The 72089-nt window shown below is 46.4% G+C and overlaps 1 long non-coding RNA gene across 1 annotated transcript; it reads left to right on the plus strand.

Moving 5' to 3' along the window:
* Positions 1–342: 342 nt before the first annotated feature.
* On the plus strand, positions 343–1047 carry LOC132888811 (uncharacterized). Its single transcript, XR_009654979.1, has 3 exons — positions 343–440; positions 580–698; positions 813–1047. It is a non-coding gene; the product is annotated as an uncharacterized LOC132888811 (long non-coding RNA).
* Positions 1048–72089: the final 71042 nt, after the last annotated feature.

The raw sequence follows: 72089 nt of genomic DNA on the forward strand, positions 1-72089 counted from the left end.
AACGCAAACTCCAGGAAGAAAAGACGGGTGCAGAGTCCCATGATTGCGGTAAGAATTTGTCTGGTGTCTGCTAGCTAAGCTAAATAGCCTAAAAGTAAGCATAGCAGCTAGCCCAAGCTAAAAGTAGCCAGTAGCTAGCTATGAGGGACAAGTGACTTAAAAACGTTGTTTTGTTCTTTTCATAGGAAACAGTACGCCATCTTCACAACTCGGAGACAAACACTAGGCGATACGAGCCGGTGCAAGGGTAAGATTTAAAGAATATGCTTTCATTCTGTATGAGATACGTTAATAGATGCAGATCCTAGCCTGATCCTAACTGTAGCCATCTTGTTTTCACAGACTAACTTTGCCTCATAACGAAGCCGTGACAAGCTATTTAGTGCGGGCTTTGTCGACAAATCCAAATCTTCATGATGCTGACAAAGACAACATTGTGTGTAAGTAACAACTATTTCACTAAATATTATGGTAGCCTATACTGTCCTTTCTCTGCTGTCTACACTTCCCTTCTTCCTTTCCCTTATTAAGCTTAGCCTACTGCTACGTTGTTAATCGTACTCTCATTTGTTTTTCTAGCTGCCTGCAAGACGTATTACGAAACCTTACGCAGGAGCTACAGATACCAGCAGCCTGATCTTTCGTTGCAGGCGGAAGCAATGAAGTAGCCGGCTCGTAGTCGCTCCAGAAGAAAGAGGGTAAGATTTTTCAGTTTTGGTCAATGTGACTTTTTTTTTCAGTGTTTTTCATGTGTTGTGTCCATACGCAGTGCATTGCTCAGTACTTATTCTCTTTATCGATCGTTTTTACAGCTGTTTGACGCGAGACGAGGTGTCCTTGCTATGGACGAGATGGATGTATGGCAGTGTGCTACCGTAGACCTGATGTCGGATGAGGAAAATGGGGTGGTGGATGGGGTGTCTGGGTGGATCGTTAAGCCTCCGCCATCCCGTAACCCGGAGCTCAGCGAACTATTGCCGCTTTTCCACTACAAACGCGGCTGAGCCATGCCGTGCTGAGTTGGGCTGAGTCGAGCTGAGCGGGGCTGTTGGAGTTGCATTTCAACTACAACCGTGCTGAACCGTGCTGGCTGGAAGTGGGTGGACACATTGGGTGGAGTTAGCGAAAGTGGGTGGACGTCACGTGATGTCGTTAAGCGGCGCAAACAGTGACATCAGTGATCTTTTAAGCGGTAGTCTCACAGCCCGGATAGTAAACAATAAACATGGAGGACATGGTGTCGTTAGTGTTGCTGGTCTTGGTGCTGTGGCTTGTTGTCACCGACAACGCCAACAGATACTGGCAAGAGCGTATAGATGAGACGAGGCGCATAAGGCTTCAGAAATTCTCGTAATTCGTAATTCTCCTTCTTCCGGGTTTACAGATCTCAGCGTGCTCGCGGGGCGTGTGAGGACACTCCTCCTCACCAATCAGTGCACAGGGGAGTGTCTGCTCATGCCCCCAGCCTCACTCAGCTCGGTTTGGCTCACTTCAGCCCCACTCCAAAACCGTGCGAGTTTTGGGGGCTAAGCAGGGCTGAAGCGAGCTGAGTCGTGCTGTTTTAAGGTAGTTGAAACGCGAGCCGTGTCGGGCTGAAGTGAGCTGAAGCGAGCTGAAGTGAGCTGAAAAAGGGTAGTGGAAAAGGGCCATATGTGCTACCGGTACGCTGCAGTCAAGGCTTGAGGCAGATCCAAAGTACAGGGCAACCCACCACAGACGACTGCATGTCGGTCCGATGCCGCCTGCTCCCCACAGCTCAGAGACCGCAAGCATGCACTTCATGGAGCTGTAGGACTAAAATACGGTGCTTATTTGCTTTTGTTTAGTTTTGTATCCTGCACATCTCTCTTGCACTAGAGAATGTATAGGCAACTACTGTTTGTCTTTGACTGAATGCTGCCATTTTGTTTATTTTTTAACGTCTTGTACTTACTCTGATTTTGAAAATAAAGCTCTTGTTTGATACAACGTTCCTTGCAAATTTTCCTTCCTCAATAAATGTGTGTCATTGATAGGATAACAATGACATGAATATACAGCATCATAGCTAATCATAACCACAACAGATATATATACCGTATATATATATATATATATATATATATATATATATATATATATATATATATATATATATATATATGTTGTGGTTATGATGACCCAGGGTAACCAATAGCCTAGGCCTAGTGGCATCTGCCAACCAATCACGAGTGATTTCTTTGGTTTAAAAGTAGTGTTTTCATCCAATACTGAGTGAGGAAATTCGATGCAAGCCAGGCAATTCTCGGACCACGCGCGGTTTCGCTGCTATTCATATGCAAATAGGCTACCCATTGATGCAGCAGTTTCGCTGCTATTCTTATGCAAATAGACTACCCATTGATGCAGCAGTTTCGCTGCTATTCATATGCAAATAGGCTACCCCGTGAGTAGAGGGGGGCCGGAGGATTTTGCTATCTGGGGCGAGTGCTCCCAAGTGCTACCTGGTGGTCGTTTGGGTACATTGCAGCTCAGTTCAAAACAGATGCGGTACGTACCGCGTCGATCCCGCGTGCTTGCCGCGTCAATGCGGGCACATTGGCCTGCCCCCGACGGTAAATGCACTTAGCATTGCCCCTTCTAACTAGATCGCCTAAGAACTGCATCAGAGGTGCGTTTTGTGTGTTTGCCTTCACCACCAGTACATCCTGACCATGACCTGCTGTTTCACAGGGCTCTCCTCATTTCACGAGATATACTCGTGGTTCCTGGCCTAGTCATGCCTGCGGGTGGCCTTTGTCATCTTTCTTGGGCTCTTTTGTTTTATCTGTTGAGGGGTCCGACCTCTTCTGTAACAGTCCTTTAACCTCAGCCAACTGGGTTTTCAAAGAATCCAGCTCTGAGTGGAACTTACCAGGTTGGTCTGAGTCACTGTGTTGGTCACTTCTACCCCTACGTGTAGAGCTACGGTCGGAGCGCTCCTGCCATCTCTGGCCAGAGCGGGGATGACGATCTTGCTGCCAACCGCCTTGTTCCTTATGACCCTTTTCATATGATGAGCAGTTGGCATGGTCACTGTGGCCTTGCCCTCGGTCTCTCCTGGCCTTACCTTGCCGATTCTTCCACTCACCCTGGTGATGGCTCAGCAAGGGGTGGTTCGGACCGGGATTTCTCCAGGTGGGTCCCCCTTTTGGAGCTTCACCTCCTTCTAAGGCTAGTGGGGGCCTGTCTGCACCCTGGAGACTAAGGACCCTGGGTTCATCATCGTTTCTGTCTGTGGTTTTGACAATGGTCTCCCAGGTCGTTTGGGCTAGTTGCCTAATTTCCCTCATTAAGTAGAAACCTTGTCGACACGCCAGTGTGACTTGAGTCTACATGCTTGGGTGGAGGTTATGTAAGAAGAGGGATTTGAAGCCTCTATCTTCTTCCAAACCTGGTGCGCTACTACCCTGGAAATAGGCAGTACGTAGCTGTCTATAATATTCATGAGGCACCTCAGACCGTTTCTGTTTAATTTGTATTGCACACAATGTCGCGGAGGTTTCATCAGTGTACAGCGCATATTCTTCCCTCATGTAATTGCGAAGTTTCGAATAGCTATCGTGAACATCTGGGGGTAGTGTCTCTAAAAAGGCACGAACGCTGCTACTGGAGGTCTTCCAGATCAGTTTAAGTTTCTCTCATGTTGTGGCTTTCAGCAGGTCCATCAGGCATTGGTCAATTTCTCGCAAATAATCATTTACATTTGTTCTTTTATTGTCAGGATCAAATCACTCAACATCTTTGGCAAGTAGGTCAATTTGCCGTATGCGAAGGGCTTGGTGCATGTCCTTGTGCTGCCTCCTTGGCTCTCCTGAGTACTCACTATCTGAGCTACTCTGGTATTGCTCCCGTTTCGCACTAGATTCATAGTCTGATTCATCCGAAGATGGATCAGGGATACTGTAGCACACTGACCTGAGTGTGCTATGGGCCTGGGCTCGGGATGAGCGCAGTATGGCTCCACCCTGGCTAAACGATGAAGGAGTCATGCAGCAAGTTGATGGAGTTTGGCGGGATGTCTGGTCCTCGACCAGGTAATCCACGGTGTCCGGTTCGGATGCCTCTTCCCGCTCTGAGCTTCGGCGCATTGCTGGGGGTCTTTCACGCCCCTCGCGCCCTTCTTGGGGGGTCTGCTCCTTGGCAGCCCTCTTGGCAGCCTTTTCGGCTTTCTCTAGCCTTTTGGCGCAATCATCAAGGGAGTTTTTCAAGAGCTCATGCTCCCTATATAAATCATTGTTATCAGCTGCCAGCTTGGTGTTGCTGGTGGTCAGCCTGTCAACCTCTCCATGGAGGTATCTGATTTCTAAATCAGTATCTTGGAAGTGTAACAGGAATAGCCTACCTAGTGCCTCTTGGACACTAATAGTTGTTCTTTTTGGATCTCTCATATGTTTTATTGAGTTATCTATGTTATTTTGGCATTCACCCTTACTCATGTTCCTAATGTTTGCTTTTTCAGAGGCAGAGCAGTGAATGAGGTCTGCAATGACATCAAAGAGAGACACGTCTTGAGCATTGTCTTCAGCCTCTGAGACACGAGGGGATGCCATTTTACTTAAGTTGGATATTAGGTAATTAATTAATCAATGAGTCAATTTATTAATTAATTATTATGAATTACTATTGACTATGTAATTAATTAATCAATTTATAAAGTTTGTTTTTGTTTGGAAATGCTCTCTCTTATCCTAAGTTATTAATAGGTTATTAGTATTTTGTGATATGGTTATCACGCTACTGTTAACCATTTAACACACCTGGGGATATACCTTGGCGGTTGCTTAATCAAACTGATAATTTATCTGTTGTTGCAACAATATTCAAGAAGTCAACAAACTAATCGCCTCACTCGGGGCACCAATAAATATGTGCGTGCAATTGGTCTTAAGTGATCAGTCTCATTAAATCAGTCTCATTAATAATACCATTAATTTTGGTGTTTAATAATAAATTACCAAACAGCTAAATTATGGTATATTCCAAATTATTATGATCACTACCGATGCAGCAATAATGTATTACTTACCGTATTACATAGACACTACAGCCAATAGCATTCATATACACTTGGGTGAAGGCAATTTGGAGTTCTTTGAGATTGTGTGACTTCAAGGATACAGCAGCAACAGACAGACAAGCACAGTTTAACAGAATAATTGAATTTATTATAACAACGATACTAAATGGGTAATAGCAGTTGAATACATTCAATATGGTCAGCAGCAATATATATATACAAGGCATAAACAGTGAGGTAGTATACTCAATGAGCGTGTGTGTGTGAGCATGTGTGTGTGTGTGTGTGTGTGTGTGTGTGTGTGTGTGTGTGTGTGTATGAGAGGGAGATAAGAGAGAGAGAGATATTGTCTCCTTGCTGCCAAGCGAGCGACTGAGCTCTTAGGGCATGTCCCGTGCGTGGTTGCGCAGTGTGAGAAGGGAGGAGTGCAAGGCAGAGAGGAGGAGAGAGAGAGTTTGAGTATGCGTGCGGGAGGTGCGCGGACAGAATATGTGTATGTGTGAGGATGCATTGTAAAATTTGGAGATTGGAATGTTATCTAAGGTGTTGGGGGGAAGGGAAAATCACCTCATGGTCTTCTTGAGACAAAGGAATTCGTTGTTGTTGCTAATTCCACTACCTTATAACATTACCAAATCCACTGAAATCTTGATGAGGTCAAAGTGTGCATAATAATGAAATTAAGGGGTGTTAGAAAGGATAGAGAAAAGCATGCAACAACCTATCTATTAAAACAACGGAGAGAACAATGTAGAACACAATGATCAACTCGACACTCTAAGTGTCTACAGCGTGCACAATTAAACAGTTTCTGAGTTTAAATTCACACTACTTCATAAAGCTAATTCCTAAGACTAGTTTGCCCAAATGCCAGCCTTACTTCCAGTATCTTGCAACTATGCAAGAATGCAGAGATGTCCCGAAGGTTCGGGTGCTCGCGGAGGTTTACAGAAGGCTCGTGGGTCGTGCCTGTAAAGGTGCAGAGAATTCCTTGATCCAAAGCTTCGTCATTCGTGAGGAAAAGTCTCTGATCAAATAATGTGCACAGCGATTAAGTCAGAAGGAATCCGGTCGCTTCTAACTTTTAATTAACTGCTTGGGCTGCAGTCGTAACATTACTTATAATAAACAAATAAACCGGTTGTAACTCAATTGAGTGAGACGACTCAACTTAGGTACTTTTTACCATGGCCAGTGGTATATACGAAAGCGCGTTGAGTCTTCTTTCTTGCAAGGCAGACCTCGTGATTTCGGAGGGTCCGATGAGCGGGGGTATCTCTATATGTCTGTGTTACGACCCTGGCGCCAGGGGTCATGTGTGTGGTTATGTGTGGGTGCGTGTTTTCTTTTCTCTCTCTCTTTCTCTCTCAGGTGGACGCCCCTTCCTCTTATACGCAGCTGTTCTCACTCACCTCATTGAGGGGCCATGTTTAAAAGTGAGAGGGAGACGCCTTTCGGGAGAGGTGTGTGAGCTGGTGGGCTGTAGCGGTGACAGTTAGGAGAGAGAGAGAGTTGTGAGCTATGTCTAGTGAGTGTGCGCTGCTCCTTTAAGAGGAAAGGAGCATGCCTAATCCTGGAACTGTTTGGTTGTGGTTTGTTTATTGTAGTTTTGGTGAGAAAACCTGGCTCTTGTGTTTGTTTTTCTTTTGTTTGGAGACCAGTGATTTTAGCTGTTTTTTCTACTATTTTGTGAATAAAAACGTTTTCCATTTTGGCCCTGAGTCAGCTTCCTTGTCCTCTTCTTCCTCCCGGGTCTTTTTGGTTTATCTTTGTTGCTTCCCCCCATCCCCTAGTTGCTGCGGGGAACGTAACAAGTGGGGGCTCGTCCGGGAGTATTCCCATCGAAGGAGAGGGTTTTGGCTGTGGATCACCGGCGTGTGTGTAGGTTTGTGACAGTTTCCCTGGTTGAGATAGGTGAGTGTCCAGCTAGGCTGATTTCAGTCTTTCCATCAGGCACTCGTTTATTATTTTGCCTTTTTTGTTTTTGGAGTAATCCTGGGTGGGGATATACTTCCCTGGCAGGGGTAGGCATTCGGGGCTTCGGCTGCCGAGGGATAGCCTTTAAAGTCGCCTCGAGCCCGGCACACTCCGAGAAGATTGAGGTAGGTGAAGTTTTGGTTAGGTAGGAACCGGGGGTGAACTGTTAGCCGGTGGGTCTGTGTTTGTGTAGTGGGTTAGTTGTGTTCTCTTGTTTTGTGAATGAAGCGCTACTGTTAGCTATGGCAACATTTGATGTAGCAGCATTTGCGGCTGGTCCTACATGGGGTCGATTGGAGGAGTGTAGGAAATGGGACTTATTTGAAATCGCCAGGCACTATGGCATCTCCGTCCCATTTTTTCTCCATAAGTGTGACCTGAAAGCTGCAGTTGCGGAGGCTCTAGTGGTTAAAGGGGTGCTTAGCCTGGTGTCCGGGGATTTCCCAAGTGGTATCGGGGACACAAATGTTGCGGTGAGCTGCCCCTCTTCTCCTTTGGAGGAGCTGGCTGAGGCCCAGCCGACTGGGTTGACCCCTTGCTCCAGTGTGCTGGAGGAACAGAAACCGGTCACTCTGCCGCAATTTGATCCCTTTTCAGTTGAATCCTCCCCTGGTTCAAAGATTTACGCTCGGCTAAAAATTCGCCTCACTCGCCTCCAGCTGGAGAAGGAGGAGCGTGAGAGGGAATTCCAACTTCGGAGGGAGTTGGAATTGAGGAAACTGGAGGCAGATACGACGATTAAAATGAGGCAGGTGGAACTACAGACAGGGTCGGGGGTGGTGACCAAGTCGCCGCCATCTCTGACCAGAGGGGGCTTTGATGTGAGTAAAAACATCCCCCTGGTCCTGGTATTCCGTGAGGCTGAGGTTGAAACCTATTTTAATGCATTCGAGCGAATCGCTGTAGCATTAAGCTGGCCACAGGAGGTGTGGGCAGTTTTGCTACAGTGCAAACTAAGTGGTAAAGCCCAAGAAGCTTGCGCGGCACTCTCGGTTACTGATAGCCTAGAATATGAAACTTAAAGGAAAACTTAAAGGAGCTGTCCTGCGGGCATATGAGTTGGTGCCAGAGGCGTACCGCCAACTCTTCAGGGGGCTCAGGAAAAACCATAGCCAAACTTATGCTGATTTCACCCGGGAAAAGGGTGTGTTGTTTGACAGGTGGTGTGCTGCATGTAAGGTTGGGGATGTAACCTCTTTGCGGGAACTGGTGCTGGTGGAAGAGTTCAAGAACTGTGTTTCTGATCGTATTGTTACATACTTAAATGAGCGAAAGGTGTCAACACTGCAGCAGGCTGCGGTGCTGGCAGATGAGTTTTCATTGACGCACAAAACCAACTTCGAGCGACATGATCCCTTTTCCACCCGCACCTTTTCCCGCAAGGCTGTTGACTCGCCGGTGGGTCCAGCTCCCCATCCTAGTCCACCTGCTCAGGGCCCAAGAGGGGGAAAGCCCTGCTTTTATTGCCTCAAGTCGGGCCACTTGGTCGCGGACTGTGAGGAACTGAGGTGGAGGCAGCAGGGGGCTGCGCCGAAACCACCAAAAGGAGTGGGTCTGATTAAAACGGCGGCCTCGGCACCAATCAGTCAGTGTCATGCCATACCTGAGTCAGACGAGTGTTTTAAACCGTTCATTTCTCGTGGGTTCGTGTCACTCACGGGTAGAGTGGAGGATCAGCGTCCGGTTACCATCCTCCATGACACTGGTGGTTCCCAGTCGTTTATACTATCTAGCGTTTTACCTTTGAATAAAGAATCTGCCTGTGATGTGAGTGCTGTGGTTAGGGGGATTGGGATGAGTTTTGTGCCTGCGCCCCTCCACCGCGTCCATGTGCGATCACAGTTAGTAACTGTTTTTTTTTCAGTGGCTGCTCGTGCCTCTTTCCCTATAGAAGGTGTTGAATTTATTATGGGAAATGATTTGGCGGGTGGGAAAGTTTACCCTTCTCCAGAAGTCGTGAGTGTTCCTATCTCTGTTCATGAGCCTGATGTCTTAGCTGAGAAACACCCAGATGTGTTCGGCATCAGTGTCTTGACCAGAGCTCAGGCCCGTAAGCAAGGTAGGGAAGTGAATCTGTCTGACTCTCTGTTCGGTACCACCCTGTTTGAGGACAAGCTGCCCCCTTCTGTTGAGTTGCCAGAGGTAGTGGAGATGGTTACCACTCCTGATGTCACCCTGCCACTAAATCGGGACGCCCTTATAAAAGCTCAGAAGGCTGACCCCTCTTTGAAAAAGTGTTTTGCTGATGTTGGTGATGATAATCATGGAAATAAAATAAAATCATTGTACTTACTGGATGATGGCTTGTTGGTGCGGAGGTGGGTTCCTCGACTGGGAGGGGTGGATGAGGACTGGGGGTCGGTCCATCAAATAGTGGTTCCGGAGGGTTGTAGGCAGCATGTGTTGTCATTGGCCCATGAACATCTGTGGTCCGGTCATCTGGGGGTGACTAAAACGTATGATGGGGTCCTAAAACATTTCTTTTGGCCTGGAATGAAAGCGGATGTAGCCCGTTTTTGCCGAATGTGTCACACATGCCAGATGACTGGTAAACCAAATCAAAAGGTTCCTCCAGCCCCGCTGTGTCCCATTCCTGCTGTTGGTGCGCCGTTCGTGCATGTTATCGTAGACTGTGTGGGTCCCCTACCAAAAACTAAATCCGGTAACCAGTTCCTATTGACGGTGATGTGTGTCGCGACTCGTTTTCCTGAAGCTATTCCTCTTCGGAAAATTACTGCATCGGTGGTGAGTAAAGCCCTCCTAAAGTTCTTCACCACTTTTGGCCTTCCACGTATCGTGCAGACAGATCAGGGCACGAATTTTACGTCAAAAGCATTCCGACAGGCCCTGCAGTCCTTGGGGATTTCCCATTCCATAGGTAGCGCTTACCACCCAGAGTCACAGGGTGCGTTGGAACGATGGCACCAAACTCTAAAATCGATGTTGCAAAAATATTGCTATGAGTCTGGGAAGGATTGGGATGAGGGGCTGCCATTTATGCTCTTTGCTATCCGTGATGCTAAGCAGGAGTTACTTGGGTTTAGTCCATCGGAGCTGGTGTTTGGCCACAATATACGTGGCCCCTTAAAAGTGTTGCAGGACCAGTTCATGACCAGTTCCCCTCCTAAAACTAATGTTTTAGATTTTGTGTCACAGTGTAGAGCCCGATTACATAGCACCACGTTGCTGGCGAGGGAAGCCCTCTCCGCTTCCCAGGAGGATATGAAGAAGTGGTATGACCGTAAGGCGGTGGTGCGCCAATTCCACCCTGGTGATCAAGTGCTCGTGTTGCTACCGGTGCCTGGTTCTGCTCTCACTGCCTGGTTTTTGGGTCCATATGTGATAGACAAAAAAGTATCAGACACAGATTATATCATCCGTACCCCTGAACGTAGATGAAAAACACGACTGTGTCATGTAAACATGTTAAAACCTTATTTTCCTAGAGAACCGTCTCAGGTGCGGGGCAGCGCTGAACAGCCGGCTTCCCTGGTGTGTGCTGAAGTATCAGCAGATGATGGACTCAATGTGCCCTCTGGTGGCCAACAGAGTGGTAAACTAACAAATTCTGAGTTTCTGTCGGATGCTGACTCCCGTCTTTCTTACCTTCCAGCCGAACAGCGATATGAAATTCTGAGCTTGTTTCAGTCCTTTCCTACCTTGCTTGGGGATGTGCCATCTTGTACTAAGGTATTGCAGCATGATATTGATGTGGGGGGTCTGCTCCTATTAAGCAACATGCCTATCGATGCTCAGTAGATAAACTTCAGCTAATGAAGACTGAGGTGGAGTACCTGGTGGAAAATGGGTTAGCTAAGCCTAGTCGCAGCCCCTGGAGTTCCCCGTGTTTGTTAGTGCCAAAAGCTGATGGAATGCCCCATTTTTGTACCGATTTTAGGAGAGTAAATGCGGTTACGGTGTCCGATAGTTTCCCTTTGCCCCGTATTGATGACTGCGTGGACAGTATTGGCCTGGCCACTTACATCACAAAATTAGATCTCCTAAAAGGGTACTGGCAGGTTCCATTAACACCTCGAGCGTCTGATATTTCGGCTTTTGTGACCCCCAACCACTTCATGCAGTACACAGTCATGGCTTTTGGGTTAAAGAATGCGCCCGCTACTTTCCAGCACTTAATGCACCAAGTATTGGGTGATGTTCCACAGTGTAATGTATACCTTGATGATGTGGTGGTGTATTCTAGTAAGTGGTTGAGCCACCTGTCCACCTTGAGGACAGTATTTCAGCGGCTGGCGGATGTGAATCTAACTCTTAATCTTGCCAAGTGTGAATTTTGCAAGGCTACCGTCACCTATCTGGGTAAACAGGTGGGGCAGGGGCAGGTCGGACTGGTGGAGGCTAAAATCTTGGCTGTGGTAGCCTATCCAGTTCCCACTACCAGGCGTGAGCTGCACCGTTTTCTGGGCATGACAGGCTATTATCGGTGCTTCTGTAAAAATTTCTCTGTTGTAGTTGCCCCTCTTACTACTCTGTGTAGCCTGAACGTCCCTTTTGTGTGGACCACCGAGTGTCAGCATGCTTTCAAAGCAGCTAAATCTCTCTTGTGTAGTGCCCCTGTACTTGTTGCACCTAACTTCTCTCTTCCTTTCCAGCTGGAAGTTGATGCTAGTGCATCCGGGGCCAGTGCGGTATTGCTCTAGAGTGATGGTAGCGGGGTTTCTCACCCAGTGTGTTTCTTCTCTGCAAAATTCAAATCCTATCAGCTGAATTACTCCACCATTGAGAAGGAAACCCTAGCCATGTTACTTGCTTTACAACACTTCGAGGTCTATGTAGGCTCAAGCACACTCCCAGTGACCGTGTACACTGACCATAATCCCCTCGTGTTTCTGGCCCAGATGTACAACCATAACCAACGGTTGATGCGTTGGTCTTTGTTGGTGCAGGGGTATAACATTGAGATCAAACACAAAAAAGGGGTTGATAATGTGGTAGCTGATGCGCTCTCCCGTGGGTGAGGTAATGAATTGAAAATTGTAAACCGGTATTTCCTACCACTTTCCTAAACAAACTGGGGGTTTGTTTTTTATGGGTGGGGGTGTTACGACCCTGGTGCCAGGGGTCGTGTGTGTGCTTATGTGTGGGTGTGTGTTTTCTTTTCTCTCTCTCTTTCTCTCTCAGGTGGACGCCCCTTCTTCTTATACACAGCTGTTCTCACTCACCTCATTGAGGGGCCATGTTTAAAAGTGAGAGGGAGAAACCTTTCGGGAGAGGTGCGTGAGCCGGTGGGCTGTGGCGGTGACAGTTAGGAGAGAGAGAGAGAGTTGTGAGCTATGTCTAGTGAGTGTGCGCTGCTCCTTAAAGAGGAAAGGAGCATGCCTAATCCCGGAACTGTTTGGTTGTGGTTTGTTTATTGTAGTTTTGGTGAGAAAACCTGGCTCTTGTGTTTGTTTTTCTTTCGTTTGGAGACCAGTGATTTTAGCTGTTTTTTTCTACTATTTTGTGAATAAAAACGTTTTCCATTTTGGCCCTGAGTCAGCTTCCTTGTCCTCTTCTTCCTCCCGGGTCTTTTTGGTTTATCTTTGTTGCTTCCCCCATCCCCTAGTTGCTGCGGGGAACGTAACAGTCTGTATGACGCGAAAGTCCACAGAGAGAGAGTGAGTTTGAGGGTGACCAGGTTACTTATAGAGTTGGTCACGTGACGTGACGTCATGGAGGACGTGATGTAGGTCATCGTGGGAGTTAGTTGATGGGATTTGTAGTTCTAGACGGGGACTGTGGCTGTCCCTACAATATATTCTCACACAAGGGTGTAGTCACTCAAACAAAATTGGTCAATTTGAATAAAGAAGTTCATATATTCTTCTACAATAGGTTAAAACCTAGTGGCAGATAAATGATTTACATAGAAACAGATGCCCCTTTTCCACCAAAGCAGTTCCAGGGCTGGTTCGGGGCCAGTGCTTAGTTTGGAACTGGGTTTTCTGTTTCCACTGACAAAGAACTGGCTCTGGGGCCAGAAAAACTGGTTCCAGGCTAGCACCAACTCTCTGCTGGGCCAGAGGAAAGAACCACTTACGTCAGCAGGGGGGCGGAGTTGTTAAGACCAACAACAATAACAAGACCACGAAAGATCGCCATTTTTAATCACCGAGAAGCAGCAGCTGTACAAATGTGAAGTCATCCATTATTGTTTGTTGTTGTTGCTGCTGCTTCTTCCGTGTTGTTTTTGCTTCGATATTCGCGCCAAGGTTTATGCAAATGTAGCGACGTAACTGATGTATACAGCGACGTAACTGACGTATACAGCGACGTAACTGATGTATACAATGACATAATGATGTGGCTTCCCTTAGCACTGCGAGCTATGGAAAAGCAAACTGGTTCTCAGCTGGCTCGCAAGTTGAACGAGTTGTGAACCAGCACCAGCACTGGCCCCGAACCAACCCTGGAACTGATTTGGTGGAAAAGGGGGATTAGAGAGGAGTTCAGAGCACTGCCATGTAAGAAGTTGACCTTGGGTGCAGAAGAATATACAATGAGAGTTCTGTGTGCTAGTTGGAACATCCTATGTGTTATGAAAAAAAAGAGTAACACATGCACCCCAAATATTAATCTTATCATACTTCAAAACATTATTTGAACATCCCCATCCAAATCAATATTCCGATATGATCCTCAACCCTCGCTCTAATATTGTCAACCTCTCATTTATAATTATAAAATCTTCATAAACTCAAATATATATAAAATCATACTGCATACATCATATAAACCAAAACAAAAATAAGTAAATAAAATGAAAAATTGCTCTGTCAGAACTACTTTCATCAAGGAACATTATTTACATTGCAGTATTTTCAACAAGTTGTATTTGGCAGGTGGGTCTGTTCTGGAACCTCCCTGCCCTTCCACATGCATATGCAGCAAGCCTTGGGGCAGGGAGAGCATACCTCCCTACCCTATCATGTGCCTGCATGGAAAGACTAAAGTAGGGAGAGCTGCAGCAGCACCCTCCCCTTGTTAGGGTTTTGCTGGGACTCAAACCTGGTTCACTGGTGTGATAATCCAGCAAACCCCCACTAGGCCACCAGGGGGATGACTCAAATGCAGAGGTGTGAGGCGGAAGTAGAAAAAGTATCAAAAGGTTTATTTACAATATATACAGTCCAAAAGAAATAATCCAAAATACTCAGAAGATGAAGGGAAAAATAAGAAATATCCAAAGTACAAAAGTCAAAACAAAAGCCAAAAAACCAGAAAAGAAAAGGCAAAAATACCAACACTCAGAAGATCCAAAAAACAGTAAATACTAGGTCCAAAAAGTCCAAAAAAGCAAAGCAAAGTGCAAAACCAAAAAGACAAAGGCAAGGAACACAGTATAGAGGAAACTGGAGCTAAACATAACAGCACAAAGACTCCGTGATAAGAGGACTGAACTCAGGGGTATAAATACACAAACTAATTAAGGACAGGGCGGGGCAGGAAACAGGCAATAAGACAAAAACAAAACACAGAACACAGTGGTGACCTCTAGAGGCCAAAACAAACATGACCAGAAAAGGAAATAACAGCAGCCTCTAGAGGCCAAAACAGTCCCAGTCCTAACAGGACCCCCCCCTTGGAACGTCTCCTGACATTCCCAGGACGATCAGGATGGGCCGAATGGAAGTCCTGACAAAGTTCTTTGTCTAGTATGTCCTGAGCTGGGACCCAGCAGCGCTCCTCAGGGCAATAGGCCTCCCAGTCCACAAGATATTGGAGACCCCCGTGAACCCGGCGGGAGTCCAGCAGGTGGCGCACGGTGAAAACAGTCTGACCCTGGAAGATGCGGGGGGGGGTGGGGGGTTCCTAGGGGCAGGGGCATACGTGGATGTCAGTACGGGCCACAACAGGGAAACATGGAATGTGGGGTTAATCTTTAGCGTACGTGGTAACTGGAGCCGGTAGGAGACAGGGTTAACTCTGCGTACAACCTTGAAGGGGCCAATGTAGCAAGGAGCAAGCTTGCGGTTCTCCACCCGCAGCGGAAGGTCCTTGGTGGACAGCCAAACCCGCTGCCCAGGGCGGAAAGTGTGGGCAGGTCTCCTATGGCGGTTGGCCTGAGTCCGGTTGGTACTGAAGGTCTGGATGAGTGTCCTCCTGACCTTGCTCCAGGTCTTGTGACACCGTCTCACATATTGGTTGACCGAGGGCACCCCAGCGTCCTCCTCCTGGTCCGGGAACAGAGGTGGCTGGAACCCGAATTGGCACTGGAATGGTGACAGCTTGGTGGCCGATGACTGCAGGGTGTTGTGGGCATACTCAGCCCATGGCAGCCAGGTGCTCCATGATGTCGGGTTATCCATAGCCAGGCCTCGCAGGGTGGTTTCCAGGTCTTGGTTGAGCCTCTCCGTCTGGCCATTGGACTGGGGGTGGAACCCAGAGGAGAGGCTGGCAGTGGCCCCAATGAGCTTGCAGAAGCCGTGCCACACTTGGGAGGAGAACTGGGGCCCCCGGTCAGAGACGATGTCCTGTGGAAGACCAAAGACTCGGAAGACATGATTAAATAGCAATTTAACAGTGTCAAGGGCAGAAGGGAGTTTGCACAGTGGTATAAAGCAGCAGGCCTTGGAGAATCTGTCCACAATGACCTAAATGACAGTGTTACCTTGAGACTTGAAGTCGACCGCCACGTGGGACCAGGGACACCGGGGAATAGGCAGAGGATGCAGGAGACCCTGGGGATGCTGTTGCAGGTTTTTGGTTCTGGTGCAGACCTCACAGGACAGGATGAATGACCTTACTTCCTTCTCCATGTTAGGCCACCAGAAGCGTCTTTTCAGGAAGTCCAGGGTCCTCCGAGCTCCCGGGTGGGTGGTGAGAGGAGAAGAGTGACCCCACTGGAGAACCTTGGCCCGGGCTTGACAAGGGACGTACAGGAGGCCCGGTGGCCCCGTCCCAGAATCAGGGTCCCAGCGTTGAGCTTGTCGAATGGTCTCCTCAATACCCCAGCAGACAGGAGCCACAATCCGGGATACAGGGATGATAGGCCCAACTTCACTCTCCCTGTTGTTGGGTGAGAACAGCCTGGAGAGCGCGTCCAGTTTGGTGTTCTTAGAGCCCGGGCGGTATGATAGGGTGAAATTGAAACGGCTGAAAAACAAAGCCCACCTAGCCTGTCGTGGGTTCAGCCTCTTGGCTTGCTGGAGGTACTCCAGGTTCTTATGGTCCGTCCACACCAGGAATGGATGTTGCACTCCCTCCAGCCAGTGCCTCCACTCCTCAAGGGCTCGTTTAACTGCTAGCAGTTCCCAATCCCCCACATCATAGCGGGACTCCGCAGGGCTCAGGTGGTGGGAGAAGTAAGTGCAGGGGTGCAGCTTCCCTTCCAAGCATTGAGAGAGCACCGCGCCGACACCACTGTCCGAGGCGTCCACCTCCAAGATGAATGGTTGGGAGGTGTCCGGGAGAACCAGAATAGGTGCCATGCAAAAGCGGTGTTTGAGGTCATTAAACGCCTTTTCCGCCTGAGGGGACCAGACATAGGAACCACCAGTCCTTTTGGTGAGGTCCGACATAGGTGCTGCTACGGAGCTGAAGTTCCTGATGAACTTGCAGTAGAAGTTAGCGAATCCTAAGAACCACTGAACCTCCTTAACGGACTTGGGAGTAGGCCAGTCCCGGATGGCCAGGGTCTTGGCTGGGTCCATTTGGAGTTGCCCCGTTCGTACGATAAATCCCAGGAAGGAGACCTCGGGGACATGAAACTCACATTTCTGGGCTTTAGCAAACAGATTATTCTGTAAAAGTCTCTGGAGAACTTGGCGGACATGGTGGCGGTGCTCCTGTAAGGTCTTAGAAAATATCAGGATGTCGTCGAGGTAGACGAAAACGTATTGATTAATCATATCCCTCAAGATGTCGTTGATAAGGGCCTGAAAAACAGCTGGTGCATTGGTGAGTCCGAAGGGCATGACCTGGTACTCGTAGTGCCCTGACGGGGTGTTAAAGGCAGTCTTCCACTCATCTCCCTGTCGGATACGGACGAGATGGTATGCGTTCCGTAAGTCCAACTTGGTGAAGATGGTGGTGCCTTGGAGCAGGTTGAATGCTGTGGACATCAGTGGAAGGGGATAGCGGTTGCGCACGGTGATCTTGTTCAGGCCCCTATAATCAATACATGGCCGGAGCCCCCCATCCTTCTTGCTGACAAAGAAGAAGCCGGCACCAGCGGGTGAGGTGAAGGGTCGAATGAACCCAGAGGCCAAGGCCTCCTTGATGTACTCCTCCATGGCCTTGCATTCTGGCTGAGAGAGGGAAAACAGTCTGCCACGAGGAGGGGTAGTCCCAGGGAGCAAGTTGATGGCACAGTCGTAGGCACGGTGTGGAGGGAGAACGGCGGCCCTGCTCTTACTGAAAACTTCCTTGAGATCCCAGTACTCTGTGGGAACTTGAGATAACTCAGTGAGATCGGGAGGCTCGGCAGGAGACACAGGAGAGCTAGAGAGCAGACAAGAGGCATAGCAAGCAGGACCCCACTCCACAACCTGGCTAGTGACCCAGTCTATACGATGGTTGTGGCGGGTAAGCCAAGGAAGACCTAGAATAACTGGGAACTCAGGTGAAGGAATCAGGTGCAGGGATATTTCTTCCTTGTGACCTTGAGACTGGAGGAAGACTGGAGAAGTAACTTGGGTGACTCTTCCATTACCTAAAGCTTGGCCATCGAGGGCAGACACAGACAGTGGGACTTCAAGAGGCGCAGTCAGGATATTGATGCTTTGGGCGAAGTGGATATCCATAAAGTTTCCAGCCGCCCCTAAGTCTAACAAGGCTTGACGAGTGGATGGACTCACCCCAGGAGATGGAGACCGGGATGTAGATTCCTTGGCCAGGGAGTCCGGGAGAGAGGGTAGGCCCCGTCACAACCCTCCCTCGGCTGGACGGGGCGGTCCTTTTCCCAAGAGCTCGGGACATGATGCTCGGAAGTGACCAGGCTTGCCACAGTAGATGCAGCACTTGTCCCTCCTTCTGCGCTCCCTCTCGGCTATGGAGAGATGAGTACGGCCAACTTGCATGGGCTCTGGACAGTCACTGGAGGAGGTAGACGGGCTCCAGGTAGAGGCAGGGAGGCCGGGGAGGCTCAGGACTTGGCGGCATTCTCTCATCCTGTTGTCAAGGAGAGTAGAATGTGAGATCAGAGTTTCTAGGTCACTTGGGCATCCGATAGAAGCCAGACCGTCTTTGATGGGGTCAGACAGACCATGGTGGAAGGCTGACACCAGGGCAGTCTCGTTCCATCCACTTACTGCTGCGAGGGTCCAGAACGAGATGGCGTAGTCTGCAACGCTTCCCTCCTGTCGGACAGACATGAGCTTCCTGGCTGCATCTTTACTGATGTCTGCCTGATCGAAGACCCGAAGCATCTCCTCCATAAATAGCTTGAAGTCAGAACACTCGGGTCCCTGTCTTTGCCAGATGGCCGTTGCCCAAGCTCGTGCCTTACAAGCTAACAAGGTTATCACAAAGGCAATCTTGTGGCAATCCGTAGTGTAGGTGGTAGGCTGGAGCTCAAAGGTGAGTTGGCACTGGGTAAGGAACTCCCGGCACTCACCGTGCTTGCCGTCATACCTCTGTGGTGCAGGAAGGCTGGGTTCGCGAGGTGAAGGAGACAGCATGGCGGGAGGCACTGGAGCGGGAGCAGGAGCTGTATCAGGATGAGGAGATGCAGGCAGAGGTGTCAGCTGTGCCAGGGTTTTCCCAATTTGCTGAAGCAGTACCTCGTGGTGAGCAAGGGCCTCACATTGGCTGGTGAGCGTTCGTCCATGAGCGTCCATGGTCACTCCGAAGCGTGTCAAAGCTGCAATAATTCCCTGAAGGTTGGCCGGGTAGACAGTTGAAGCAGCCTCTGCTGAGTCGGTCATGACAGAATCTTTCTGTTAGGGTTTTGCTGGGATTCGAGCCTGGTTTGCTGGTGTGATAATCCAGCAAACCCCCACTAGGCCACCAGGGGGATGACTCAAATGCAGAGGCGTGAGGCGGAAGTAGAAAAAATATCAAAAGGTTTATTTACAATATATACAGTCCAAAAGAAATAATCCAAAACACTCAGAAGATGAAGGGAAAAATAAGAAATATCCAAAGTACAAAAGTCAAAACAAAAGCCAAAAAAACAAGAAAAGAAAAGGCAAAAATACCAACGCTCAGAAGATCCAAAAAACAGTAAATACTAGGTCCAAAAAGTCCAAAAAAGAAAAGCAAAGTGCAAATCCAAAAAGACAAAGGCAAGGAACACGGTACAGAGGAAACTGGAGCTAAACATAACAGCACAAAGACTCCGTGACAAGAGGACTGAACTCAGGGGTATAAATACACAAACTAATTAAGGACAGGGCGGGGCAGGAAACAGGCAATAAGACAAAAACAAAACACAGAACACAGTGGTGACCTCTAGAGGCCAAAACAAACATGACCAGAAAAGGAAATAAAAGCGGCCTCTAGAGGCCAAAACAGTCCCAGTCCTAACACCCCTCCCCCCCATAGGGTACAGAACAGAGCAGGCATCAATGACAACAAAGATGACGTTGATTAAGGTCAGAATATAGGACCTCCCTGCCCTTCCACATGCCTACATGGAAAGCCTTGAGGCAGGGAGAGCACCTTCCATGTGCCTGCATGGAGCAGCTAAAGCAGGGATGGTGGCAGCAATGGAAATGGCATGGTTTAAAAGACCTCCCTGCCCTTCCAGTGCCTATGTGGAAAGCCTTGAGGCAGGGAGAGCACCTCCCTGCCCTTCCATGTGCCTGAATGGAACGGCTAAAGCAGGGAAGGCAGCAGCAATGAAAATGGCATGGATTAGGGATCTTAGCCTCTTTGACAAGGGCCAAATGGAATGCTTAGATGACTGGGTCAACACATCTCCAAAATTGTAGGTCATGGGTGTGTTCCTAGTATGCAGTGATTATCATCTATCAGAAGGTGGTCCAAGGAAGAACAATCAGTGAACCACAGAAGAGCACCTGCACAACTGCTGAAAAAGTTAATGCTGGTTTTGATAGTAGGTGTTAGAATCCACAGCACATCACAGCTAGTTTTGTGTGGGCTGAAGAGCTGCAGACTGGTCAGGGTGCTCATGCTGACGCCTGTTTACCAAGGAAAGTGCCTACAATAGGCACGTGAGCATCTGAACTAGACTATGGAGCAATGGAAGAAGGTGGCCTGGACTGGGTTGTGAGCCCAGAAATTATATTGATTAAAGTCAGACAGCATGAAAGGGGAGGGGTGGAGGTGGGTTGCAAAATGGCTTGCAGAGGAAGCAGGGTAATTCCACCCCAAATCACCAGATTTAGAAAAATGTTTGCCACTGACCATCTCAGATTTGCTTCATACTTTCTGGAAATATTGTCTGTGTGCCCAATAAATAGTGTACAAAATTTTAGGCTTGTACCTTCATTAGTTTCTGAAATATAGGGGCTTTAAAAAAGGGGCATGGCCCCAATTTCACTGTTGAAACTACAGAAAATGGACCTAACTTCCATAAGTCATTACTTTTAAACTATTCATGCAAGATACTGTACATGAAATTTTCAAGGATTGTTCTTCAATGCCAGACGCCTTTAAATACTAAAATAGAAAGTTCACAGTTCAATATTTGCCAAGTTATGGCTTGCTGAAAATCATAAAAAAAAGTCTTCTATCGTGCTTTGGAGCAAATTTGATGCCCCATATCTCCACATTAAACCACACCAGATCTTTCAAATTTTCTTATTTATTACTCATGTTATAGTACTCTTTAGGCAACTAGGTATGTGTTCAAAAGAAATCAAACTTTCTGATTTATTAGGCTTTAAAAATAAAAAAAAACATTTTGCGCCTATAATTCAAATGCATATTATGAATGTATGACAAAGTCTACCATGAAAACAATTATACCACTGGAAAGAGCTTGTTTTGATTAGCAAATGCACAAAATATGAAGTTGGTACCCTAAACCAAACTATAAATATTAAGGTATCAACTACGACATGTTTTACGATAGACGGAAATGCTGTTTTAAGGCATATCTTTTGAAACAGCTGGTTTGTTCTACAGATAATAGTGCATGCATGCTACACAGATGTGAGAATTGCCTGGGTACAGCCAGTCTAGAAGAGTTCCTTGGGAGTAAAATCAGTGATGAGTTCGATCACATCAAGTACAAGCAGTGGGTATCTACAGATAGAACTACACTGACAGATCATATTGCAACTCCATGGGAATTTATTGAAACTCTAACTGAAAAAGCAGACAAACTAGCAGAACATCATTTCATTGCCAAACACCAGAGTGGATATTTGAAGAATTTGAAGGAAAATCTGTCAGAGGATGAATGTATTATGCTTTTGGATTTTGCTGAAAACTGTTCATTCTGTGTGCATGATTCTGCCCAGGAATACCACTGGGACAACAGCCAATGCACTCTTCTTCCATTTGCAATGTACATTAGAGCAAAGAATGAAGATGGTACAAAAGTAACGAAATGCATCTCTATCTGCATAATAAGTGACTGCCTTAAGCATGATACAGTGGCCGTGCATGCATTCTTAAAAAAGGTTTTACCGTATATGTATGCCATTTACATCCCCAGCTGAAAAAGGTCATTTACTTCAGTGACGGATCAGCAGCCCAATACAAAAACTATAAAAATTTCACAAATCTAATAAAGTATGCAGATGATTTTGGACTTTTGGCAGAATGGCATTTCTTTGCCATTTCTCATGGTAAATCACCCTGTGATGGTATTGGAGGCACTGTAAAGTGGTCAGCAGCTCGAGCTAGCTTACAGGCAGTCATGAGTGGTCACATACTAACCCCATCTGATCTGTTTTTCTGCCCACATAAACCGATCAAGAACATCCATTTTATCTGGGTTGGTACAGGGGAAGTTATGGAGAGTGGAAAAGCACTGGAGACAAGATTTTCAAGGTCAGCTACTATTCCTGGAACAAGAGACAACCACTCATTCATTCCAATCATGTCCAACCAGCTGCAGGTCAGCAGGGTGTCAGGTGGTCCTAGTTCATTGTGGATATGAGTGGGAATTGGCCACAAGTAATGCATAAAACCCCTGTTAAATCAGCAGTCTATCTGGCAGATACAATTCCTGGTAAATATGTTGTATGTTTGTATGACAGACAGTGGTGGATAGGCAACATCCGTGCATTATCAGAGGAGGAACAAGATGTACAAGTAACATTTATGCATCCTCATGGTCCCTCTCAAACTTACAGCTGGCCCAGGAGAGAGGATAACTGTTGGGTCCCTCTGGTGCATGTCATGAAAATTATTGATGCCCCACTTACATCAACTGGCAGGCGGTATAAACTTCCATCTGATGTGGAAAAGCAAATCAATATACTGTTTAAGCTCTTCAAATAAAGTATTTTTAAGGTTGTTATTTTTTCCTACACTGTAGGTTTGTAATTGTATTGTAATATGCCTTAAAACAGCATTTCCGTCGATTGTAAAACATGCCGTACATGATACCTTAATATTTATAGTTTGGTTTAGGATACCAACTTCATATTTTGTGCATTTGCTTATCAGAACAAGTTCTTTCCAGTGGTATAATTGTTTTTATGGTAGACCTTGTCATACATTTGCAATATGCATTTGAATTATAGGTGCAAAAGTTTTTTTTTAAATTTTTAAAGCCTAATAAATCAGAAAGTTTGATTTTCTTTTGAAAACAAACCTAGTTGCCTATAGAGTACTATAGCATGAGTAATAAATAAGAAAATTTGAAAGATCTGGTGTGGTTTAATGTGGAGATATGGGGCGTCAAAGTTGCTCCAAAGCATGATAGAAGACTTTTTTTTATGATTTTCAGCAAGCCATAACTTGGCAAATATTGAACTGTGAACTTTCTATTATAGTATTTAAAGGCGTCTGGCACTGAAGAACAAACCTTGAAAATGTCATGTATCTTGCATGAATAGTTTAAAAGTAATGACTTATGGAAGTTAGGTCCGTTTTCTGTAGCACGCGTGTCAAGGAAATTTAGTGAATGAACATTCCTATTCTCTGTGTTTGTGTGTTGAGCTCAAGTGGCCTAGTGTACTGAGAAAAGTTGTTTTTCCACATGCTGTAATCGCCTTTTTGTGGCCTTGGCTGGTGATAAGCAGGATGTCTGAGTTCCTGCACATCCCAGAGCACACCAGGTGCACGCTTTAACAAAGCTTCATAGAAAATCTTGAGCCAATCACGTGAAGACACAAGCAGTAAGCGAATGCCTTTAGAGTATAATAGATAACAGCCACTAAAACACAACTCAGAGTGCGCGTACTCTCTGCATCATGGGAAACGTAAGATCTCTCCCTAATAAGATGGATGAGCTAATGGCGCTAACCAGGCTGCAGAGGGAGTACTGGGAGTGTAGCCTTATGTGCTTCACAGAGACTTGGCTGAATGAACTCTCACCTGACTCACACGTCACTCTGGACGGATTTCAACTCATGAGAGCGGACAGGAAAGCCAAGGAGAGCGGTAAGAGGAAAGGAGGGGATATAGCGATGTTTGTGAATGACAGATGGTGTAATCCAGGGCACATCAGGGTAAAGGAGCAGTATTGCAGTAAGAACATTGAACTGCTAGCGGTTAGCATTCGGCCATATTACCTCCTGAGGGAATTCTTGCATGTTATCGCGATAACTGTGTACATCCCCCTGGCGGCTGATGCTGCTGCAGCCTGTGAGCTCTTACATACTACAGTGTCAAAGCTACAGACATCACACCCCCAGTCCCTGCTACTAATCTCCGGTGACTTCAATCATGCTTCTCTGTCCTCCACTCTCCCAACCTTCACTCAGTATGTGAAATGCCACACCAGAGGCAATAGAACTTTGGATTTAATGTATGTGAACACCAAGGACGCATATAGTTCAATCACCCCTCCCCCCGCTGGGCCGTTCTGACCACAATCTGGTTCACTTGTCCCCTACATACATACCTATGGTGAATAAACAACCACCCACCAAGAGGTATGTAAGGAGCTGGTCTGAGGAGACCAGTATGGCACTGAAGGACTATTTTGACACCACAAACTGGGATGTGTTGTGTGAACCTCATGGGGATGACATTGATAGCCTGACAACCTGCATCACGGATTACATTAATTTCTGTGTTGAAAACACTGTGCCAGTCAAAAGGTACGGTGTTTTCCCAACAATAAACCTTGGGTGACCTCTGACCTAAAAGCCCTATTAAATGAGAAGAAGAGGGTTTTTAAATCTGGCAACAAGGAGGAGATGAGGAGAGTGCAGAGGGAGCTGAAGAGGGGGATAAGGAGAGGCAAGGACAGCTACAGGAGGAAGCTGGAGGAGCGCCTCAAGGGTAGCAACACCAGAGAGGTATGGAGAGGCCTGAAAACCATCTCTGGCCACACAAAGGACAGTGGGAGGGGCCCTGTATCTGGGGGCCAGGACTGGGCAAATGAGTAGAAAAAGAGATTCAACATATTTGACTGTGCCACCCCACCCTCCCCCACTTACCATAGTCCTGACCTGTCTGTGATATCATTCCACCACCACCACCCTCCCCTCATAGTACCTCTGACACCAACAGCTCCCTCCTCACACCACATCACCCCCCTCCACTCCCTGCCAGACCAATCCACACACTCCACCCCCGACCTCACTCGACAGGAGTCACACCTCAGCTACACCCCTCGCCTCTCCATAACAGCTGATCAGGTGTTGAAGGAGCTGAGGAGGATCAAGACGAGGAAAGCTGCTGGCTCTGATGGTATCAACTCCAGACTGCTTAAGGAATGTGCAGATCAGCTCTGTGGGATTCTTCTGTACATTTTCAACCTGAGCCTCAGTCTGGAGAAAGTTCCACTTCTGTGGAAACCATCATGTGTGGTTCCAGTTCCCAAGACTGCGCACCCCAGGGAGCCCAACCACTTTCGGCCAGTAGCTTTAACGTCTCACCTCATGAAGATCATGGAGAGGATTGTTCTCTCCAACCTCTGACACCTGGTGAACAGTGAGATGGACCCCCTGAAGTTGGCATATCGACCAGGCATTGGTGTGGATGACGCTGTCATTTACCTGCTACACCGGTCACTTTTGCACCTGGAGGGCACTGGGAGCACTGTGAGAATCATGTTCTTTGACTTCTCCAGTGCTTTCAACACAATCCAGCCATCACTGCTTAGGGGGAAGCTGGAGGGAGCTGGTGTCGACTGCCACCTGGCTGCATGGATCATTGACTGCCTCATTAACAGACCGCAGTATGTGAGGCTCCGTGACTGTGTGTCTGATGTGGTAGTCTGCAGCACAGGGGCTCCACAGGGTACAGTGCTCTCTCCTTTCCTCTTTACACTTTGCACATCTGACTTCAGCTACAACATGGACAGCTGCCACCTCCAGAAGTTCTCTGATGATACAGCCATTGTTGGACGTGTGTCAGAGGGGGACAATCTGGAGTACAGAGAGGTCATCACCAACTTTGTCACCTGGTGTGAACTGAACCACCTGCGCATCAACGCCAGCAAGACAAAGGAGGTGGTGATCGATTTCAGAAGGACGGTTTCCCAAATTGCACCAGTGAACATCCAGGGTTTGGACATTGAGATCATGGAGGAGTACAAATACCTGGGTGTTCACCTCAACAACAAACTGGACTGGACTAACAACACAGATGTCCTATACAAGAAGGGCCAAAGTCATCTCCACCTCTTGAGAAGACTGAGGTCTTTTGGTGTGTGCAGGACACTGCTTAGGACTTTTTATGACTCTTTGGTAGCATCAGCGATTTTCTACGCTGTGGTCTGCTGGCGCTGTGGAAGTTCAGAGAGGGACAGGAAGAAACTTAATAAACTGGTCAGAAGGGCTGGCTCAGTCTTGGACTGTCCTCTGGACTCCATTGAGGTGGTAGGTGAGAGGAGGAGGAGGTGAGAGGGTGTAGCCAAGCTGACCTCAATCATGGATAACCCCTCTCACCCCCTACATGAGGCTGTGGGGGCTTTAAGCAGCTCGTTTAGTAGTAGACTGCTACACCCACAGTGTAAGAAGGAGAGATACCGCAGGTCATTTATACCAGCTGCTGTCAGACTGTACGGTATAACACCCACAACTTGTAACGTAGCACCAATAACCTGTTTGTCGTTATATTTGCACTACTTCACCACTACTACCTCTGCCATCTCTCATCGAAGCAATTATTATGTGCAATAATATAGGCCTTAAACTATTTTTATGCATACTTTATATATATATATATATATATATATATATATATATATATATATATATATAATTTATGTATATATGTGTGCATATATACAGAGTCTACCTGTAATGTGCAATTTTTCCGAGCCTCTCAATAAGGCAATTTTTTTTCTATACTTTTTCACGGTAGATAATGCAAATAGCCCTCTGTATTTAATCCTTCATTTGTCTAATTTTTATTTCAGTTTTATTTGTTATCTGTTTGATTTTTTCTTGCTACTGTAACATGTGAATTTCCCCAATGTGGGATGAATAAAGTGAATCTAATCTAATCTAATCTAATCTAATCTAATCTAATCTAATCTAATCTAATCTAATCTAATCACTGAAGTGGTGTCTTCTCTTCTTCTTTTTTCTTCTTCTTTTTCCTTTCCTATTTTATATTTCTGTTTTATATGATCTACTATAATAAATAACTGAAAAGACAACTGCTAAGCGTGCTGAAGTGTTTATTAGAAGTTTCCATTACATGCGTGTATGAGCCATATTAATTTTGCTTTATTTTATGTAATTGTACTCCGTGTCACTAGGGGGTTGTAATTGCTGTGTAGCTCAACTAACCTCAGGTCGGCCCAATTAGGCCATTTAGCCTGGGGAAACCCAGACACAGGTGTTGCTGCAGTTAGGAAGTAAAACAGTTTTTCAACTGTGCCTATGTGCCTTTGTGGTTTGATAGCAATTCGGTTTGTTGTTCTTGGTTACATTTATTATGAGTTAATGTTATTGCCGCTGTATGATATGTGAAGGAAAATAAACCTTCGAGATATTTGTAACTATACTGAACTCTCCGTTTTTCTATGTTCACGTGCGCTGGGCGCACGTCTAAACTAAATTCTCCGTATTAGCAACCAGTACTAGACTTTGTTTAGGATTTAATCTGTACAATTTTAGGTAAAAAAACTGCTTCGATTTGGATTACTGTTCATCAAGAGGACGCGGACCTGTTACTTTGTGGATTTATGTGTTCGTTTGGAAATCACGGATGTGAGGTGGGCAAATGTTTGGAGTTGCCATTTGTTAATTGGAGCTGTACCGGAGCGAGCTACAGGAGCAAGCTACAGGGCCAGCAGAATACCAGCATCATCACACCGGGACATCATTCATCAAAGCCGGCCAACGCTTGATTGGGGTATGTGTTGATCAGCGCTGATATTATGAATGTCCATGGTAATTTGTGTGCACACACATTTGTGTAAACCCAATGCATTGGTAGCAGACTCGCAACCGTCTAAAAATAACTCTGTGTGTCTAGACAAGTTGTTGCACAACTAACTATTTTGCTGGCTTATTGATTAAGAAGCCAGTTCACTCTGTGTGGTCATTATGACCGAAGAGGAAAAAGGCCAACTTGGCCATGAGACTGAAGTTGGTGTGGGTGCAGGGGTAAAATCTGTAACTGAAAAACGTATGGTTAAATTAACACCCAAAGGTTTGTTGGAAAAAATAAGCATTTTAGAAAAGGAAAGAAAGTCTAATTTTAGTAAATTGTCGAAAGTAAAAGAATCTATTGCTAAATTGATGGGTGATAAAGAGCATGTAAATGAGGTTGCACATCAATTTAACACGTTCAATGAGTTGTGTGACAAAATACAGCAGGTGCATACATCTTTATTGGGTTTATTGCCTGTTGATGAAGCAAACAAACATGAAATATTGTACCAAGCTAAAATGTTGAAGGTCAATGAGTTTATTGTGGGTACAAATCAATGGTTGTCTGACACTAAAGCTTGTTCAGCTACCAAAGTGGGTGATGATTTTGATGATGAGGATGATGATTTACCGCATCAAACTGAAACTCAAACTGAGCAAACTCAAACTGAGCAATCTCAAACTCAAACTGTCCAAAGTGAAAATGAAATTGGACCAACAGAAACACACACGGTTGTTGACAACACTTTAAAGGAACTTGAAAGGGATGATTCTCAAACTGTTGATGTCAATGCTGGAAATGGAAAGGAGGTTGATGCCAGCAATGGAAATGGAGCTGCTGTTGGAAAGGATAAGGGAGAAGATGATCAGATTCAACCTCAAGACAGCATTTCAAATGTGCAGTCAAGGCACCATGGCTCAAGTTGCGGACCTTCAAGTAGCAAATTCTCCACTTCTTCAGCCAAACGCAAGGCAGAGGCAGAACAGGCCGTGCTCTTGGCTCAAGCTGCTGCTTTAAAGGATAAGCATGCACTGGAGGAGCAGGAGCTCATCTTGAGGAGAAAAAGGGAGCAGCTTGAGCTGGACACTGAAATAGCTGCCACTTCTGCTAAACTATCAGTGCTACAGGTTGGTAGCAGTGTCCATTCAAGGCAACCTGATGAAATGGCTTCTTACTTCAGGAAAGGGGCTAGACCTAAGCTCTTGCTCACCTCTCTCAATCCACAGGCCTCAATATTTGTGGCTACGCCCTCACAGCAGCATGCACCTCTACCACAGCAAAGCAATGCCTCACCATTGGTAATACCAACTGTCATGCCAAATTTGGTGAAAAAACAAGTTGCCGTTACAACAGCCTTACCCACTCATTTTGCAGCACAATCAAAGCCAACTGTGAGTCAAGGCTCTCAACCCTCTCAGTTACAATCAAAGACAACCTTCAGTCAAAGCTTTCAACCCTTTCAACCCACTCTAGGCCGACAAGCATTTCAACCCCTGCAAGACCAAAATCAGACAGTAGGTCTCTATACTCTGCTGCAACAACATAATGACATAACAGCTCTCCTTGTTCAAATGCAAATGTCACAACTGCTGCCGCACCGAGAAATTCCAACTTATGATGGAGATCATCTGCAGTTCAACACATTCATGAAGGCATCTGAGCACTGTGTGGAAGCAAAGACCAGCTGTAAAGGAGATTGTTTGTACTATTTTGAGCAGTACACTAGGGGGCAGCCAATGGATATTGTATGCAGCTGCCTTCATATGACTGCAGATAAAGGATTTACTGTTGCCAAAAAGTTGCTCAAGGAGCACTTTGGAAATGAGTTTAAGATAACAGCGGCCTACATGGAGAAGGTCACAGGATGGCCAAGTATCAAAGCTGAGGACACCAAAGTGCTCAAAGCTTATGAACTTTTCCTCCATGAGTGTTCCAACGCTATGGATGATCTTCGGTATTTGGAGGAACTTAACATGCCAGCAAACATAAAGACTGAGTCAGAAGCTTCCGTATAAACTCAGAGACAAGTGGAGAACAAAGACATGTGAAATACTGGAAAAAATTGGTCGAAGAGCACGATTCTCAGATATTGTGAAGTTCATTGAGCACCAGGTCAGAATCACTTCAGATCCAGTCTTTGGTGACATACAGGACACTTCACCTGTTATCAAAGGAGCTATAAAAGCAAGCAAGTTACAGGTGAAACTGTCACAGGTGAAACCACAGCTGAGAAGAAACAGCTTTGCAACACAGGTGGTCATTGAGGATGGATGCAATGCAGGCGCTCATAAGAATGAGGATGGATACAGCAAACCAGATTGTGACAAGAAAGAAAAGGCTCAGAACAAAGTGACGTCCTTTACCAAGACTGATTCTATTTCCTGCCTGTATTGTGATGCTGGTGGTCATGTCTTGGAACAATGTTTTAAACTGGGAAGAAAGACACACAGGGAGAAACTGGACTATCTAAAGGAGAAAGGTCTGTGTTTCAGTTGCTTGTGCACAGGACACTTGAGCAAGAATTGTGACAGGCGCATCACTTGCAAAAAGTGCAACTGAATGCATCCCAGTGTTTTGCATATTGGAGAGAAGGAAAGGGTTACTCAGAAGGATCAGAAGAATACTGAGCATTCAAAGACTTCTGACAGCTGTACAACATCGTCTGCTTGTGGTCTTACAGGGGCTGGCCACTGCAATAGAATTCTTCCCATTTTGCCTGTTAAGGTGAAGTGCTCAAAGGAAAACAAGGTTATTGAAATCTATGCCTTTCTGGACCCAGGGAGTACAGGAACTTTCTGCACCAGGAAGCTCATTGACAAGTTGAACATGGAAGGACGTAAATTCAAGATTCATATCTGCACCTTGGGCCATAATAACACAGTAGAAGGCTCCACTGTTGACAGTCTGGAGATCTCAGGATTTTCTGGTGAGTGCTTCTATCCACTGCCCAAAGTGTGTACCCAGAAAGAGATGCCCGTTTCTCCAGCCAACATAATCAGCGAAAGGGAGCTGAGAAAATGTCCTTATTTAGAGGATGTAAAGATTCCCCAAATAAACGCTGATGTTGACCTGTTAATTGGCACAAATGCCTCCAAGTTGATGGAGACTTGGGAGGTGATTAACAGTTGTGAAGGTGAAGATGGACCCTACGCAATCAGAACCCTACTAGGGTGGGTAATAAATGGTCCATTACGGGGAAGTAGCGACTGTGGAAACGACCCATAACCAAAATATGCTTGCTTAATGAAGCTAAAGAGTAATTGATCCCCATTTGAAAATGGGCTATATATTTTTATCTTTATTTTTTCTCTTTTTTCTCTGTATTTATGGCTCATTTGAATTTGGTGTAATTGCTCTGGCAGACGCAATTAGGGGCTGGAGTGTATGAGCCATATTCATTTTGCTTTATTTTATGTAATTGTACTCCGTGTCACTAGGGGGCTGTAATTGCTGTGTAGCTCAACTGACCTCAGGTCGGCCCAATTAGGGCATTTAGCCTAGGGAAACCCAGACACAGGTGTTGCTGCAGTTAGGAAGCAAACAGTTTTTCGACTGTGCCTACGTGCCTTTGTGGTTTGATAGCAATTTGGTTTGTTGTTCTTGGTTACATGTATTATGAGTTAACGTTATTGCCGCTGTATGATATGTGAAGGAAAATAAACCTTCGAGATATTTGTAACTGTACTGAACTCTCCATTTTTCTATGTTCACGTGCATTGGGCGCACGTCTAAACTAAATTCTCCGTATTAGCAACCAGTACTAGACTTTGTTTAGGACTTAGTCAGTACAATGCATTTTAACAGTGAAATTGGGGCCACGCCCCTTTTTAAAAGCCCCTATATCTCAGAAACTAATGAAGGTACAAGCCTAAAATTTTTGTGCACTATTTATTGGGCACACTGACAATATTTCCAGAAAGTATGAAGCAAATCTGAGATGGTCAGTGGTGAGGCCTCTGTTGATTTTACATGGATTGACCCAGCAGCAAAGGTAGGCAGGTTAAGGCAGCTTAAATCAGAATCAGAAAAACTTAATTGTCTGTCATGACAGAAAATCATCTTAGACATGGCTCAACAACATACAAAAACAACAACCAGACAATTGACATAGAAAGTGTCAGGATGCAGGCACTTAAGCATGCAAGCACAGGGGAGAGCAGGTGCATCCCAAACTGTAAAAAATCCAAGTCAGCAATCAGAAGACGTAGTTGGGGACGAGCAAGGGTCAGTCGATCCGCAAATTGAATATCAAAGGGCAGGTGAGTCAAGTTTATTTCTATAGCACTTTTAAGAACAGACATTGTCCTAAAGCAGCTTTACAGAATTTGAATGACTTAAGACATGAGCTAATTTTATCCCTAATCTATCCCCAATGAGCAAGCCTGTGGCGACGGTGGCAAGGAAAAACTCCCTCAGACGACATGAGGAAGAAACCTCGAGAGGAACCAGACTCAAAAGGGAACACATCCTCATTTGGGCAACAACAGACAGCATGACTATAACATTCAGTTTTAACATGAAGTCAGTTTCATTGATGTTATAAACTCTTCATTAATGGAAACTTGAGTGCAAAACTGTTCATGACAACCGCAGTCCCAAAGTTAGCAAATCAACTGTAGTCCTCAGCCATAAAAGCATTACTGTAAGTCAAGTTTGTTTGTATAGCACTTTTAACAAAAGACATTGTCCCAAAGCAGCTTTACAGAATTTGAATGACCCAAAACATGAGCCAGTTTTATCCCTAATCTATCCCCATTGAGCAAGCCTGTGGTGATGGTGGCAAGGAAAAATTCCCCCAGACAACATGAGGAAGAAAGCTAGAGAGGAACCAGACCCAAAAGGGAACCAATCCTCACCTGGACAACAACAAACAACATGACTATAACATTAACAGTTTTAACATGAAGTCAATTTCGTTGATGTTATAACTCTTCATTAATGGAAACTTGAGTGCAAAACTGTTCATGACAACCACAGTCCCAAAGTAAGTGTCCAGAGCATCTTCCAAATGTGACTTTCAACTGTCCATATGGGGCCGTCCTCCACAGGAGTGATGTGATGAGACTCCAACCAGACATACGGCATCAGGATGAATCAGGCAGGTCTGAGGAGCAGAAGAGGTCAGCATCTTGATCTCAGGATTGACATGTAACTCGGAGGGACAGATTTGATGGGGTGTGGGGGAAAGAGAGAGAAAACACAGGTTGTTAGGTATGCCCAATGTCACCTGAATAAGTAGGAACAGTCTACATTTTGCGCTGAGTACAAGCAGGGACTCCTGCAAAACTAACGATGACAGCATAATTAAAAGGGGAGGGTCAGAAGGTAACACAGGCATGAGGGAGCCCCGGGACATAAAGCAGCAGCCACTACACCGTCAACAAACTCGAGTGAGCAAGCGAGTGGTGACTGACAGCATCCATACATCCCAGTTTACCAAAACACTCTGTCTGAGGATCCTCCAGATCTACACCTTTACCTCATAGACCCTATTAACAAAAGGCTTGACTAAACAGATATGTTTTCAGCCGAGACTTAAACACTGAGACTGTGTCTGATTCCCGAACACTACTTGGAAGGCTGTTCCATAACTGTGGGGCTTTGTAAGAAAAGGCTCTGCCCCCTGATGTAGCCTTCACTATATGAGGTACCAGCAGATAGCCTGCACCTTTTGATCTAAGTAGGCGTGGCGGGTCATAGAGGAGCAGAAGTTCACTCAGGTACTGTGGTGCGAGACCATTTAGTGCTTTAAAGGTCAATAGTAGTATTTTATAATCAATATGAAATTTGATTGGGAGCCAATGCCATGTGGATAAGACAGGGGTGATGGGGTCATATTTTCTAGTTCTAGTTAGGACTCTTGCTGCGGCATTTTGAATTAACTGGAGCTTGTTTATGCACTTATTGGAACATCCAGACAGTAAGGCATTACAATAATCCAACCTGGAGGTAACAAAAGCATGAACTAGTTTTTCTGCGTCGTGTAGTGACATTAAATTTCTTATCTTAGCAATATTTCTGAGATGAAAGAAAGCTATCCAGGTAATGTTATCAATGTGAGTTTCGAATGAAAGACTGGGGTCAATAATCACTCCAAGGTCTTTTACTGCTGCATGTGAAGAAACAGAAAGGCCATCCAGAGTTACTATGTAATGGAGGTGAGGAAATGGAGTCGGAAAATAAAAATAAACAGAGTCAAAACACGAGTAGTCAGGCAGAAAGTCAGAAGGCTTAGTATGGTCAGGTACAAAGAGACAGAACGATAGTTCTCAAAGGGTGTTTGTGACTGCTGAGCTTATATAGGGAAGTGATTACGGGCCAATAGGAAATGGATGCACTTCCTAGAATTCCAGAGATGAGGGGCACTGTGGTGCTTGGGAGTTGTAGTCCAGAACAGCCATGTTTGGAGGCAGGTTTTCAGCATTGTTCCCCCCCCTCCCCCCCGAGACCTTATGGTCCATGCTTACTCCTTCTGCGCTGATGATGTACCCAACGAAGGAAATCTGATGGACGTGAAACTTGCATTTCTCTGCTTTCACAACCAGATGATTCCACAAACAGGTGATTTTCCAATAATCTGGTGTGTACTGACCTTCCATGTTCATGATGTGAGCTTTTGTCAGGGGACTAGATTAGAATGTTGTCAATGTAAGCTATGACAAACCTTCCCAGCATGTCTCTGAGCACATTGTTAAGTCAAGTCAAGTCAACTTTGTCAAATATGCTATACATGCTCGACATACAGCACAGATGAAATTTCAGTCCTCTCTGACCCACAGTGCAAACAGGCAATGCAATAAATAAAAATAGAATAATTGAAATAAACAATAAGAACTAGACATAGACTAAACACTCATATATACACACACACACACACACACACACACACACACACACATAAATTGGAGCAAATAAACAGTCAAGGGCACTTTAGGTATAGCAGGTAAACATGAAATAAGCAGTATAAACAATAAACTAATAGCTGTTAAAGTGCACCTGACTGCAAAATTATGTTCTAAAATAGGTTTCTGGAATAAAACTACAAACACCACTGATCACTTTCATGATAGAACTAACCACCAACAGAACGAAACGCTTTGTGCGCAGTTGCGTCAATCTGGCCAAGCACCAAGCCGCTGTCAGTGGCCGCCATATTTGCCGTGACGTCACATGCAGAATGACTGCTCGACCTTCTATGCAGCTACGGCCAACGAAACAGAGCGATTTTCTGACCAGTCTTCAGAAACTGAGGCCCTTTTTGAGGTTTGATTGATTGATTGATTGATCGATTGATTTTATTTGACATTCTCAGTTCTTGTATAAAAAATAAATACATGATTAATTTCAAATAAACCACACCACATACTTAAACTAAAAACAGAGAGTCAGGATAACACAATAAAGCTCGAAAGCTTATTTCCATTGTGGTCCTTTGATGTTGGATGGTAGCAGATGTAAAAATGACAAGAGTGGCACTGTGACATTACAATACTAAAATTGTAAAACAAAATTACATAGACAGTATACACATCAGATTAACATGTCAGGTTGACACTGGACATGTCAGATTACATGAAGACGAGGCAGTGGGTGGCATTTTGCCTTATCGTTTTGAGCTGTATCTGGACGATTTGCCTGCAGAAGGTGAGATTTCCTACTCGGACACAGAATACATGTGAATAATACCTCAGACTTAATTCAGTCTGTAATTTGTGACAATATAACAGGATTACTACATATAATAAATATTTTGGAGTATATTTCATTATATTTTCGTGACCAAAGGCTCTGTACACAGAGTTCAGTAAAGTTGGAAAGATATTGGCAGATTCGAACTTCCGGGATCAATAACTCTTAAGTGAAACATTGTTAAAACACAAAACACGCATATTTTCAACCATAGTAAGATAGCCAACGAGCTACAACCTAACTTTCATCAAAACGAGCCATCCTCGGAGCCACAGCAACAACATTAGTGTTTACGTGCAGCCGGCTGTGAGAGCAGCGCGCAGGGACTGTCTACAAAGTGCAACACCAAAAAGAGACATGATAAAAAATATTAAATAACTTCACTATGATACAGTGTAGTGTCACCAAACTCACTACACACTTCATTGATCCCCTACAGATTACACTACAACACTTGGTTTGAAAGAAAGGCATTTTTCATAATGTGGGTGATATCAGTTAATTATTGAAATTAAGTGATCAATCTCATTAAATCAGTCTCATTAAATTTGAAGGTTAATAATTAAAATGAATCAATCCCATTGAATCGTTTACTTTGACTCATTTGAATTGAATCATACCATAGAATCAGTCTCATTTGAAGTGAATCATTCAGTGAATCATTTAGTGAATCGTTCAATGAATCATTTAGTGAATCATACCATTAATCCTGGTGCTTAATAATAAATTACCAAACAGCTAAATTATGGTATATTTCCAAATTATTACGATCACTTACCATATTACATAACTTATATGCACCTTTTTGAATTCTTTGAGAGATTGGGGACTTCAGAAATATTGGAACACCAACAAGATGAATACACACAGCTTTGATAATAAATGGATTTATTATAACAAAGATAAAAATGGATAATCAATATATACAAATATGATATGGTGTGTGTGTGTGTGTGTGTGTGTGTGTGTGTGTGTGTGTGTGTATGGCCTAGCTTGTTGCTAGCTAAAACAAAGGAATGTTATCTAAATAGAACAAAGGATTAGCTCTGTTGCTAATGTGTGCTTGTGTGTGTGTGTGTGTGTGGGAAGGACTTGACCATGTGTTTAGCCTCGTGTAGCTAACTACATGTGGTGGAGGCCTAGATTAGCCTTGTGTTGCTAGTGTGTGTTTGTGAAAGGCCCTATGGCCTAGCTAAAGTGTGTTTGTTAGGCCTGGTGAGGCCTACTGAGCACGTGTTGCTAAAGACAAAGGAATTAGCCGTAGCTAACTAGGGTGTGTTTGTGAGTGGCCACGTGGCCTGAACAAAAACCTAGCTTGTGGATTTCTAGCTGAGGTGTGGTTTATCAGGCCTGATGGCTTGCTGAGCACATGGTAGGCCTTGATTAGCTTTGTGTTGCTAAGCAGACAAAGGGAAGCTGTAGCTAACCCACTAGCTCATAACCATACTGAATCCACTGAAATCTTGATGAGATCAAGATGTATAATAATGAAATTAAAATGTTAGTAAGAATAAGAGAGAGAGAAGCATGCACAGCCTGTCTATTAAAACAATTGAGATTAAAACAAAAACAGAACAATTCAACATGCTGCGTGTCTAATAGTGTAATGAATAAACCTGGGTTTAAATTCACACTTTCAATAAAGCAACTTCCTAAAACTAGCTTAATTATTATGCCCAAATATATTTTACTCAATATCTTGCCTCTAGTAAAGTTCTGAGATGTTCGCCGTTGCAGAGCTTCGCTGTTCATGAAGCACGTGAGTCGATTCCGTGAGTCGATTCCGTGGACAGAAAACTTCTCTTGATCCGACGCGTCATTCGTGATGAAAGGAAAGTCTCTGATTAATGTGCACAGAACTTCAATCAGGAGGAATTCTGGTCGCTCCTAATTACAAATTAAAACTGCGTTTGAGCTGCAGTCGTGATGTCACTTCTAATACAAATAAACCGGTTGTAACTCAGGTTGAGTTTAAAGATCGTGCTATTCTGGACTTTTACCTTGGCCAGTGGTTAAGCACAGAATGCGCTGGAAGGTGAATCTTGCAAGAAAGAAGTGTTTTTGGGTTTGAGAGCATCTCTTTTATGCGTCTAGATTCCTTGGAATCCGGACACGAGAGACAAAGAGCGGAGCTTCCACCTGGACTTATGCACGCATGGCGGACTGATGTAGATGATCCCGCCCACGTGTGACGTAGGTCACGCGGAAGAGGACTGGGAGTTGTAGTTCTTAGACACAGAATGGCGGCATGATACCTACAATAATTTCTGGGAATTTTTAATAGGAATATTAATCAATGACTTCTCTATGATACAAGTGTTGTAGTGTAATCTGTCGGAGACCAGTGAAGTGTGTAGTGAGTTTGGTGACACTACACTGTATCATAGTGAAGTTATTGATTAATATTCCCATTAAAAATTCCCAGAAATTATGACAAATGCATTATTTGTCCAAATAAGTGTTGTAGTGTAATCTGTAGGGGATCAATGGAGTGTATAGTGAGTTTGGTGACACTACACTGTATCATAGTGAAGTTATTGATTAATATTCCTAATAAAAATTCCCGGAAATTATGAAAAATGCCTCTTTCAAACCAAGTGTTGTGACCCCCATTGATGGCCTTAAGATTAACTGGTCTTTAGAGTTCTTCTGTAGGTAAGTTGTATGTCTGGATGATCATGCTACTGATGAAATTCCCCTCTGCCCCGAGTCTATGAAGACAGAGAGAACATGGGTTGAGTCTGGTAGCTTTAATTGTCATGGTCCTACCTGTGGGCTTCTCTCTTCAGGTAACATCTCCACTCAGCATTACCGGCCACGCCCACACTCACTTCCTCTTATTTACTTTCAGTGACTGTCATTGGCTGTTGCCTATCACCTGCTTTCCCCCTGTGTGTATTTATACTGCAATTCTCCCAAGCTTCTGTGTCAGATCGTCTGCAACTCTCAGCGTGAAAACCTGCTCTGTGTTCCTACTACTCTGACTCCTGAAGATATTCTGTTCCGTCTGACTCTGTCTGCTCTCCAGCCCCAGTAACCTGATCTGCCTTCTGTCCTGTCGACTCTGCCTCTTGCCTGCCTCTCCTGTACCTTCGCCTGATCTCCAGCTCGCCCAGCCCTGCTGCTCGCCTGCCTCTCCATCTGCCTGGTGTGAGCAGCCCTGCCTGGAGCCCTACTCTTCTGCCCTGGTAACCTGACCCTGCATTTCTGTCCCCTTTCTTGCTACCTGATTTGTGACTCTGTGTTCCAGCCTGCTCTCTATCTCCTGCCTGCTGAGGGACTGCTTGCTGGGAGACTGCCTGAAACCCAAGAGCTGTCAGCCTACAGGCTCACCTCTCTGACTACGCCTGATCCTGTCTGATCTCAGAAGCTAAGCAGGGTTGGACCTGGTCAGTACTTGGATGGGAGACCTCAGACATCACCACCATGCTCCCACCAGCCATCCCTGCATCTCAGTCCTCCTGCCACTGAATTACACACACAAACTCCCTTTTCCCCTGTTATTAATAAACTGTGGTTCGAGTGCATTTGATCTCCTCTCCTGTCTGGTCTTTGACAGAATGATCTGACCTGACATGGAGTCAGCACCTGAACCCTCTGCCTTAGACCGGCTCCAGCGCACTGAAGGAGATGTCAGTTGGATGTCTGCTGACATTGCAGCCCTGATCCAGCTTGGTCAGCAGCAACAGCTCCAACAACGACTGGGCCTAGCACCCCCTGCTCCTCCGAGTCAACCACCGCTGCCCCTCGTTGCATCTGCCCTGTCATACCCGCTGCTGACGTGCCAGCTCCGGGCGGTGCTTCTGCTGCACTCGATGCCCTGGAACCCAAGGTCGGCAGTCTGGAGCGTTTTGACGGTGACCCCTCCCAAGTCCGTGCTTTCCTGACCAGCTGCCGGTTGTTGTTCGACCTGCAGCCTAGAACCTTCACGGCGAAGGTGGCCTTCATCACTCATCTGACTGGCCGTGCCTGCCTGTGGGGGACTGCTGAGTATGAACGCCAGACACCGGCATGTGCCTCCTTCTCCCTGTTTGCAGCGGAGATGACTAAGGTCTTCGACCTGGGCTCGTCGTCAGTAGAGGGATCCGGGGGACTGATGAGTATTCGCCAAGGCAGATGAACAGTGGCTGACTACTCAATCGATTTCCGGACCTTGGCCTGGCGCAGCAACTGGAACATGCAGGCGCTGGTGGATGCCTTTCTGCACAGCCTGGCCTACTACATGAAGGACGAATTGGTCTCATACGAACAACCATCGACACTCGATGAGGCCATTGCCCTGGCCATCCGCATTGACTGCCAGGTCCAGACCCATCGACGAGAGAGGGCCCGCCAGACTCAGCCAGTCACCAGCGCACGGAGTAACCCAGCCCCTTCTACGTCTCCTGCTGTTTCTCTGCCGAGCCTTCTGGACCAGTCAGAGCTCATGGAGATCGGCTGTGCTTCTCTCAGCCTGGCAGAGTGCCAGCGTTGGATCACCTCCAATCTGTGCCTGTACTATGGGGGTGACGGTCACCGTGCTGCCTCTTGCCCAGTAAAAGCCCGAGCTCACTGGACATAGGAGGGGCCCGGCTGAGCTCAATGACCATCCGTTCCTCCACCAGCCAGAAACCTATGCTCCAAGTTTGTCTTCGTCTGTTGGATTCCACCCACACCCTGGCCGCCCTGGTTGACTCTGGCACCGAGGCTAACATCATGGACACCGAGCTTGCATGCCAGTTAGGTCTGCAAAGCCATCACTTATCCTCTCCCGTTCCAGCGAGGGCACTGGATGGCCATCTCCTTGGCACCGTCACCCGCCTCACTGCCCCTGTTCCGATGACTCTGTCAGGCAACCACCACGAAACCATCCAGTTTCACCTGCTCTGTTTCCCCGGCCAACCTCTCATCCTGGGCTATCCATGGCTCCACCAGCACAGTCCTCACCTCGACTGGGCCACTGGAGCGATAAGAGAATGGGGCAAGGACTGCCGCCGGACCTGCTTACGAGCCTCCACTCTACACCCCCGTACTCCACCTGCCAGCTCAGCCCCCGACCTCACTAATGTCCCAGTGTGTTATCACAGCCTTCGGGAGGTATTCAGCAAAGCCAAGGCCACTTCCTTGCCTCCTCACTGGCCCTACGACTGCACCATTGATCTCCTCCCAGGCACTGCACCACCCAAGGGCCGTCTCTACTCTCTGTCTGCCCCGGAAAGGAAGGCGATGGAGGACTACATCAGTGACTCTCTGGCTGCCGGCCTCATCCATCCATCCTCCTCTCCCGCCGGCGCTGGGTTCTTCTTCATGGGAAAGAAGGCTGGATCCCTGCGCCCCTGCATCAATTACAGGGGTCTCAACGACATCACCGTCAAGAACCGATACCCTCTCCCACTGCTCACCTCCGCCTTCGAGCTGCTCCAGGGAGCCACGGTCTTCACCAAACTCGATCTCCGGAATGCCTACCACCTGATTTGGATAAGGGAGGGAGACGAGTGGAAGACCGCATTCAACACCCCCACCAGACATTATGAATACCAGGTGATGCCGTTTGGCCTTACCAACGCACCAGCGGTATTCCAGGCTCTGGTGAATGATGTCCTGTGAGATATGTTGAACAAGTTCGTGTTTGTTTTCCTTGATGACATCCTGATCTTCTCCCAAACCCTGTCTGAACACACCCAGCATGTCCAGCAAGTGCTCCGTCGTCTCCTTGAAAACTCCATCTTTGTCAAGGCGGAGAAGTGTGAGTTTCATGCCAAGTCTGTGGGGTTCCTGGGGTACATCGTGGCAGAGGGGAGCATCCAGATGGACCCTGCCAAAGTCTCAGCAGTGACTTCATGGCCAGTATCAGAGAGCAGGAAGAAGCTTCAGCAGTTCCTGGGCTTCACAAATTTCTACAGGAAATTCATTCATAATTACAGCACCATTGCGTCACTCCTCACCGCCTTGACCAGCACCAAACAGCCCTTCGCCTGGACTCCGGCTGCCAACGAAGCCTTTGCCACCCTCAAGGCTCGGTTCACCACTGCTCCCGTCCTCCGGATGCCAGATGCGGAGTGGCAATTCATTGTAGAGGTGGACGCCTCAGATGTGGGAGTAGGGGCAGTGCTCTCACAGAGGTCAGCGGATGACAACAAACTCCACCCCTGTGCGTTCTTCTCCCGCCAGCTATTGCCGGCCGAATGCATTTACAACATAGGCAACCGGGAACTGCTGGCGGTCAAGCTCGCCCTGGAGGAATGGCGTCACTGGCTGGAGGGGTGCGTAGTCCCATTCCTGGTCTGGACAGACCATAAGAATCTGGAATACATCCACACCGCCAAATGACTCAACCCCAGACAGGCCTGCTGGGCTCTCTTTTTCACCAGATTCAATTTCACCCTTTCGTACTGGCCCGGATCTCGCAACACCAAGCCTGATGCACTCTCCCGCCAGTTCCAGAAGGATGATGCCCCCTCCAAGGATCCGGCTCCCATCCTACCTGACCCCTGTATCGTTGCTGCTCTGACCTGGGACATCGAAGAACGAGTGCGGGAAGCCCTCCGTGACCAACCCAGCCCCAGTGCATGCCCCGCTAGTTGCCTCTTTGTTCCTGAAGACCTGCGATCCCAGGTTATACAATGGGGACAGGACTCCCGTCTAGCCTGCCACCCTGGTTCCACTCGCACCTACCACCTGCTTGCCCAACGGTTCTGGTGGCCTACTATGAGCAGGGCTGTGCAAGACTTCGTCTGAGCCTGCCCTACCTGTAATCAAAATAAGTCCTCCAGCCGGCCTCCTGCCGGTTTGCTCCAGCCTCTGCCCGTGCCAATGCGACCCTGGTCCCACATTTCCCTGGATTTTGTTACGGGTCTGCCCCCTTCTAAAGGGATGATGGTCATACTCACCATCGTGGACCGCTTTAGCAAGATGGCACACTTTGTTCCCCTCCCAAAACTACCGTCAGCCAAAGAGACCGTCCAGATCGTCCTACAGCATGTCTTCCACATCCGTGGGCTGCCCAAGGACATCATTTCGGACCAGGGGCCACAATTCGCCTCCTCTTTCTGGAAGGAGTTCTGTCACCTACTCAGGGCCACCGCCAGCCTCACCTCCGGATTCTGACCCCAGTCCAATGGCCAGTCAGAGCGGACTAACCAGGAGTTGGAGAAGGCACTTCAGTGCATGGCGTCACGCAACCCTAGGGCCTGGTGCGAGCACCTGCTGTGGGTGGAATACTCTCACAACTCCCTCACCAGCTCAGCCACTGGGCTGTCCCCATTCCACTGCGTGTATGGCTACCAACCCCCCCGTTCCCCAGCCAGGAGGGAGAGGTCACCTGCCCGGCTGCCCTCACCTATGCACGCTGATGCCGCCACACCTGGTCTCAAGCCCGCGCTGCACTCCTCAAGTCAGTCACCAGCTACTCTACTGGAGCCAACCGGCAGAGGACGCCTGCGCTCACCTACCGGGTGGGCCAGAAGGTGTGGTTAGCCAAGGACCTGCCCCTCCAGGTGGAGTCTCGTAAGCTGGCACCTCAGTTCGTCGGACCATTCCAGATCCAGAGGATAATCAGCCAGTCTGCTGTCCGGCTCCGACTGCCCAAGTCAGTGAGAGTGCACCCCACCTTCCACGTCTCTAAGATTAAGCCAGTGCACGAAAGCCCGCTGGTCCCAGCTGCACCTTCTCCTCCTCCTCCTCGTCTCATCGATGGTGGCCTGGTCTACTCCATCCAGCGACTGCTGAAGTCACGGCGCAGGGGCAGGGGCCTCCAATACCTGGTGGATTGGGAGGGCTATGGTCCTGAGGAGAGGATGTGGGTCCCTGCTGGGAGAATTGTAGACCGTACCCTCATCAGCACCTTTCATCGCCTGCATCCGGACCAGCCGGCCAACCGGAGGGGTCGACCAAAGGGTCCTTATCGGAATGACGATGCACCAACCACTATTGTCCCCAAGTCCGATTCTGAACCAGATCCTGAGGCCTTGGACACTGACTGGTCAGAGGAGTTCTGACCCTCCACTGGTATTCCCCCTCCTCCAGCCCGTCTTTGTGGATCTGTGGCTAGGGACTTCTGGAGCTGTCCCTTGAGGGGGGGTTCTGTCATGGTCCTACCTGTGGGCTTCTCTCTTCAGGTAACATCTCCACTCAGCATTACTGGCCACGCCCGCACTCACTTCCTCTTATTTACTTTCAGTGACTGTCATTGGCTGTTGCCTATCACCTGCTTTCCCCCGTGTGTATTTATACTGCAGTTCTCCCAAGCTTCTGTGTCAGATCGTCTGCAACTCTCTGTGTGATAACCTGCTCTGTGTTCCTACTACTCTGACTCCTGAAGATATTCTGTTCCGTCTGACTCTGTCTGCTCTCCAGCCCCGGTAACCTGATCTGCCTTCTGTCCTGTCGACTCTGCCTCTTGCCTGCTTTTCCTGTACCTTCGCCTGATCTCCAGCACGCCCAGCCCTGCTGCTCGCCTGCCTCTCCATCTGCCTGGTGTGAGCAGCCCTGCCTGGAGCCCTACTCTTCTGCCCTGGTAACCTGACCCTGCATTTCTGTCCCCTTTCTTGCTACCTGATTTGTGACTCTGTGTTCCAGCCTGCTCTCTATCTCCTGCCTGCTGAGGGACTGCTTGCTGGGAGACTGCCTGAAACCCAAGAGCTGTCAACCTACAGGCTCACCTCTCTGACTATGCCTGATCCTGTCTGATCTCAGAAGCTAAGCAGGGTCGGGCCTGGTCAGTACTTGGATGGGAGACCTCAGATGCTCCCACCAGCCATCCCTGCCTCTCAGTCTTCCTGCCACTGAACTTCACACACATTCTCCCAACTCCCTTTTCCCCTGTTATTAATAAACTGTGGTTCGAGTGCATTTGATCTCCTGTCTGGTCTCTGACATTTAATAGTACTGGCATCTGAAGAGAATGTGATGTATGAAAAATTTTATGACTCACCAGGCTGGATTGACAGGTTTCCTGACGGACATGACCCTCCTTTTTAGGGTTTGGAAGGCAAATGAGACACTTGGCTATCAGATGGCTGGCCTCACCGCAGTAGAAACATAGCCCCTCATGACACCCCCCCATCTTTCTCTGAGCATTGTAAGTGAGCATGAGAAACCTCCATCGGAGTTGGAGATACCGGAGTAGGCAGTGGGGCTGGAGGAGACTGTAGCATGGGCCGTTTTCTATGAAAGGCCTCTACCAGCTCCACTGCCTGCCCATTTAACTTCAGGGGTTCAGAGAGTGGGTGGGGGAAATCAGATGTTTGCCTCCCCCCACAACATAACTCCTTGATCTTGGAGATGTTGAGCTCCAAGAAGCTTTCCTCTATCTAGGTCATCAGGTTGTCCACTTGTTCATGATATGCAGAGAGGGAGTTCTCATTCCTGATGTGGGCAACCAGGGCCATGTTATCTGCATATTTAAGAAGTGAGAAGTCATTGTTATTGCAGGTTATGTTGTTTGTGTAGATTGAGAATAAATTGGGGGATAAAACACAGCCCTGAGGGATTCCTGTGTTTAAAATCATGTTTTTGGATTTAAAACCATTGACCACCACATGCTGAGGTTGATACTGCAGGAAATTGTTTGTCCATAGGATTGGTGTTGGGTTGACCTGTAATCCTCAGAGACCGTTAAAAGCAGAGGAGAAATCCATAAATAAAATCCTTGTGTGGGGAGGTGAAGAGTTCAGGTGCTGGCATACTGTGTCCAAGAGAGTTAGACAGGCATCCTCCACCCCTTGCTTTGCCTTATAGGCAAACTTGAGATGGAGCTGGTGAAGGTCCAGTCATTTTGGAGGGTTGGCTTGTTGAATCTGTTGTAATAAATATTAAGCTGCTCTGCAAAGGTGGCAGAATATATATGTTCCAAGATGGCGGCGCGCACACACGCAGCGGCCCCTCTCTGTCCCGACAGAATGGTGTTTTAGTGTTTTTTGTGTTTTAAAACAGTGTGTATCTGTTTGTCTTTGTCGCGTCCATCAGTCTTAAGGCGCACATACTCCCGTGAGTTTCTGCTCGACATCCACAGAACTATATTCACGGATATAAATCCAGCGGACGCAGAAGTGCTCTGCGACTACGGTTTGCTCTGGACACCACCTAAAATCCATCCTAGGGGAGCTGAGGAAGGCTGGGCTCACCAACAACCACCAGAAATGCCATCTCAAGCTGAAAGTAGGGCTGGCTGGGTACTACTTTGAACTTAACTTCTCCTCTCTAGCCTCTCCCCTTTCACAGCTCACAAGGAAAAGTGAGCTAGAGAAGGTGCAGTGGACTGACCAGGTGGAGCAGGCATTCCAGGCCCTGAAGAAGGCCCTCAAGTCAAGTCAAGTTTATTTTTATAGCAATTTTAACAATAGACATTGTCACAAAGCAGCTTTACAGAAATTTAAAGATTTTAAACATGAGCTAATTTTAACCCTAACCTATGCCCAATTAGCAAGCCTGTGGTGATGGTGGCAAGGAAAATCTCCCTCAGATGACATGAAGAAACTTCGAGAGGAACCAGACTTAAAAGGGAACCCATCCTTATTTGGGTGATAACAGACAACATGATTATAAATAACTTGCTTCTATAACAGTGCCCTATATAGTCACAAAGTACAACTGTGAAACCAGGAAATTCATTATAGTTTTAACATGAAATCTGTTTTGTTGATGTTATAAACTGTTCATTGATGGAAACTTGAGTGCAAAACATTTCATGACAACTGCAGTCCTAAAGTTAGCAAGTCAACTGTAGTCCTCAGCCATAAAAGTATTACTGTAGGTGTCCAGAGCATCTTCCAAGTACAACTTTCAACTGTCCATATAGGGCCGTCCTCCACAGGAGCAATGTGATGAGACTCCAGGCAGATGTAGGGCATCAGAATGGATCAGGCAGGTCCAAGGAGCAGAAGAGCTCAGTATCTCGATCTCAGGATCGACATGTAACTCAGAAGGACAGACAGAGTGGGGGGGGGGAGAAAGACACAGACTACGTTTACATGCACATCCAAATCGAGCTGCTGTCGGTAATCGAGCTGAAGGTCCCAGCAGGGTGCCAGAGAAATCCAATCGTACATGCACACAAGGAAATCGAGCTATTGTGTGAGGTGCATTGTGCACCCGAGCCACAGGTGGCACTACACGCCCCATCGTGTTGGTACACTTCCGGTTGTCGTCATGAAGAAGAGCTATTCAAGAGTGTAAACAAAGTTATCAGTTCCGTGTTCTCCATTGCGTGTTTTTCTCCCGTCCATGAATTTTAATATATTCAACTCCTTAAGCTGAATGAGCATGAACTCTGTCTCCTCATTGCTCCAGAAGTGCACGTTTCTGCTTGCCATTTTCTCTTCTTTGTTTGTTCCTCCTGACCTCTTCTGCTGCTCACTACTACTGTTGTCATGCCGACCGAGGCTGTTGTGTTTCCCGCTTGTGGTCTCGTCACTCGTCACTTCTGGAAGGGGCAGTAAGTAGCTCGACTACTAGCTCGATAGGGTATACATGCACTAAGTAGCTCGGCAGAAATCGCATAAACTAGGTCGTGTAGCTCGATTCCGAGAAATCAAGTTCGGTTCAATTTCAGCCAAATTAAGGTGTATACATGGCATTTTGAACTTTGATTTCAGTCGAGCAATGGCAGAAATTTGATTCTCTCTATGTGCATGTAAACGCACTGACAGTCAAGTTTATTTCTATAGCGCTTTTAACAATAGACATTGTCACAAAGCAGCTTTACAGAAATTTAAAGATTTTAAACATGAGCTAATTTTATCCCTAACCTATGCCCAATGAGCAAGCCTGTGTCGATGGTGGCAAGGAAAAACTCCCTCAGACGACACGAGGAAGAAACCTCGAGAGGAACCAGACTCAAAAGGGAACCCATCCTTATTTGGGTAATAACAGACAATGTGATAACATTTTTAACAGTTTTAACATGAAATCAGTTTCATTGATGTTATAACTCTTCACTAATGGAAACTTGAGATCATGACAACTGCAATACGTGATCAGTCCAGGTGTAGAAATGGATGATGACATCATTCAGGTAAGTGCTGACAAACTCTCAGTAGGTGCATGGCACAATATCCATGAGTTCATGACAACTGCAGTCCTAAAGTTAGCAAGTCAACTGTAGTCCTCAGCCATAAAAGCATGACTGTAAGTGTCCAGAGCATCTTCCAAGTGTGACTGTCCATATGGGCCTGTCCTCCACATGAGCAGTGTGATGAGACTCCAACCAGACGTAGGGCATCAGGATGGATCAGGCAGGTCTGAGGAGCAGAAGAGGTCAGCATCTCGATCTCAGGATTGACAGGTAACTCAGAGGGACAGATGGGGGGAGGGAGAGCGGACAGAAAGAGAGAGAAAACACAGGTTGTTAGGTATGCCTAATGCCACCTGATAAGTAGAAACAGTATACATTTTGTGCTGAGTGCAAACAGGGACTCTGTAGCCAGCCACTACACCATCAACAAACTCGAGTGAGCAAGCAAGTGGGGGACTGACAGCATCCATATATCCCAGTTTACCAAAATACTCTATGTCTGAGGACCCTAGATCTACTCCTTTACCTAATAAAACTATTAACAAAAGGCTTGACTAAACAGATATGTTTTCAGCCTAGACTTAAACACTGAGACTGTGTCTGATTCCCAAACACTACTTAGAAGGCTATTCCATAACTGTGGGGCTTTGTAAGAAAAGGCTCTACCCCCTGATGTAGCCTTCACTATACAAGGTACCAGCAGATAGCCTGCAACTTTTGATCTAAGTAGGCGTGGTGGGTTTTAAAGGACCAGAAGTTCACTCAGGTACAGTGGCACGAGACCATTCAGTGCTTTAAAGGTCAATAGTAGTATTTTTATAATAAAAAAAATTGATTGGGAGCCAATGCAGTGTGGATAAGACAGGGGTGATGTGGTCATATCTTCTAATTCTAGTAAGGACTCTTGCTGCTGCATTTTGAACTAACTGGAGCTTGTTTATGCATGTATTGGAACATCCAGACAGAAAGGCATGACAATAATCCAACCTAGAGGTAACAAAGGCAAGGAACTAGTTTTTCTGCATCATGTTTCTTATCTTAGCAATATTTCTGAGATGAAAGAATGCTATCTGGGTAATGTTTTTAATATCAGTTTCAAATGAAAGACTGGAGTCAATGATCACCCAAGGTCTTTTACTGCTGCACGTGAAGAAACAGAAAAGCCGTCCAGAGTTACTGTGGAATCAGAAAACCTCCTTCTAGCTGCATGTGGTTCCAGTACAAGTACTTCTGTCTTGTCAGAATTAAGCAGAAGGAAGTTAATAAGCATCCAGTGTGTAATGTCCTTTACACATTCTTCAATTCTATTCAGGTGATGTCTCTCATCTGGTTTTAACTGTATATCATCAGCATAACAGTGAAAACTACAGTGGTGCTTGAAAGTTTGTGAACCCTTTAGAATTCTCTATATTTCTGCATAAATATGGCCTAAAACATCATCAGATTTTCACACAAGTCCTAAAAGTAGATAAAGAGAACCCAGTTAAACAAATGAGACAAAAATATTATACTTGGTCATTTATTTTTTGAGGAAAACAATCTAATATTACATATCTGTGAGTGGCAAAAGTATGTGAACCACTAGGATTAGCAGTTAATTTGAAGGTGAAATTAGAGTCAGGTGTTTTCAATCAATGGGATGACAATCAGGTGTGAGTGGGCACCCTGTTTTATTTAAAGAGCAGGGATCTACCAAAGTCTGATCTTCACAACACATGTTTGTGGAAGTGTATCATGGCATGAACAAAGGAGATTTCTGTGGACCTTAGAAAAAATGTTGTTGATGCTCATCAGGCTGGAAAAGGTTCCAAAACCATCTCTAAAGAGTTTGGACTCCATTAATCCACAGTCAGACAGATTGTGTACAAATGGAGGAAATTCAAAACCATTGTTACCCTCCCCAGGAGTGGTCGACCAACAAAGATCAGGCAAGAAAGGCATGTAATAGTCGGCGAGGTCACGAAGGAACCCAGGGTAACTTCTAAGCAACTGAAGGCCTCTCTCACATTGGCTAATGTTAATGTTCATGAGTCCACCGTAAGGAGAACACTGAACAGCAGTAGTGTGTGTAATGGAAACTTCTAATAAACACTTCAGAACGCTTAGCAGTTGTCTTTTCAGTTATTTATTATAGTAGATCATATAAAACAGATATAAAACAGGAAAGGAAGAAGAAGACGATGACAACACCACTTCAGGTGATGTTGAGAGTATGCACTGAGTTGTGTCTTCGTGGCTGTTATCTATTATACTCTAAAGGCATTCACTTACTGCTCGCATCTCTACGTGATTGGCTCAAGATTTTCTATGAAGCTTTGTTAAATCGTGCACCTGGCATGCTCTGGGATGTGCAGGCGGATGCGTGGTTAGGGAGAATCCTGCTTATCACCAGCCAAGGGCACAGAAAGGCGATTACAGCATGTGGGAAAAACAACTTTTCTCAGTACACTAGGCCACATGAGCTCAACACACAGAATAGGAATGTTCATTCACTAAATTTCCTTCACATTTCCCCCTTTTTTATCTTACAGGATAATAATTGCTAAAAGAAAGAAATGTACTCAATTTCAGCGGTAAGTCAAATCTCTTTGGGAACTCTTAACATGTCATTGAGTGTACAGGGATAATGCTAAGGCTGTTTTGTAAGACATAGACATCTTAAGTTAATGCTAGCAAGCTATATACATAGACCAGGAAACAACAGAACAGAAAAACAACCACAAATGAGAGTGTTTTAAGCTAGGGCTAATTTAGGGTGACCAGATTTCCCTAGTCTGAAACCGGGACACTTTTGCGCGCGACCATGCTCGTGCAAGCACACCTTTTTTTTTATGTAAACGTGACACTCAGAGAGGTGCTTTTATCATTTTGTTGAAGCTCACATTTATCAACATCTCACATGAAATAAAACAAACAGGCATTTTGTTATCTAGTAGCATAGTGGTGTACAGATCAGTTAAATTATGGTCAGACAATAGATTTTGTAATGGCTGAGAATAGGCCAGGCTATGTCCATAGGCCAAATTTAAACTGATTTATTTCACCTGTTTGTGAGAACACCAAGAAGAATCCATATGCACATGTAGGCTATATCTCTACAATTGTATGCACTATAGCATGAACTTAAAAAGTAGATATGTGACCTCAACATAGCCTAGGTCAGAATCAACCTTACTAACCATTCCCCACAACTGAATGAATAAAGCAAGAAGATGTGTACAAAAGTGAACACTTTAATGGAAGGTGCAACAAGTTGTTCAACACAGCAATATGGCCAAACTGTCAGAATGGTATGTTAAACAGAAACAAAAAAGAGACAAGTGATTTGAGAATATATACCACGGAAGCCAAGAGAGGCCCTTCATATAATCCTTTTTTTTATTCACCTTGTTATCCTGAGATAATGACATAATTAATTCAGGATCTCGAGAAAACAACACAACTAATTCGAGATCTTGAGAAAACAAAACCGTTATTCCGTGATCTCGAGAAAACACAACAATTATTTCATGATCTCGAGTAAACAGCTGAGAAATGGTTCATTCAGGTGCGCCAAGAGACTTGTGATATGCTGACTTTGGGGCTATTTCTCATTCTGTATAGATGCAACTTTGGTCATTAGAATGTCTGGAATAATCGATCACCTAATAAGGCAATATTTTGATCAGGGGTTGACACAGGGAGAGATTGCATTAAGTCTTTAATAAGGGATAATTTCCAAATTAGTCTGTGGCACCTCTGCAGAAGACTGGCCCAGCTTCGTCTCTACCGACGGAGATACAGTGATCCAGCTGAGATCATGAAATAATTGTTTTGTTTTCTCGAGATCTCGAATTAGTTGTTGTTTTCTCGAGATCCTGAATTAATTATGTCGTTATCTCAGGATAACAAGGTGAATAAAAAAAGATTATATGAAGGGCCTCTCGTGGCTTCTGTAAATATACACTCAAACAAAACAGCAGTAAAAGAGGAGAGGGGCGACAGCCTGAGGAAAGCCCCCACAGGAGCGCACAACATTTGCAGCATAGGCTACCCAACTCAGTACAAGAACAAAACACTTACAGTGTGTGGAGTCGGCTTCGTGCGCATTGTTCTGCACCTCTCAGAGGAAGGGGTAGGTGCCCTGTAAATCTTTGGAAAAGGTACATTTTCTTTTTGGCATAATTGCTGCGGCATTACTGCTGCTAGCTGCTAGACAAAGAACATTCGTGCCAGTTAATGTTTATTTTATTGTTGCATGGCAACCTGTTCTGTTGTCTGGAATAATGTAGTAGAGCTGTTAAGGCCCTATAAACATAAGAATTGTGCACAACATGATAAAAGCATGAAACTTTCAGGGTTTGTTCTCCAGGGCATAACAATTAATTTAAGATCTGGAGGCACTCTCACTTTGATCTTGGAGGTCATTTAGAGGTCATCGACCCTTGTTATGTGCAATTTCAATGGACAAGATTAAACATTGGGGCATTTTATCATATAAGTGTGACAAAAATTGTAATTACATGTGGATTTCCATTTTTCTAGGTCATGAGGGTCCATTTATAGTGATATTACACTTAGAAGTCAAGGTTAAGATGGTCACTCTAAAATATATGATGCGTTATGTCAATTTCAACAACTTTTATGATTTTGTAGCATATTGCTAAGCAGTATATACTTTGTAATTGTAAAATGACTTCCAAATGAGTGATACAAGTGATACAGGCCTAATGTGAGTATTCTAATCATTGCAGTCTCCAGAACATGCACAAAGGGCAGTACACTTCAATTCTGCCTTTTTGCATTTGCAGTGACCACAACAGCCCTTTTTGCAACCACAATGCAAAAGCTCATAGCACGACTGTGAGGCCTCAGGTAGTGTTGTCCAAAGTGGCTGCCATCCATTGTCACTGTCAACCCATCCCCAGTCTGAAGGACTTGGCAACTGGGGCCTAATAACCAAGGCAAGGTTCCATACATGAGCCTGATACATGGCTCGTTTGATGTGTTGTCTCAAAGCAGCTTGTGTAGGGAGGGATGTTTTCCAATGATCTTGACTTTCATGTGAAAAGATGTTTCCGTGCCTCATTGACACCTACACATGCACTTGTTCTGTCATAAATGAAAATAACAAAGCATTCCAGCTGTGACGAAGAGCAAAATGAGCAAAGTAAATAAAAAGGAAAGCAATGGAATAGTTAATAGGAAGGGTGAAGTAGTAAATACTTATTAGAAATATAATACAAATAGTTAATTATACAAATTATTAGATGACTAAACACAAGACCACAGTAGTGCTGATTTTGCTTTCTATTGCTCCTGCTCTGCTGTCAGACAGTCGAGAGAGAATGTGTGAGTGTGAGAGAAGCACACACACTTTAGGACCCCAAGTGTGGGAACATGCCAGGAAACACCCCTTTTTGCTCACTATGCCCAACAGAAGTGCGGGAAAATAACAGTGTAGTGGGGTGCATATTCACATTCTTTCTCCCCTCCACTAGGAGGAGTCAAGTCTCGGTCTTAACACAGGAACTAATTTTGGGCACTCTGGACTATTTAAGGAAGTGGTGTGTGTTGTGATGGTAGGGGGCCGTTAGTTCCTGGTTGATGCGGTGGGATGTGTGGAGCAGCCTTGTTTAACTTTCAGTTGCTGCCGTGCTTACATTAGTTACTCTACAACAGTAGTACGCACTGGCTCCGGAGGTTGCTTTTTAGTGGAAGTTGTTTTCTTTCTCTCTGGTCTAGTGGAGCGTGGAGCACTGTTCATGTGCCTGTCCGATTTAGTCGGAGCACGTGTTGGCTTCAGAGTTTTTCTTCCTGGTCCATAGTGGAGCGTGAAGCACTGTTCATGTGCTGGTCTGATTTAGTTGGAGCTGGTCTGATTTGGTCAGAGCACATATTGGCTTCAGAGTTTTTTTCTTCCTGGTCTGTAGTGGAGCGGAAGTATTGTTTGTGTGATTTGCATGTGTTGGAAGCTGCTCGCCTACTGTTCCCATACTGTAGCTTTCGCTGCTGCTGTTTTGTCTCCCGTTTGATTTTCCACTTACAAATGGTGGCTGCTCGGCTTGCTTGCGGCTGCTTCACAGTTGCTGTTAGCCTGTAGGCTACTGCACACTTGGGGGCTTGGTGCAAAGCAGCTAAGTTGTAGTAATTAAGTGCCTGTTGTGTCTGTAGTTTTCTTTTTGGTTTTGCTTAGTTGTTTTGTTTGTGAAATGTACAACAGAGTGGGCTAATGTAGCTGTGCCTGTGGTGTTTTTTTTGTCTTGTGTTTGTGGGTGGATGGGTATGGTATGTGTGGGCATGATGCCAATTAAGTACATGTAGAAAGAGTGTATGTGTGCTTGTGGATCTGTATGACCCGTCTAATTTTGTCTCCTGTGACCAGGGTAGCTGTACTTTTTTTCCGTCCAGTGGGAGCGCTTCGGGACAATGTTCAGCCCTAGCTGTGAGGAAAGTTAAGTCACATTACTGTGCTGTAAGTATATTTAACTTTTTAGAATGCCAGTAGCTGCTGTAGCTATTTGCCTAATCTGTGTATTTTTCTCTCCCTTTTTGGACAGGAGTGTAGCAATCCAGGCGGGTCCTCGGCTGACCTAGAGGTGGTGGAGCCTTTTCACTTTTTCCTTTGCTGTGTGCACAACAGGTGATTTTTGTTTTGTTTTACAGTTGCGTGCTGTGATTTTGTTTGTTATGCTTCTTTTCTGGGCCTCTGCCCCTTTTCTCTTGTCTGTCAGCCTGGCGCGCTTGGTAAGCCCTAGCTCTGTCCGAGTTCCATTTATTAAAGTAAGCAGTAGGTACTATGGCTAAATGGCTATTATGTATGTGCAGTGTCCTGGGTTATCTGGAGTATGTTTAAGTGAGGTGTGAGTGGTTGTTGTTTTAAAACCTGTATTTCTTTTATCGGTGGTTGTTATTCATGTGTTGTAATAAATATTTTGTGTGGAACATACCTCCCTGGCCTAAGAGTGTTTGAACCTGTGTGTCTATTTGCTTGTCATGGTTAATGTCTTAGTAACTGGTTAATGGTGTCTGGGAACATAATTCCCAGACTGGCGTAATCGACTACCAAAATTTACATTTATTGCCTGGCCTTCGCTACAAACTGGCGTAGTCAGCAGGATTTCATTCAGTAAGGCTGGAGAGGTGTGTTTATTTGTTTTTGTTTTGTTTGCTCTTCATTTTTTTTCTTTCTGAATTCGTTTGGTATTTGTTGTGTGTAGTAGGGAGACAAGGCAGCAGCTGTGATTTTCAGGAACAATTGGTACCTGGTCTAAGGTAGGACTGTTTTTGTTTTATTTTTGCATAATTTGCTATAGCCCTGACATTTCAGTTCCTATAGTTATGGAGGAGGAAATGCAGCAGTTACGGGAAATGGTTGTACAGTTGCAGGCAGATAATGAGCGCTTGCATCAAGAGCAAACGGCCCCTCAAATGATCTCCAACCTAATCTTGCCTACACCTGCGGCAGCTGGTTCAGTACCAACAGCAGGAACCAGCACTCCGGTAATGGAGCGGTTAGTTGTTATACCCCGTGAGCGGAAGTGCCCCATGTTCAATGGGAAAACCAGTATAGGGCTGGAGGAATGGACTGAGGAAATACAGGCATGTATGCGAGCACGGCACATATCTGAGGCTGATAAAGCCTTCTTCATCTTTGATCATTTGGAGGGGGAGGCAAAGCAGGAAATTAAGTATCGGCCCAGTATAGAGCGAAGAGATCCCGCCAAGGTTTTGGCTATTTTACAAGAGCTTTATGGTCTCTCCCAATCATATGTTACCTTGCAACAAGCTTTCTTTGCCAGACAGCAGCAGGAAGGTGAAACGTTGCAGGAGTTCTCCCTGGCTTTGATGACTTTGATGGAGCAAGTGAAACAACGGGCTCCAGATGGTGTGCCTAATTCCGTAGTCTTACTTCATGATCAGTTTGTAGAACAGGTACTCGATAATGCCCTTCGCTGGGAATTAAAGCAGTTTGTTTGTCGCCAGCCCACAGCCACCATGCTGGAAGTGCGTGGTGAAGCCATGAGATGGGAAAGGGAGGGCTTACTGGGAAGTGTTAGGGCCCGTAGTTTCTCCTTACCTTCAGCTTATGGCGTCCAGTATGCCATGCGCGGCGGTCCCGGTTCCACTTCTCCAACAATGCCAAAAAGCTCTGAACTGGACGAATTAAAAACCATGTTGAAACAGCAGCAGGAACAACTTAGCCAACTGACACAGATAGTAGCATCCCTCCAAGCCACTGGGTTTTCTGGTCGCCCTCAGCGCAGTGGCCCAATCATTTGTCACCGATGTCAAAAACCCGGCCATTTTGCTAAAGACTGTGATGGGGAAAGAGTTCCTCGCCCCAATCTTTCTACTCTTCATGTTGCCACATCTAGGTCATCTCAACTGCCGGAGCAGGGAAACTGAATCCCACTGTGTTGCTGAGCCACAATGCAGATGGGTTCTCTACTGGCTCTTTTGTTTCTTCTGCTTCCAGGTTGATGTCCTCTTGTCCTAATATCGATGTCTGCATCGGGGGGGGGGGTGGTCCCTTGTTTGTTAGATACTGGGTCTGGGTCAATGGTATCTACAGTAACTGAGAGCTTTTTTCGCCAGCAGTTTGAACCATGGGGTCATGAGCGCCTGCAGTCTTGCCATTGGCTCCAGTTGCAGGCAGCCAATGGCTTGGCCATTCCATATCTTGGCTACTTGGAGCTGGATGTTTTCTTGTGTGAGAGACTTATTCCACATTGTGGGATCCTGATTGTACGAGACTTCCCAGGCACCCCACCTGCTGTTCCTGGAGTGCTGGGAATGAATGTCATTAGTCGGTGCTACCAGGAGCTTTTTGGGGCCTATAGCCCTGCTTTGTTTGATACCCCGTCAGTGGTGCAGGTTCCTGGTCCGGTTCTTGAGGCTTTGCAGAAGTGTCATCAGTTTGCCATTCAGCCGTTGGACTTGCCTATAGGTATCGCTCGGGTTTGGGGTACCCACACGGTGTGTATCCCAGGTGAGGTGATACAATTCATACCGTGTACTTGTCCCACCCAGCTGGCTGGTACAGCAGCACTTTTTGAACCTCCTCCATCTGGACTTCCAGCTGGCTTTCTTGCCTTCCCATGTCTTGTTCAGATCATAAGGGGTACAGCTCTAGTCCTAGTGGTCAACATGGGGATGACTGAAGCCTTGCTTTACCCCCTCCATTAGCATGGGGTCCTTAACCCCTGTTCAGATTATTAGCTTTCCTATGGGTATCACGGAAGTTAGACCTACCACTGCGTCTGTGTCCGCCCAGTTGGTGACCAGCTCTTTGCAGGACAAAATCCAGGCAGTGGACTTGAGCACCTTGTCTGAAGACGAACAGCTTCAGGTCAGGGACCTACTCCAGCGATATAGCTCAGTCTTTTCTGCCCATGAGGGTGACTTGGGTTGCACAAATTTGATATCCCATGATATCCCTTTGCTAGATGACACACCAGTCCGTCAGGGGTATCAGCGCATTCCTCCATCTGAGTACGAGACTGTAAAGGCTCACATTAATCAGCTTTTGGAGGCTCAAGTTGTTCGAGAGAGCTCAAGTCCTTACGCTTCTCCTATTGTCTTAGTCAAAAAGAAAGATGGGACACTGCATATGTGTGTTGACTATCGGTTGCTCAATAGTAAGACCAGAAAAGATGCTTTTCCCCTTCCTCGCATTGAAGAAAGCCTTGACACATTGTCCGGTGCATGCTGGTTCTCGATGTTAGATCTAGCCAGCGGTTACAATCAGGTCCCTGTGTCAGAGCAGGATAAGCCTAAAACAGCTTTCTGTACACCATTCGGCTTGTTTGAATGGAATCGTATGCCTTTCGGATTATGTAATGCTCCCAGTACATTTCAGAGGCTGATGCAGAGGATGTTTGGAGACCAGCAGGGCCAATCACTTCTGCTTTATTTAGACGACATTATTGTCTTTTCTGCATCATTCTCACAACATTTGCAACGCTTGGAAATTGTCTTGAGTCGACTTCAACGGTAAGGGTTAAAAGCTAAATTGGAAAAGTGTGCTTTCTTCCAGCGGGAAGTTGGCTATTTGGGCCACATCATTTCGAGTCAGGGGGTGTCCATTGACCCGGCTAAGGTCGAAGCAGTGGCTAAATGGCAGCGTCCCAAGCATGTTTCAGAGTTGTGATCCTTTTTAGGATTTGCCAGCTACTACAGGTGTTTTGTTGAAGGTTTTGTGCGATTGGAAGCCCCGTTACATAAGCTAGTGGCGGAGCTAGTGGGTTCAAAGTCTAGGCGGGGGTCGGGGAAGGCTATAGAGACGGTATGGACCCCAGAGTGTGAACAGAGCTTTGAGGCATTGAAGACCAAGCTAGTTTCTGCCCCAGTACTTGCTTATGCTGACTTCTCGTGCCCATTCATACTGGAGGTCGATGCTAGTCATAATGGCCTAGGACAGTTCTCTCCCAGGAACAGGAGGGTAGGGTAAGACCTGTAGCCTATGCCAGCAGGGGGCTCCAGCCCACTGAGTGCAATATGGTGAATTACAGTTCTATGAAACTGGAGTTCTTAGCACTCAAGTGGGCCATGACGGAGAAGTTTAGGGAGTACCTCTTGGGGCAGAGATGTGTGGTCTTTACGGATAACAATCCACTTAGCTACTTGCAGTCAGCTAAATTAGGGGTGACTGAACATCGGTGGGCAGCTCAGCTTGCAGCCTTCAACTTTGAACTGAAGTATCAATCAGGCCGCAGCAATGGAAATGCAGACGCACTTTCACGGCAGTACATGTCCAGCCAGGATGTAGCTGATCAGGCTCTTCCTGGTACTGCCATTCCTGAAGCCCTGCAGGGTGCTCCAAGCCTTCAGTGCCTAGTGCCAGCAATGCAGTCCATGGTTTGTGTCTTGCCATCTTACACCCCCTCTGACCTTCGGGCTCTACAGGAGGCTGATCCCCTTCTGAAAGATGTGCTGGAGTTTTGGAGGAAATGGGTACAGCCAGCACCGGAGAAGAGGTCACAGGTATCTCCAAAGGTACGGATAATTTTGCGTCAGTGGGACCGCCTAATAGAGCAGGAGGGAGTGTTATACTGTCGAGTGTTCCACCCTGATGGGGGTGAGGAGTATTGTCAACTTCTTTTGCCTGAAGTCCTGCAACGGGAGGTGCTTATGCAATTGCACCAAGATCATGGCCACCAGGGTGTGGAGAGGACCACTGACTTAGTGAGGCTATGGTGTTATTGGCCGGGAATGTCAGTGGATGTTAAACAGTGGTGTCAACAGTGTGAGCGCTGCCAAGTGGCTAAAAATTCTGCATCGGGGTGGCATGGGTTTATGGGCCACTTGTTGGCCTCCAGACCCAATGAGATCTTAGCCATAGATTTCACCCTCCTAGAGCCATCTCGTAATGGTTTAGAGAATGTGCTGGTCCTGACAGATGTATTTAGCAAATTCACCCAGGCTGTTCCCACTCAGGATCAACGAGCTTCTACAGTGGTGCAGGTTTTGCTAAATGAGTGGTTTTACAAATTCGGGGTCCCGAGTCGTATCCATTCGGATCAGGGAAGGAGTTTTGAGAGCTCCTTAATTCACCAGCTTTGTTGTTTATATGGGGTCACTAAGTCCCACACCACCCCTTACCATCCCTCAGGCAACGGGCAGTGTGAGAGGTTCAATAGGACCCTTTACAATCTTCTCCGTACATTGCCTGCGTCACAGAAAAGAGACTGGGCCTCGTGTCTCTCACAAGTGCTGTTTTTTTTACAACTCTATGCCACACTAGAGCACAGGGGAATCTCCATTCTTTTTAATGTTTGGTCAGGAAGCTAGACTTCCTATTGATTTCCTTCTAGGCCGGGTTAAAGACCTGGTACCTGGGAAGGTCCAAGACTGGGTAGTGGAGCACCAGGTGCGATTAATGGTAGCCTATAAAGGTGCTCGGGAGTGCTTACAAACAGCAGCCAGTCGAAGGAAGGAAAGACATGACCAGCGAGTACGAGACATGCCCTTACGGGTGGGTCAGTTGGTCTACCTCCGAGACCTTGGAGTCCGGGGTCGTCAAAAGATTCAGGACGCCTGGAGTTCGGTGCTTTACAGGGTGGTAAAGACTCCCCTTAGTGATGGAGTAGTTTACACCATTGCACTGGCGGATGACTCGCAGAAGGTCCAGCATGTCCATCGGGACATGCTAAAACCCCTGGTGGGACCAGATCCTGGGCCATCGGTGGTAAATTCCCATCCCCCATCACCAGTAGGTCCAGTGGACACCTTTAATGATCAGGAACTATGCTTGGTGGGTCCGGTAGTCGGTTCCACCTTCAGACTGCCTAACATGGTGCCGACAGAGGTGCTGGTGCCAATAGCAGGGGATTTGGACTCTGCGGAACCCATAGGGGAGTTGACACAGGGCCCCATAGAGTCTGTGGCCCCTCTGGCACCTTTAGATCAGCCCAGTACACAGGCTGTATGCCGGACAGGACGTACAACTACTGGCCAGCATTCAAACCCCCATCATCTCCCTTGGACAGCAGGGCCTAGTTGTAAGGTCCCTGATTAGGTGGTTGTTTTGTCTAGTGTCCAGTAAGCTCTTGGGTCTGTTGGTTGTCTTCTGTTTTATCGTCGGGACGCCGATACAAAGTTGGGGGGTAGATTGTAGTGGGGTGCATATTCACATTCTTTCTCCCCTCCACTAGGAGGAGTCAAGTCTCGGTCTTAACACAGTAACTAATTTTGGGCACTCTGGACTATTTAAGGAAGTGGTGTGTGTTGTGATGGTAGGGGGCCATTAGTTCCTGGTTGATGCGGTGGGACGTGCGGAACAGCCTTGTTTAACTTTCAGTTGCTGCCGTGCTTACTTTAGTTACTCTACAACAGGAGTACGCACTGGCTCCGGAGGTTGCTTTTTAGTGGAAGTTGTTTTCTTTCTCTCTGGTCTAGTGGAGCATGGAGCACTGTTCATGTGCCTGTCCGATTTAGTCGGAGCACGTGTTGGCTTCAGAGTTTTTCTTCCTGGTCCATAGTGGAGCGTGAAGCACTGTTCATGTGCTGGTCTGATTTAGTTGGAGCCGGTCTGATTTGGTCAGAGCACGTATTGGCTTCAGAGTTTTTTTCTTCCTGGTCTGTAGTGGAGCGGAAGTATTGTTTGTGTGATTTGCATGTGCTGGAAGCTGCTCGCCTACTGTTCCCATACTGTAGCTTTCGCTGCTGCTGTTTTGTCTCCCATTTGATTTTCCACTTACAAATGGTGGCTGCTCGGCTTGCTTGCGGCTGCTTCACAGTTGCTGTTAGCCTGTAGGCTACTGCACACTTGCGGGCTTGGTGCAAAGCGGCTAAGTTGTAGTAATTAAGTGCCTGTTGTGTCTGTAGTTTTCTTTTTGGTTTTGCTTAGTTGTTTTGTTTGTGAAATGTACAACAGAGTGGGCTAATGTAGCTGTGCCTGTGGTGTTTTTTTTGTCTTGTGTGTGTTTGTGGGTGGATGTGTATGGTATGTGTGGGCATGATGCCAATTAAGTACATGTAGAAAGAGTGTATGTATGCTTGTGGATCTGTATGACCCATCTAATTTTGTCTCCTGTGACCAGGGTAGCTGTACTTTTTTTCCGTCCAGTGGGAGCACTTTGGGACAATGTTCAGCCCTAGCTGTGAGAAAAGTTAAGTCACATTACTGTGCTGTAAGTATATTTAACTTTTTAGAATGCCAGTAGCTGCTGTAGCTATTTGCCTAATCTGTGTATTTTTCTCTCCCTTTTTGGACAGGAGTGTAGCAATCCAGGCGGGTCCTCGGCTGACCTAGAGGTGGTGGAGCCTTTTCACTTTTTCCTTTGCTGTGTGCACAACAGGTGATTTTTGTTTTGTTTTACAGTTGTGTGCTGTGATTTTGTTTGTTGTGTTTCTTTTCTGGGCCTCTGCCCCTTTTCTCTTGTCTGTCAGCCTGGTGCGCTTGGTAAGCCCTAGCTCTGTCCGAGCTCCATTTATTAAAGTAAGCAGTAGGTACTATGGCTAAATGGCTATTATGTATGTGCAGTGTCCTGGGTTATCTGGAGTATGTTTAAGTGAGGTGTGAGTGGTTGTTGTTTTAAAACCTGTATTTCTTTTATCGGTGGTTGTTATTCATGTGTTGTAATAAATATTTTGTGTGGAACATACCTCCCTGGCCTAAGAGTGTTTGAACCTGTGTGTCTATTTGCTTGTCATGGTTAATGTCTTAGTAACTGGTTAATGGTGTCTGGGAACATAATTCCCAGACTGGCGTAGTCGACTACCAAAATTTGCATTTATTGCCTGGCCTTCGCTACAACAGCTTGCACATGGAACATGGATATGAGTGGGAGGATTCAAGGGAATAAAGCATTGCCATGATATGGCAATGAAAGTTTAAGTCATGATTTAAAAAAAAAAAAAAAAAAAAAATATATATATATATATATATATATATATATATATATATATAATGATAAAAATAATGATTAAATTTATGTAGTTTACCTGGGTGTATATCAGTTACAGTTCATCTGCCATTTCCCAATTTTACGTTATTATCATTACGTTTCTTGTTTATTTCATTAATTTACCTCTATGGGTGTATATCTATTTATGTTTCTTTACTTGATTATGCCTTAATACATGCATATTTATACTTACTTTACATTTTTAGCAAAATTGCTCCCCAAAACACACCCATTTCAGCTCTCATGCATAGAAATGTCCTATTGATGACCTCAATGACCTCTAATTGACCTCCAAGGTCAAACTGAGAGCGCCCCCAGATCTTAAATTAATTGTTATGCCCTCAAGAACAAACCCTGAAAGTTTCATGCTTTTATCATCTTGTGCACAATTCATCTGCTTATCTGCTCTACTATGTGGCTAAATAAACACCCATGCCACAGGGCCAGGGGGCAGTAACCAGGAAAGTTTGCGATTCCTGTCAATTCATCAAAATAGTAAATGCAGACATTTCTCCGCTAATGATTCCCATGCTGCTCAGTCGTAAACGTCGCGAGTGGCGAAAACCGGGACATATCCATGTCCCGACAGACTTTTGTTGGGACTCGGGACACACAACCCCAAATCGGGACTGTCCTGGTAAAACCGGGACATCTGGTCACCCTAGGCTAATTTCATATCAGCTGTGCTGATGTTGTCAAACGGTGGGCTATAGTCTTCGTGTGGGTTTGGAGGTCAGTCAGGCAAGTTGTCTGGGTCTATTTTCACCATCTGGTAACCAATATTTGTCAGCTGCCTCTGAAACACAGACATACAACTTTGACAGAAAACAGGGAGCAAACATAGCAACACAATCACTAAGCCCAGGACCAGTATGGTGGATGGAATCAGAGTCTTCCATCCACTGAACCAACGCCATCAACTGTCTTTGACACTGTGTCAGCCTGGGTTCCCTGTATCGACCACCACACGAATCCTCCCATGAGCCTCAGCAGGATCAGGATGCTCAGGCCCGCAACAGGACCTAGCTTATAATGGTTTATCCCCTTCATCTTATGTTAACTATGTCTCCGAGTTAACCCTTGCCCTTCTTGATGTGTATTGGTGCTCAGAGGACGGGCACGCCCCATTAGCCCTCGTCCCACCTCACCGGGACTTGGAGGAAACTCGAAACCCTAAGACTTATCTATCGGCTAGACACTGAAATACTCTTCCCTATTGAGGGTGCATGTGTGATTGATGTGATACTTGCACTGTTTCATGTAGTGATGCCTTTCTTCCTTGCGTGCTTTAGTTAGCGTCCAGCAGCCGGTTTCACTAAAGTAGTTTAGACTGGTCTATGGGTTAAGATTGGTCTTAAGTTTCTTTATAGACCAGTCTAATGCAAGTAAGACAGTTTCACAAAAGTTAAGACTTATTTTTTAAATCTAATTTTAGACTTAAAAAAATAAGACACCCTCCCCCCCAGTCTAACATAGGTCTAAGGGCTATATCACCATGGTAATAACACAGAAATAACAGACAAAATAGCAACAAGGGAGAAATGGCACAAAATGTGTGGCTTGCTGTATTGATGGAAAGAGCAGTGAGATGGGAAAGAGTTTTCAGGGACCGTACTAACCCACTGGAGGTTTATAATGATGATGAAATAATTTCTCGGTTTAGATTGACTAGAGAAGCCATCCTTAGGCTGACGGATGAATTGGGAGAAGTGCTAGGGCCTACAACAGCAAGAAGCCACAGCATTCCAGCTCTGCTGCAGGTTTGCACCGCATTAAGATTTTATGCCACAGGCAGCTTTTTAAATACTGTTGAAGACACAGTGGGCCTTAGTAAAGCCTCTGTCTCCTGGGTGGTGTACAGAGTGTCAGGAGCACTCTCAGAAAGGCTTCCCCAATTCCCTACTGAACCCGCTGAGTTATCCCGTCTCAAAAGGGTTTTTTACAACATCTCAAGGTTCCCCAACATTGTGGGAGCCATCGATGGGACACATGTGAAAGTACAGGCGCCATCTGCAAATGAACATTTGTTCGTTAACAGAAAAGGCTACCACAGTCTCAACATTCAGGCTGTGTGTGACCACAATTTAAAGTTTTTAAATTGTGTGGCCCGCTGGCCAGGATCAGTTCATGACTCGAAGATCCTCCAAAATTCTCAACTGTGCGAGGCATTTGAGGAGGGCATCATTGATGGCATCTTGTTGGGCGATTCTGGGTACCCTCTGAAGCCATGGCTCCTGACTCCCTTCTTGAACCCCACCACCCCTGCACAGAGGAAATACAACCCCGATTCCAAAAAAGTTGGGACAAAGTACAAATTGTAAATAAAAATGGAATGCAATAATTTACAAATCTCAAAAGCTGATAGTGTATTCACAATAGAACATATACAACATATCAAATGTCGAAAGTGAGACATTTTGAAATTTCACGCCAAATATTGGCTCATTTGAAATTTCATGACAGCAACACATCTCAAAAAAGTTGGGACGGGGCAATAAGAGGTTGGAAAAGTTAAAGGTACAAAAAAGGAACAGCTGAAGGACCAAATTGCAACTCATTAGGTCAATTGGTAATAGGTCATTAACATGACTGGGTATAAAAAGAGCATCTTGGAGTGGCAGCGGCTCTCAGAAGTAAAGATGGGAAGAGGATCACCAATCCCCCTAATTCTGCGCCGACAAATAGTGGAGCAATATCAGAAAGGAGTTCGACAGTGTAAAATTGCAAAGAGTTTGAACACATCATCATCTACAGTGCATAATATCATCAAAAGATTCAGAGAATCTGGAAGAATCTCTGTGCGTAAGGGTCAAGGCCGGAAAACCATACTGGGTGCCCGTGATCTTCAGGCCCTTAGACGACACTGCATCACATACAGGCATGCTTCTGTATTGGAAATCACAAAATGGGCTCAGGAATATTTCCAGAGAACATTATCTGTGAACACAATTCACCGTGCCATCCGCCGTTGCCAGCTAAAACTCTATAGTTCAAAGAAGAAGCCGTATCTAAACATGATCCAGAAGCACAGACGTCTTCTCTGGGCCAAGGCTCATTTAAAATGGACTGTGGCAAAGTGGAAAACTGTTCTGTGGTCAGACGAATCAAAATTTGAAGTTCTTTATGGAAATCAGGGACGCCGTGTCATTCGGACTAAAGAGGAGAAGGACGACCCGAGTTGTTATCAGCGCTCAGTTCAGAAGCCTGCATCTCTGATGGTATGGGGTTGCATTAGTGCGTGTGGTATGGGCAGCTTACACATCTGGAAAGACACCATCAATGCTGAAAGGTATATCCAGGTTCTAGAGCAACATATGCTCCCATCCAGATGACGTCTCTTTCAGGGAAGACCTTGCATTTTCCAACATGACAATGCCAAACCACATACTGCATCAATTACAGCATCATGGCTGCGTAGAAGAAGGGTCCGGGTACTGAACTGGCCAGCCTGCAGTCCAGATCTTTCACCCATAGAAAACATTTGGCGCATCATATAACGGAAGATACGACAAAAAAGACCTAAGACAGTTGAGCAACTAGAATCCTACATTAGACAAGAATGGGTTAACATTCCTATCCCTAAACTTGAGCAACTTGTCTCCTCAGTCCCCAGACGTTTACAGACTGTTGTAAAGAGAAAAGGGGATGTCTCACAGTGGTAAACATGGCCTTGTCCCAACTTTTTTGAGATGTGTTGTTGTCATGAAATTTAAAATCACCTAATTTTTCTCTTTAAATGATACATTTTCTCAGTTTAAACATTTGATATGTCATCTATGTTCTATTCTGAATTAAATATGGCATTTGGAAACTTCCACATCATTGCATTCCATTTTTATTTACAATTTGTACTTTGTCCCAACTTTTTTGGAATCGGAGTTGCACAATGCAGCACACTGCTCAACAAGAAACACAATTGAGAGGGCCTTTGGAGTCCTGAAACGGAGGTTCCACTGTCTGCATGGAGAGCTGAGGATGATCCCTGAGAGAGTGTGCAACATTGTGTGTGCAACTGTTGTTCTGCACAACATGGCAAGGTAAGCCTGCCTGTCCAAAATAAATAAAGACCTTTATGATATGGTTTAAGGACATATGTCATTTACTGACACATGATACTTATACGCATCTTTCCTTTTCAAATTGTAATTCATAAGGGACCTTCAGCTACCTGACCCAGAAGAAGAGGAGGGAGTTGTCCATCACAATGTAGAAGACAGAGAGGATGAAGAGGACCAGCAAGGAGCTGGTCGATTTGTACGTCAAATGTATGTGGAGAGAATCTTCAATGCACAAGACTGACCCATCTACTAAAAGAAACTAAAGACCACTTGAAACACATCATTATTACTATAGTGTTGTTCTTGTTATTATTATTATTACTACTGTTATTGTATGCTCTTATATTTTTACTGAAGTTAAATTTAAAAACATATTCAAGTCATAAGTGCCATGAGTGTCAATAACTAAGAGTAACTTTTAAATGTTAAGGCAGTGAAGTACATTGCATGTGTTCAATACATATATTTAGGTTATTATAACCTAATTATAAAGTATGAAATAAAGTATGAAATAAAGAACAGTGTAATGACAGCTCATTCATTTTATTACATTTAGTTATATTGTTTATAGCAATTAATTTACATAAATAATTAAGTCATCACCCATTCCCCTCTCTCTCACACACGCATGCACGCGCGCGCACACACACACACACACACACACACACACACAACTGCTTTACGTCTCCATCTGTCTCTTCAATTTAAGCTGGAGTCTTTGTTTTTGGAGCTGTAGGACTTCAATCTCCAAAAGGTGTTTTTTCTCTTCCAAATTTAGATTGGTATACTGCTTCTCAAGCACCATGGCCATGGTGGGGGTTCTAGTGGTGGTGGTGGTGCTGGGGGTGGTGGTGGGAGCAGCTGTCACAGTCTGGGAGTCCTCAGGCACCAAGGTAACTTAAAAAAAAAAACAGACCAAGCAAGGTGTTCGTTAGATACTGTAGCCTATTCACAGCACAACGTAGTATAGGTTAGCTTGTTCCAAACGTCTTTCTATACGTGTACAACCTACTGTAGTAGCACCATTCAAATCCATGTTGGTCAACCCTATGTTCTCACAGGTTAGCGTTAGGGATGGGTTTGGTCTGGGCACAGCTTAGCATTCTTTCATTTAGTACACAGACCTTGGTATCAACCCAGTGGGAAATTTTGCCAGCAAGCTAGCTTAGCACAGTGCTGTGGGAGCATGCAGCTGCGGGAGCATATAGGTACGCTCACCTACTGTTTATGCTGAAATGATAAAACCCACTTGACTTGACGTTTATAAATAAAACAAATTTCATTACCTGTAATTTCCTCCTGGTCGGCAGGCTCTTCTTCTTCGGGTACTGCTAGTATAACATCCACACAGGCACTGGGTGATGACAACTGGGAAGGTGAAGGAGCGTCCTCAGTTTTCCCATTGCTAGGGGAGTTGTTGCTGGGTCTGGTAACTCCGCTCTCCTTTCCCCCTTTCACTCCCCAAAATAACGGCGACTCGCCTCCGTAGATCTCTATCACCATTTCGGTGGTGACTTTTAGTTTCTTCGCTTTCCCTCCTCCTGTTGGGAGTCCCATTTTCCACTTGTATATTTCCTTTTTTGCCTCTTGCACCATATTTTTAAACCTCTTCTGCACAGCTGACACGTCTCATACTGCAGCGGGGTTAATGCTGTTCACCGCATCGGTGATTTTTTTCCACACCTCATGTTTCTTTTTGTTGGTGCACTCCTCATTGAATTTCCCCAACAAAACCCCTTTGTAGGAATTAAATTCTTCAAGAATGGCTAAATTCTCTGAGTGTGTGAACGGCACTGACCGGTTGCTGTCCGCCATTTTTTTTGTTTTGAAAAGAGTCTTAAATTACCAACAATCCTTTGCGGCATAGTACGACTTAAGATAGTCAGAGTCTTAACTGCTTTGTGCAACAGTTTTTGTTAGACGTCTATGCTAAGTCCGACTATACCCTCTGTCTAAGTTATAGTCATAGTCTATCTTAGTGAAACCAGCTCCAGGTCACTTAGGTCTTCCTTTTCCTCCTGCTCAGCCAGTTCAGGAACACTCCTGCAGTGGCTAGTGTGGATCCACATCACTCTGCCTGTGACCTTCACTGCCATTGGGGTCGTGAGCAGGACCTGGAATGGGCCATTCCACTGTGGCTTGTTCCATTTGGTTCATCGGAAGTCCTTCACCACTATCCAATCCCCTGGTTGTAGATCGTGCAGAGGTCCCTCAGCAGGCTTGGGAAGCACTTCTTTTACCTGTTTGTGGATAGATTTCAAAGCAGAGGACAGCGTTGCACAGTAATTCAACATTGCATCATCACACAGTGTGGTGTCCGGCAGTGTTCCTTGAGCCAGCCCTATCCCCGTGTTGGGTACTCGTCCAAACAGAATCTCAAATGGGCTTAAACCATGTTTAGGCCTAGTTTGCATCCTCATTTGTGTGAGTACTACAGGGAGGACCTTTGTCCATCCTAGCCCTGTTTCTGCACAAGCTTTGCTTAGTCTATTTTTAAGGGACCCATTTTCCCCTCACTAGGTGTCCGTTCAATGAAGTCCTTTTGGAGATTGTAGCGGTTCGTGTGGAAGGGTGGAGCACAGAAGACGGCAGGACAGAGATCAGGGTCAAAATAGGGCTTTATTGCCACACTTTTCAGTGAACAACCCAATAGACAGACAGACACACACATTCAGCGTCTAGTTCGGGGATGAGCTCCTCTGCTCTCGCTCTCCCTCCTTAAGTAGGGCGCGGTCACTGGGAAGACACACAAACAGGTTAATTGCTCTCAGGTGTAGTGATTCTGCCACTTACCTTCCCTGACTCCGCCCTCCTGTCACAGACCGGCACTTGACCACGCCCCCGCTGCCACATACCCCCACTGCCCGACTCAGGCCGAGCGGCCGTCCGGCCTGCAGCCGACTCCCCTCCCCCCCCTTGACGGGAGAGGAAGTCCACCACGACCATCTGCGCCCCTGGCCTGTGGACCACCTTGAAATTGAAGGGTTGGAGTGCCAGATACCAACAGGTAATCCGCGCGTTGGCATCCTTCATGCGGTGGAGCCACTGGAGGGGCGCGAGGTCCAAACAAAGGGTGAAAGGGCGCCCCAGCAGGTAGTACTGGAGGGCAAGAACCGCCCACTTGTTGGCCAGACACTCTTTCTCTATGGTGCTGTAGCACCCCTCACGCACCGACAGCTTCCTGCTGATGTACAGGACGGGGTGGTCCTCCCCCTCCACCTCCTGGGACAAAACAGCCCCCAGCCCTCTGTCCGACGCGTCGGTCTGCAATATAAAGGGGAGAGGAAAGTCAGGGGAGTGTAACAGTGGCCCCCCACACAGTGCAGCCTTTACCTCAGAAAAAGCCCGCTGGCATTGCTCCATCCACTGGACCGGATCTGGTGCCCCCTTTTTAGTGAGATCAGTCAGCGGGCTGGTGACATCTGAATAATTAGGTATAAACCTACGATAATAGCCAGCCAGCCCCAGGAACTGTCTCACCCCCTTTTTGGTCTTGGGCCTCGGGCAGGCCGCAATTGCTGCGGTCTTGTTAATTTGGGGACGCACCTGCCCGTTGCCCAAGTGGAAGCCCAGATACCGTACTTCCACCCGCCCAATCGCACACTTCTTTGGGTTGGCTGTGAGCCCCGCTCGCCTCAGCGACCTAAGGACGGCCCTCAGATGTTCAAGGTGCCACTGCCAGTCATTACTATAGATGATGATGTAATCTAAATAAGCGGCCGCATAAGTGGCGTGAGGGCGGAGGACTCTGTCCATCAGCCGCTGAAACATAGCAGGTGCCCCAAACAGCCCAAATGGAAGGGTGACGAATTGGTGTAAACCAGACGGTGTGGAAAAGGCTGTTTTTTCTCAGTATAGTGGAGTCAAGGGGATCTGCCAATATCCCTTTGTCAAATCCAGTGTCGAATAAAAGCAAGCCGTGCTGAGTCGATCGAGCAACTCATCAATACGAGACATTGGGTACACGTCAAATTTAGACACCGCGTTGACTTTTCTATAGTCCACACAGAACCGGACCGACCCGTCGGCCTTGGGCACCAAGACCACCGGGCTGCTCCAGTCACTGTGGGACTCCTCGACGATGCCCATTTTGAGCATGGTCTCAAGTTCTTCCCAAACCACCTTTTTTTTTGTGTTCGGGTAGCCTGTAAGGGCAGCTACGCACCACTACCCCCGGGGGCGTCTCTATGTGGTGCTCTATGAGGTTAGTGCGACTGGGCAGGGGCGAGAACACATCCGAAAACTCGGTCTGCAACTGGGCGACCTCCGTGAGTTGGGCCGGGGAGAGGTGGTCTCCACAGGGGACCGGAGAGGTACGTGACGCCAATGCTCCTTTTTGAACCTCCGGCCCCAGCTCCGCCTTCTCCGGAACCACCGACACCAACGCCATGGGGACCTCCTCATTCCAGAGTTTAAGCAGATTGAGGTGGTAGATCTGTAGCGCCCCACCCCTGTCCATTCGCCTCACCTCATAGTCGACGTCCCTGACTCACCGTGTGACCTCAAAGGGTCCTTGCCACTTGTCGATCAATTTGGAGCTCGATGTGGGCAAGAGTATGAGTACTTTATCTCCTGGTGCGAACTCTCTAAGGTGCATACCCTTGTTGTACAGGTGGGCTTGCCATTCTTGGGCCTGCTGCAAATTCTCCTGGGTTAGGTGGGTGAGCGTGTGGAGTTTTGCGCACAGGTCCATAACGTATTGAATTTAATTTTTGCTTTGTGAAGGTCCCTCCTCCCAATTTTCCGGCAGCACATCTAGAATGCCGCGCGGCTTACGCCCATATAATGATTCGAACGAGGAGAACCCCGTGGAGGCTTGGGGGACCTCTCACACCGAAAACAGCAAGGGCTCGAGCCACTGATCCCAATTACGTGCGTCCTCACTTACGAATTTTTTAATGATATTCTTGAGGGTGCGATTGAACCATTCCACTAAACCGTCCGTTTGTGGGTGATACACGCTGGTGCGGATCGGCTTAATTCCCAATAACCCATACAGTTCGCGTAGTGTTCGTGACATAAACGTGGTGCCTTGGTCAGTCAGAATCTCTTTCGGGATTCCAACTCGGGAGATGACGCGGAAGAGCGCCTCTGCAATACTGCGTGCTGAGATATTGCGCAGAGGCACTGCTTCCGGGTATCGCGTTGCATAGTCCACCAGAACTAATATAAAGCGGTACCCTCATGCTGACCGATCTAATGGCCCGATGAGATCCATCCCAATCCTTTCGAACGGGGTCTCGATTAAAGGTAGAGGCGCAAAGGCGCTTTTGGAATGGCCGCTGGATTTACTAACTGGCATTCGCAGCACGCCATACACCACCTACAAATGTCGCCGCGAATCCCTGGCCAATAGAATCGGGCCATTATTCGGGCTAGTGTCTTATCCTGCCCTAGGTGTCCAGTCATGGGATTAAATTGAGCCGCCTGGAATACTAATTCCCGGCAGCACTTTGGAATTAAAAGCTGTGTGACTCGCTCTTTAGTTTGAGTGTCCTGCATCACTCGGTATAATCTATCCTTCATAATCGCGAAGTAGGGGAAGGACGGGGTGGCGTTCGGCTGGAACGTTTGACCATCGATTACTCTCACTTGGTCAAACGCATGTCGCAGAGTCTCGTCTCGCAATTGTTCTAATGGGAAATCCGCGAGGGATTCCCCAATAGAGAGAGGAGGAGCCGGCGGCTCCTCACTCTGACGCGGGGATGACGTAGACGGCTCTGTGACAGCTGCTCCAACCAAAGCGACACCGGGACCTCCCCCTGTCAAATGGCAGGACCCACTCTTTACTAAGTGTGTCATTAAATCCCGAAATCCCAGCCAATCAGTCCCCAAAATCAAAGAGTGGGTAAGGCGAGGATTAACCGCCGCCTTCACTATAAATTTTTCCCCTCGGAAAAAAATGTGGACCGACACCAAAGGGTAGCTGTGAACATGCCCGTGCACACACAACACCTTCACCCCCTGTGCTCCCCCCAATGCCTCATTTTGCACCAGGCTTTGGTGAATTGAGTTCTGGTTACAACCAGAATCCACCAATGCCTGATATATATCCCCTTGGATACTCACCGGTATGTGATATGCTCCGGCCCGATCGAGGGCGGCCTCTGGTGCGTCGGGGATCCGAACCACCATGCCCACTTCCATTGCCATGCACTGCTGTTGGAGGTGGCCCGGTTCCCCGCAGCACCAGCAACCCGGCCCGGGCTTCCTCTCTGAACCGGTGTTCTGGGGCTCACTCACCTGAGATGGGGGAGAGACAGACACAGAAGGGAGAAATGGGAGGGCACCACGGGTGCGGCAGGCCGGCTGGGGTGGTGCTGGCCCCTGCTTCCGCGGTGGGGGAATGGGACGAGGACGGGACACAGGAGTAGGGGGAGAGAGAGAGAGAGAGAGAGAGAGAGAGAGAAGAGGAGAGAAGAGAAGAGGCTGTCTGCTGTCCTGCCGCCGGAACAGCCGCCAAATGGTCCTCCGCCAGCTCGATGGCCTGATCCAGCGACGCCGGGCGGTGGCACTGGACCCACTCCGCGGTTCCTGTTGGCAGACACACGATGAACTGTTCCAGCACCACCTGGTCGACG

The sequence above is a fragment of the Neoarius graeffei genome, chromosome 7 (assembly GCF_027579695.1).
Source record: "Neoarius graeffei isolate fNeoGra1 chromosome 7, fNeoGra1.pri, whole genome shotgun sequence".
Classification (NCBI taxonomy): Eukaryota; Metazoa; Chordata; class Actinopteri; order Siluriformes; family Ariidae; genus Neoarius; species Neoarius graeffei.